The sequence below is a fragment of the Cherax quadricarinatus genome, chromosome 68, assembly GCF_038502225.1.
Source record: "Cherax quadricarinatus isolate ZL_2023a chromosome 68, ASM3850222v1, whole genome shotgun sequence".
In the NCBI taxonomy this organism is placed as follows: domain Eukaryota; kingdom Metazoa; phylum Arthropoda; class Malacostraca; order Decapoda; family Parastacidae; genus Cherax; species Cherax quadricarinatus.
The window spans coordinates 12,344,450-12,416,538 of record NC_091359.1 but is presented as its reverse complement, the minus strand read 5'-3'; the positions used below and the strand labels follow the sequence as shown (position 1 = coordinate 12,416,538).

General features: G+C 40.7%; 5 protein-coding genes across 5 annotated transcripts in view; 4 read left to right on the top strand and 1 right to left on the bottom strand.

Moving 5' to 3' along the window:
* Window positions 1–13,993: 13,993 nt before the first annotated feature.
* LOC138854732 (loricrin-like) lies at window positions 13,994–22,330 on the top strand. The gene is made up of 2 exons (XM_070099514.1): window positions 13,994–14,055; window positions 20,721–22,330. The coding sequence occupies exons 1-2, from the start codon at window positions 14,053–14,055 to the stop codon at window positions 21,642–21,644; spliced, it is 927 nt and encodes a 308-aa protein (XP_069955615.1). The 5' UTR covers window positions 13,994–14,052; the 3' UTR covers window positions 21,645–22,330.
* A 5,549-nt stretch (window positions 22,331–27,879) lies between these two features.
* On the top strand, window positions 27,880–29,151 carry LOC128697619 (keratin-associated protein 16-3-like). The gene is made up of 2 exons (XM_053789448.2): window positions 27,880–27,918; window positions 28,674–29,151. Exons 1-2 carry the CDS (start codon window positions 27,916–27,918, stop codon window positions 29,007–29,009), a joined length of 339 nt encoding a protein of 112 aa, XP_053645423.1. The 5' UTR covers window positions 27,880–27,915; the 3' UTR covers window positions 29,010–29,151.
* Window positions 29,152–47,411: 18,260 nt separating this feature from the next.
* LOC128697892 (ctenidin-1-like) lies at window positions 47,412–51,000 on the bottom strand. Its single transcript, XM_070099513.1, has 2 exons — window positions 50,975–51,000; window positions 47,412–48,015 (listed from the first exon to the last, which is right to left on the bottom strand). The coding sequence occupies exons 1-2, from the start codon at window positions 50,975–50,977 to the stop codon at window positions 47,506–47,508; spliced, it is 513 nt and encodes a 170-aa protein (XP_069955614.1). The 5' UTR covers window positions 50,978–51,000; the 3' UTR covers window positions 47,412–47,505.
* An 8,277-nt stretch (window positions 51,001–59,277) lies between these two features.
* On the top strand, window positions 59,278–61,504 carry LOC128697620 (uncharacterized). The gene is made up of 2 exons (XM_053789449.2): window positions 59,278–59,303; window positions 60,756–61,504. Exons 1-2 carry the CDS (start codon window positions 59,301–59,303, stop codon window positions 61,377–61,379), a joined length of 627 nt encoding a protein of 208 aa, XP_053645424.1. The 5' UTR covers window positions 59,278–59,300; the 3' UTR covers window positions 61,380–61,504.
* A 10,555-nt stretch (window positions 61,505–72,059) lies between these two features.
* Window positions 72,060–72,089, top strand: part of LOC138854717 (uncharacterized) — a 1,119-nt gene continuing 1,089 nt past the window's right edge. Inside the window, exon 1 of the mRNA XM_070099485.1 lies at window positions 72,060–72,089. This exon is cut by the window's right edge and continues 66 nt beyond it. Within this exon, the coding sequence (XP_069955586.1) occupies window positions 72,060–72,089 (30 nt within the window).

The following is a 72,089-nucleotide window of genomic DNA, read 5'->3' as shown; positions in this document are numbered from 1 at the left end:
ACATACCCTCCCATCCCCTCCGTTGTCACCAAATCTTGTCCCTCCCTATACCCCTCTATGTCCTCAAGAACTCTCAAACCCACCATTTCCATTGCAACGCGCCGGCGCCCCTGCCCTCGCAGGACACACGCCGATGGTCTATCACCCCACATGACCTCCTCCAACCCCCCTAAAACCCTTGCCGCATCAAACCTCTCATTTTGCACTTCCATTAGGCGTTCCTTCACTCCTTCTATGTCAGCCACAGGGGCTCCCATCCCCCCCCTTCCTCTCTCATGATACTCCCTTAACTGCCCCTCAAGATACCTAATACGCCCATAAGCCAACTGATTTTCGTGCCTTCCCTGTCGGACATAGAACTCTCGAATCCTCGTCTTCGCCGTCACATCCCACCATCTCAACACATCCCCATTGACTTCCATCCCTTCCCATCAGCCTTTCCACCATTGTGCAAATAGGACCCTCCCCTCAACATCTTGAAGCAACCGAACATTCAATTTCCAATAACTCTTATACCTGTTCGGCCGCCCCTCCCATCCCAAATCCACCAAAACACCTCTATGATCAGAAAAAAAGACATCCAAAACCCTTACACTCTGCACCACAGCTTTCCTTGTCACGTATATCCTGTCCAGCCGTGCAGCATACCCCTGCCTCACAAAGGTGTGCTGCACCTCCCACGCCGCCCCCCCCTCTACATCCACCAACCCCACCCCTGTTAACAGGTCCCTCAGAACGCCAGAACAATATCCTGCTCCCCTAGGTTCCACATCCTTGCGGCGTATAACGCAATTCCAGTCCCCTCCCACCACAGCTAATGCTGGAAGCGACCTTAAGTGATACACCAACACTTCACGTACAAACTCATTCTTCACTCGACTGTCCCCCTCCGCCGGACCATAAACACACACAAAAGACATCTTATCTCTTCCCCATGTCCCATCCACTCTTATAACCCTCCCCTCACCCCCCTCCTCACAATGATGTACAGTAAACGGGCTAGCCTCCCTCACCAAAATAGCCACTCCTCCTTTCAATCTCGTTGAGTGTGCCGTATATACAGTATACCCCTCAATCATCAACATACAACCCGGCTTGTGGTTGTGCTCTTGCACAAACACTACATCTACACCATACCTAATGAGCATCTCATGAAACCATTCACACTTCCTAGAATTTTTCAGACCATTAACATTTATAGAGAGACTCTTGAATTTGTCAATGGAGGTTTGCCTTTACGTATTGCACCACCTTTATCCCCCTTCCCCTTTATACGCCCTTGATCTTCAATCACCATTCTGTGATCTGCTTTCACATGCCCCTTGCCCCTGGACCCCCCAGGTCCATGCTCAACCACTTCAGCCCACACCTTTTTGCCCGAACGCTGTGCCGGAGTGAGCACATCCACATCGTCCACGTCCGAGGGCACTGCCGCTCTCTTCCGTGACACTCGAGCCTTGCTCCCCGCCTCCACCTGGAAGCCATCCCCGTGCACTTCCGCCACCACCGTGCCAATTTGCAACCCAGCCTCAACCTGGGTCTCTGACATGCCTCCCCCCCTCTCACCACCTGGAACCCCAGCAGCATCCAGGGCACCCACAAGCCCCTCAACTGTGACCTCTCCTGGGGTCCCTAACAGGTCGTGGAGGACTGAATCAATGGTAGCCTCCACGGCCCTGTCCTCACCCAGTGACACCACATCTTTGGTCTCCGGTGCCTGCCCGGCAGTGCATGTCTCTCTCGGAAGAGTTACACACTCTTCCTCCCTCAAGGCCTCCTCGACCTCCACACTCCAAGCCTTGTTCAAGGAAACCGACTCAGGTCGTGCCAAATCCAACGTCTCAAGGTCCTCTGATGCCTCCTTATGCTGCTCCTTCGCCTGTGTACCCTGTTGTTTAACACACTGCGCAGCAATGTGATCATATGCTCCACATAATCGACAGGTACGTTGTTGCCCTGCGTAAGTCACCATTACTTGAGTCCTGAAGTCTTCTAGGAAAATATAGGAAGGAATAGGATGCCTCAATGTCATTTTTAAGGAAAAACTTCCTTCAGGCATCCCAGAATACGATCCTTCCTTCCATTTCCCCAATGTCGCCATATGAACAGTCCCAAACTTCTCGAAGACAGCACGTAGGTCTGCCTCATTAGCCTCAAAGGGTACATTTCTTATCTTCACCCACGTATAATGGCGGGACACATCATGTAGCCTTACCGTCACTGCAGGATTCACTGGTACACAAAGATCTTGGAACCTGGCGACTATGTCCTCATATACACTTGCATTGAGAAATTTCACAAAAATTCTATATGCCCCGTTCAAGGCTACACCATACAGCTCTTCGTTGGCAATGCCGTATGTGTCCCTGATGATGGCAGGTAATAAAACTTGAGCTGAGTGGGCATGCACAGCCCCACGCACCACTTCTATGCCGACAGTGTTTACCCTTCTTCTTGCCGGCTGCGCCATTTTGAGAAAACCAAGTTGTCACCGGCTGACAGCAGAGGGCAGGCTCAGCTCACGTCCGCTCGTCCCAAAGGTTGAGCGACGAATGATGTATTTTTGTATTATTAGATTAAACCTAGTTGTACTATAGCTCATTCTAGCTCAAAACATAGACTCCACGAAAGTCATTATATTAGACCTTAGTGCAATTACAAGTGAGAGTCTTGTTCTATTTTTAATTCGTATTTTTATATTACTAGTTTATACCTAGTTGTACTTTAGTTCATTCCAGCACAACACATAGACAACATCAACTACATTATGTGTAGTAGTGACTATACTCTATTTGACCAAAATACTCTAGCTGTATACTTGTCCAAACTTCCCACCACTACAGATATCAGTACTAGAACTCAACACACAACTCAGGATATAAATAACCATAATTCAAACCTAGAAGATGATTGATCACGTTGACCCTGATCTAAACCTCCATAATCTGACACCCAATCAAAACCTATTGGAAAGTAACTGCCTTTATTACACAGCATCACAAGCCAGCACTATCCTAAACAATGCTAAAAGTCTATCAGTACTTAACTACAACATCAGGTCCTTAAGCAAACACTATGATGACCTCCTGGCACTCCTTGAATCACTAAAGACACCCTTCTCCTGCATTATTCTTACTGAGACCTGGCTTAAGCAGGACACAATAGATATCTACCCTCTACCAGGATACACAGCAATTCACAACTGCAGACCAAACCAAGTTGGGGGTGGTATTGCAATCTATTACTCTAACCAATTATCTTGTATTAACACCACTTGCTTTAGTGATGAATATGGGGAATACATTTTTGCTAATTTTACTGTAAAAACCCTTAAGACACCTATAACAATCGGTGCCATTTACCGGATACCTCACACAAACATCCCAAATTTCAGTGAGAAATTAAAGTCACTAATAACAAACAGACAAATGAATAAGCACCACCTTCTCTTAGCTGGAGACTTCAACATCAACCTTGGCTTACTAGACGATCAGCCTGTAACTGATTTCATCAACAATATGAACAACACACTCCTCATACCAACAATAACTAAACCAACCAGGCTCACTGAGACAAGTGCAACCATAATAGACCACATATGGACCAATATACTAGCCCCCCTTAAATCAGGGATAATCACAGATAGCACTACAGACCACTACCCTACCTTCCTCCTGACAAACATTAGTAAACCAACACTTGAATACAACAAAGTCTCATTGAGACCCCATGACGAGGCCTCAATAAGGAAGATCACAGCTGACCTAGAGACTGTTGACTGGCCTACAGAATTCGCCAAGGCCAATGGTATTGATGACTGGACAGACATTTTTCTTAACAAATTACTTAGACTATACAACAAACATTGTCCTATAAAAACGAAACAGATCACAAACAAACGGCTTGGTTGTCCATGGCTAACCAGCACCATTCTGAAATCCATTGACAAGAAACACCAATATGAAAAGCAATATAGACAGGGCTTAATACACAAAGATATTCTTAAACACTATTCATCAGTTCTCACCAAAGTAATAAAGAAAGCCAAACAACTATACTACTCCAGTAGATTCACAGACACTAGAGGAGATATAAAAAAAGACCTGGAAAACACTCTCTCAGATTCTAGGGACCCACAAACTGAAAAAAAACAAGAATATTGTCCTAACTAAACCTAATGAAACACCACTACATCCCACTGACACAGCTAACAAGATAAACGACTTCTTCTCAACCATAGGATCTAATCTCGCCAATAAAATCCCACATACCAATGCCCATGCTGGGGACTACCTAGATGGGAATTTCCCAAATTCCTTCTATCTTGCACCAACTGAGCCCTCGGAAGTCACCGAGATTATAAAGTCACTTAAAAATAACTCAGGGAATCTGTCTCATGTCCCACCATTACTGTACAAGCGAGCGGCCCATGTCCTTTTGCATGCCATTTCATTACTTTTTAACAAGTCACTAGAAACTAGCACCTTCCCGAAACTACTCAAGATGACAAGGGTTACACCAGTACATAAAGGTGGTGACCCTACAGACTTAAACAACTATAGGCCAATATCAAACTTACCATTGCTATCCTAAATCTTTGAGAAACTCGTGCACAGGAGACTATATTCATTTATAACGGCTCAAAACATACTCAACCCCTGCCAATTTGGATTCAGGAAAAATAAAAGCACTAATGATGCAATCATAAAAATGCTAGATCTGCTTTACACAGCATTGGAAAATAAGGAATATCCACTAGGAATTTTTATTGACCTAAGAAAAGCTTTTGACACAGTAGACCACGACATCCTACTCCACAAACTTGACCATTACGGTATAAGAGGCCATGCGCTTGCTTATTTCAAATCTTACCTTACTAATAGGTATCAGTATGTCACCATTAAAGACACAGCATCACCAACACGGCCACTTGATACTGGAGTTCCGCAGGGAAGTGTCCTTGGTCCCCTGCTCTTCCTCATATACATCAATGACCTTCCAAACGTATCCCAACACCTGAAACCCATTCTCTTTGCTGATGACACGACTTATGTCATCTCTCACCCTAATCTTGCCACCCTCAACACCATTGTGAATGAGGAGCTGATTAAAATATCGACTTGGATGACAGCCAATAAACTTACGCTTAACACTGACAAAACCTACTATATTATGTTTGGTAGCAGAGCAGGAGATGCACAAATTAACATTAAGATTGACAACACTCTACCAGAAATAATGAGGGCAAATTCCTAGGCTTATACCTTGACAACAACCTGAATTTCAGCACCCATATCCAGCATATAACCAAAAAAGTATCCAAAACGGTTGGGATCCTCTCCAAGATACGATACTACGTGCTGCAAAATGCCCTTCTCACACTGTACCACTCACTTATTTATCCATACCTCACCTATGCTATTTGTGCTTGGGGATCAACTGCAGCAACACACCTAAAGCCAATAATAACCCAACAAAAAGCTGCAGTAAGAATAATCACTAAATCCCATCCCTGGAGTTTACCTGGAGTTTACCTGGAGAGAGTTTCGGGGGTCAACGCCCCCGCGGCCCGGTCTGTGACCAGGCCTCCTGGTGGATCAGCGCCTGATCAACCAGGCTGTTGCTGCTGGCTGCACGCAAACCAACGTACGAGCCACAGCCCGGCTGATCAGGAACTGTCTTTAGGTGCTTGTCCAGTGCCAGCTTGAAGACTGCCAGGGGTCTGTTGGTAATCCCCCTTATGTGTGCTGGGAGGCAGTTGAACAGTCTCGGGCCCCTGACACTTATTGTATGGTCTCTTAACGTGCTAGTGACACCCCTGCTTTTCATTGGGGGGATGGTGCATCGTCTGCCAAGTCTTTTGCTTTCGTAGTGAGTGATTTTCGTGTGCAAGTTTGGTACTAGTCCCTCTAGGATTTTCCAGGTGTATATAATCATGTATCTCTCCCTCCTGCGTTCCAGGGAATACAGGTTTAGAAACCTCAAGCGCTCCCAGTAATTGAGGTGTTTTATCTCCGTTATGCGCGCCGTGAAAGTTCTCTGTACATTTTCTAGGTCGGCAATTTCACCTGCCTTGAAAGGTGCTGTTAGAGTGCAGCAATATTCCAGCCTAGATAGAACAAGTGACCTGAAGAGTGTCATCATGGGCTTGGCCTCCCTAGTTTTGAAGGTTCTCATTATCCATCCTGTCATTTTTCTAGCAGATGCGATTGATACAATGTTATGGTCCTTGAAGGTGAGATCCTCCGACATAATCACTCCTAGGTCTTTGACGTTGGTGTTTCGCTCTATTTTGTGGCCAGAATTTGTTTTGTACTCTGATGAAGATTTAATTTCCTCATGTTTACCATATCTGAGTAATTGAAATTTCTCATCGTTGAACTTCATATTGTTTTCTGCAGCCCACTGAAAGATTTGGTTGATGTCCGCCTGGAGCCTTGCAGTGTCTGCAATGGAAGACACTGTCATGCAGATTCGGGTGTCATCTGCAAAGGAAGACACGGTGCTGTGGCTGACATCCTTGTCTATGTCGGATATGAGGATGAGGAACAAGATGGGAGCTAGTACTGTGCCTTGTGGGACAGAGCTTGTCACCGTAGCTGCCTCGGACTTTACTCTGTTGACGACTACTCTCTGTGTTCTGTTAGTGAGGAAATTATAGATCCATCGACCGACTTTTCCTGTTATTCCTTTAGCGCGCATTTTGTGCGCTATTACGCCATGGTCACACTTGTCGAAGGCTTTTGCAAAGTCTGTATATATTACATCTGCATTCTTTTTGTCTTCTAGTGCATTTAGGACCTTGTCGTAGTGATCCAGTAGTTGAGACAGACAGGAGCGACCTGTTCTAAACCCATGTTGCCCTGGGTTGTGTAACTGATGGGTTTCTAGATGGGTGGTGATCTTGCTTCTTAGGACCCTTTCAAAGATTTTTATGATATGGGATGTTAGTGCTATTGGTCTGTAGTTCTTTGCTGTTGCTTTACTGCCCCCTTTGTGGAGTGGGGCTATGTCTGTTGTTTTTAGTAACTGAGGGACGACCCCCGTGTCCATGCTCCCTCTCCCTCTCCCTCTCCCTGGCAACACCCCCCCCCACTCTTCATAGACCTAAACTTACTCCCAGTTCAGTACATCCACACTTACTACTGTGCAATCTACATCTACAGGGCCTTAAACTCTAGTATCAACCTTGACCTAAAACGCTTTCTTGATAGTTGTGACAGAACCCACAGGCATAACACCAGACACAAACATCTCTACGACATTCCCCGTGTCCGACTAAACCTTTACAAAAATTCAATGTATGTCAAAGGCCCTAAAATCTGGAATACCCTACCTGAGAACTCTAGAACTGCAGACACATTCATCACCTTCAAAACTACCATTAGAAAACATCTTATCTCCCTGATACACCCCGTCAACTAACTACACGAATATTACCTGGTGGTTCACACTTACACTCACTCACTCATTTGACCATAAACAGAAATATTAATCTCAATCTTAAAATAATGAATCCTGTGATACTCCAATACTGAAACTATGTACTGTGCCAAAACAAAAGCATTCACATTGCTAAACTCACAAACTAGTATTTATTCACTTAGCCATAATACCAACTTACCTCATAATTTGTAATATTTTACAATTAAGAATAAAACTAAGTCTGCCCGAAATGCCTAGCCATGCTAAGCGTTCTAGTGGTACACTCTGTAATCACAATTTTACTACATGTAAACCACACAATAACCAAATTTCTGTAAACTCAGCATTGTAATCCTTATAGAGAATAAACTTTGAATTGAATTTGAATTAGTATTGGTGTAGTATTGTTGCGTGGATTGTATATTAGGAGTTATTTGTGAATGGACCGCTTGTGGCCATAATTTTTTAAGCTTTTATTCATTTTCGTATTGTGATAAGTTTTAAATAAAATATAAAACAAAAATTAATGTCAGGCTTGACAAACTAAAGAAGAGACAACGATATGACATGCAAGAACTCTATGTACCTGACAGAGAAAACCCTCCCCTTTCTTGGGTTATCCTGCGTGGCTAACCCTCCTGAAGTGTTTAGTAATTCTGAACAAATGAGCAACTCTGTGGCACACTGGCCCACTACCCCTTGTTGCTTGTATATTGTCGCATCTAAATAATTTGTACCCTGGTAGTCATTATTATTACAATCCAATCTAAGTGCTAAACCCACAAGGGTCATACAGCCCTGGTATCTATATTTTTCAATTGACTCTGTGAGGGGGTCCACTGATGAAAATTATTTTGTTGTTGGTTAATGGTTTTAAACTCTGTATATCTGCAAATGCAAATGATGTTGCATTGCTTGTTTTTTGGGGGGCTTTATATCTTGGCACTAATGTCTCTTGTTCTGGAGTGGAGGCCACTGATTATGCCTCCACTACAGTGTTCCTCTTTTATTTTCTTACCAAACATCAATAGTTATGCCCAAATATTGTCGTTTTCTTTTATTCACAGAAAACGTATCATCAGCTTTACTCAGTAACAAATTATTTAATTAATATACTTTTCCAATAAAATCAATGTTTTTATTTGATTTTTTTTTTCAGGGAGCACAATTTACTCAAAGGTTTCTTCTCTTTTCGTTGATTGCTGATTCTTATTAAATTGAAAGGGAAAAATTTGTTTAGCTATTTTTTTGAACGTTTTGCGTTTCCTTCTCGGTTCTCACAATAAATAATAAATAATAATATCTTTATTTACTACAGGTACATGTGCAAGGTATACAGTCCTAGCTGATATCACTGGCATACTACTACGTATATAATTCAGGTGCTATTTTATGGCTTTAGAATGTTTACTTTGTCTTATACTTAATTCTAACTATAGATTCACTATAAATTTTATGATAACTAGCATTAATCCTGATACCAACCTCTTATCTAATGACTTAAATGAATCAAACAGTAACTGTAATTACTACACAGCAGAACAATCAAGGGCACTTCTCAGAGCCAACAACAACATAACTCTCTTTAACTACAATATCAGATCTTTAAGTAAACATTACGATGACCTCACAGCATTACTAAATCCCCTGCATGCCAGTATCTCCATCATCTCTTATCATAATGATAAATGGATTACCTATCACAAAACTCACAGAGGGAAAATTCCTAGGAATCCACCTTGATAATAGACTCAAATTTCAAACACATATAAAACAAATTTCCAAAAAAAATTCCAAGACCGTAGGCATACTATCGAAGATACAGTACTATTACCTGGAGTTTACCTGGAGAGAGTTTCGGGGGTCAACGCCCCCGCGGCCCGGTCTGTGACCAGGCCTCCTGGTGGACCAGCCCCTGATCAACCAGGCTGTTGCTGCTGGCTGCACGCAAACCAACGTACGAGCCACAGCCCGGCTGATCAGGAACTGACTTTAGGTGCTTGTCCAGTGCCAGCTTGAAGACTGCCAGGGGTCTGTTGGTAATCCCCCTTATGTGTGCTGGGAGGCAGTTGAACAGTCTCGGGCCCCTGACACTTATTGTATGGTTTCTTAACGTGCTAGTGACACCCCTGCTTTTCATTGGGGGGATGGTGCATCGTCTGCCAAGTCTTTTGCTTTCGTAGTGAGTGATTTTCGTGTGCAAGTTCGGTACTAGTCCCTCTAGGATTTTCCAGGTGTATATAATCATGTATCTCTCCCTCCTGCGTTCCAGGGAATACAGGTTTAGAAACCTCAAGCACTCCCAGTAATTGAGGTGTTTTATCTCCGTTATGCGCGCCGTGAAAGTTCTCTGTTCCACAGTCAGCCCTCCTGGCCCTATATCACTCACTTATTTGCCCCTATCTCACCTATGGAATTTGTGCATGGGGCTCAACAACAATAAACCATCTCAGACCACTAATCACCCAACAAAAGGCTGCAGTCAGAATGGTAACAAATTCCCACTACAGGCAGCACGCTCCACCAATATTCAAAACTCTAAACCTTCTCACAATACAAAACATCCATACTTATTACTGCACCTACTACATACATAGAACACTTAACTCTGACATAAACCCTCCCTTCAAACATCTCCTTACCAACCTCAACAGAACACATGACCATAACACAAGACACAGATCACTCTTTGATGTTCCTCGTGTCCATCTCACGCTATGCAAAAACTCAATGCACATAAAAGGCCCTAAAATATGGAATTCACTACCTGTGAATATAAAAGAAACACTGTCTGTTTATAAATTCAAGTCTCTTCTCAAAAATCACTTACTGACCCACAACTAAATAAATACTGAATAATTGTATCTCATAAATTGTATCTCATATATGTATCTCATTATTTATCTCATATATGTCAACCTGTGACCCAATCAAACTTTATTACTATTTAACTTCATTACCAAACAGAATACTCCATTCTACTGATTACACAGCAACACAGTAAATGACCATATAACCTGTCTTTGTAATACTAATTTGTACTAAATTGTTGTCTGTTTTACAATAATTTTTGTACCACTGAATATATCATTGCTTGGTTAATCTTAAGTTAATTTTAAGCCAGACCGTAATGCTATGCATTCAAGTGGCTTTGGCATGCTGCATTTAACTATATTTTTTTGTACTTCACTGTATCATGTTCAAATTAATAAATAAATAAATAAATAAATGCTGAGCATTTCGGGCAAATGTCAGTTTTGTCCCAGGATGCGACCCACACCAGTCGACTAACACCCAAGTACCCATTTTATTGATCAATCAATTAGAGAGCCAAGGCCGGGTCACCACTACTTGGAAAAGACCCGGGCCGGGAGAATACCGGCGAATAAAAAAAAAATCAAGTTTATTCTCTATAAGGGTTACAATGAGGGGTTTACAAGTTTTGGATATTGTGTGGTTTACATGTTATAAAATACTAATTACAGAGGGGGGGCACTAGGACACCTAGCATGGCTAGGCATTTAGGGCAGACTTAGATTAACCCCTCCGGGGTTAAAAATCCGAACAAAATCTTATGTCTTATCTTAAGGCTGCGCGTAACCTCTTCACCATTGGACAAGAATATTTCATTCCCTACACTAAGAATTTAAGTGAGATCTTAGCATATATTCGCTGAGAGAAATACACTTCTTGGTGTATATATCATGAGAGATATAACTAGCCATAGGAACAGCCAAGAATATATTCTCCGAGAGGTGTACTTGTGTACGTGTTTCTGAATGAACTTACGTGGCCTGGTGGCAAAAGCTCTCGCTTCTCACGGTGAGAGTACGGGTTCGATTCCCGGGGAAGGGGTGAAAGCATTGGACTTGTTTCCTTACAATATTCATTACTTTTTAACAAGTCACTAGAAACTAGCACTTTCCCGACACTACTCAAGACAGCTAGGGTTACACCAATACATAAAGGTGGTGACCCTACAGATGTAAACAACTATAGGCCAATATCAAACTTACATTGCTATCCTAAATCTTGGAGAAACTCGTGCACAGGAGACTATATTCATTTATAACAGCACAAAACATACTCAACCCCTGCCAATTTGGATTCAGGAAAAATAAAAGCACTAATGATGCAACTGTAAAAATGCTAGATCTGCTTTACACAGCATTGGAAAATAAAGAATATCCGCTTGGAATTTTTATTGACCTAAGAAAAGCGTTTGACACAGTAGACCACGACATCCTACTCCACAAACTTGACCATTATGGTATAAGAGGCCATGCGCTTGCATATTTCAAATCCTACCTTACTAATAGGTATCAGTATGTCACCATTAAAGACACAGCCTCATTAACACAGCCACTTGATACTGGAGTTCCGCAGGGAAGTGTCCTTGGACCCCTGCTCTTCATCATTTACATCAATTATCTTTCAAACATATTCCAACACCTGAAACCCATTCTCTTTGCTGACGACACGACTTACGTCATCTCTCACCCTAATCTTGCCACCCTCAGCACCATTGTTAACGAAGAGCTGCTCAAAATGTCGACTTGGATGACAGCCAATAAACTTACACTTAACACTGACAAAACCTACTATATTATGTTTGGATGCAGAGCAGGTGTTGCGCAACTTAATATTAAGATCGACAACACTCTAATTGCCAGACATAATGAAGGCAAATTCCTAGGCCTATATCTCAACAACAACCTAAATTTCAGCACCCATATCCATCACATAGCAAAAAAAGTATCCAAAACGGTGGGGATCCTCTCCAAGATACGATACTACGTGCCGCAAACTGCCCTTCTCACACTATACCATTCACTTATTTATCCATACCTCACCTATGCTATCTGTGCTTGGGGATCAACTGCAGAACCCACCTAAAGCCAATAATAACCCAACAAAAAGCCGCACTAAGAATAATCACTAAATCCCATCCCTGGCAACACCCCCCCCCCCCCACTCTTCATAGATTTAAACCTACTCCCTGTTCAGAACATCCACACTTGCTACTGTGCAGTCTATATCTACAGGACCTTAAATTCCAATATTAACCTTGACCTAAAACGCTTTCTTGATAGCTGTGACAGGACCCACAGGCATAACACCAGACACAAACATCTCTATGACATTCCCCGTGTCCGACTAAACCTTTACAAAAATTCAATGTATTTCAAAGGACCTAAAATCTGGAACACCCTACCGGAAAACTCTAGAACTGCAGACACATTCATCACTTTCAAAACTACAGTTAGAAAACATCTTATCTCCCTGATACACCCCGTCAACTGACTATAAACACAGAAATACTAATCTTAATCTTAAAATAATGAATACTAACTAGTCATAAGTTTGCCTATGATACTCCAATATAGACACTTTGTATTTTGCCAAAACAAAAGTATTCACATCGCTAAACTCACAAATTATAATGTAGTCACTTAGCCTTAATACCACAATCTGTAAGAATTTAATGTTAAGAATTAATCTAAATCTGCCCGAAATGCCTAGCCATGCTAGGTGTCCTAGTGGCCCCCTCTGTAACTAGTATTTTATAACATGTAAACCACACAATATCCAAAATCTGTAAACTCCGCATTGTAACCATTATAGAGAATAAACTTGATTGATTGATTGATTGATTGATTCTCCTCGCTTCTCTCTCTCTCTCTCTCTCTCTCTCTCTCTCTCTCTCTCTCTCTCTCTCTCTCTCTCTCTCTCTCTCTCTCTCTCTCTCTCTCTCTCTCTCTCTCTCTCTCGGAAGAAGTCAATGGCGAATGTAAATAACAAACAACACTTGACCTTACGTTCCCCAGGGTCGCACCCGGCACATTCTATTGTCATCCCGTGTGTGTGGATAAGTTGTTTCTTTACTACAGTGCATCATAAAAAGTGAGTGGAAGGTAAACAGTGAGTTTCTAGCAATATTTTATGGGCCGTTTTCCTTCAAGGAGAAGGGAAGGAGGAAAGGAGGGAAGGAGGGAAGGGAAGGGAAGGATGGAAGAGGGAATGCGTTGATGCTGATGGAGAACTCTTAACCCAAAGAGATGAATCTTCGTTCTAGAGAGACCTAACTTCATTATCTCCCATTCTCTAGGCTCTGATTGAACCCTAAAAGCTTGGCGTTTCTCCTTTGGTGAAGGTTTTAAGATTTATCTACCCTCTTGGCTAGCTTTCCTGCTAGAGTGCAGATCATCTAACAGGCTTCTATTTCACACTCCTATGAGAGGACGATAGTATTTCCCCTGGATGGTCGCTGATAAGTAGTCTACTATCTGATGTTTTTCTCTCACACACCAATAATGCGAGAAAGCTATTTATTCCGTAACTGACAAGGAGGCTCTTGAAGCATCTTAAGTCAACACATGTCTTAGCAAAACACCAAAACACACTTTCCCGTTTTCTCTAACACGTGATGGCTGAGGAAAACCTCAATTTACAATACCTTACCTTGGAGTACAGGATTTTATCCAAAACAATAATGATTCAGCAAGGGCGTCTTCATTTGCCAGCTTCTGTATATAAGGAATCCACTACCAGTGTGGAGAACATAAGCCTCTTGGGACCTCTCTGACTGCTTCCAGTCCTTCCGGAAAGACCGGCGACTCTCCTGCCATGGTAAATATTTCTGTCACGCATGTTTGGTTTCAATAGGTTATTCTGGTTATTGATTGACATAAACACTAATATGATACACAAATATCCGCAAGTAAGAGAATGGAACTTATGACGACGTTTCGGTCAGACTGAGACGTGTTCATGAGTTTCAATGTGATATGTGCAGGTATTTGTGTATTGTTCCAGTCACGGTACTGTGCATTTTTAATTCATTAATATAAATAATAATGTTGATGTTATTATTTTTACCGCACCTATCATCTCCCATCATGGTAAGGCGGCCCAAATAATAAGAAACACGTTCACCATTATTCATTCATTAGGGGTCTTGGTAGAAATTTTCAGATATTGCAGCTCTACGACATTCTGAACAGCAACATCTCCACCTCCCCTCCTAAGTACAGGTACTAAACTTCCTACATCCAGGACTCAAGCTCGGTGACCCATTTTCTTGAATCCATTCAGAAATGTTACCTTGTTCACACTGCAATAACACGTCAATGATCTGACACCCTCTTATACGCCTGCTGGATGCTCAAGCCCGTAGCACTCAAAACCTTTTATATCCTCCCTCCAACTTTTCTCGGGACTATCCCTATTTCTCTTTCCTTCCATCCAAAATTTGTTCACCTTTTTGGTCATCCTATCCTGCTCCGTCCTCTCTAAATGCTAAACCACCTCAACAACCCCTCACCCACCCTCGGAATTATATCTCTGGTAACCCCAAGCCCTTATAAAATCTATATTTTCCAACTTCTCTGCATTGTTTATATAACATAATGCTTTCAGTCATGACATCTCTACTGCCTCCAGCCTCTTCATTGCTGCTACGTTTAAAGCCTATGCCTCACCCCCATATAAAGTGTTGGTAACACTGTCCACCTCGTTTTTCATTACCCTGTCTGTCGATATGTTCACTCTCAAACATCTAAATACGTACATTCACTTCCTAAATATTCTCTCCCTTCAGTCTGACATCTAGTCTTTTGTTGCTCATTTCTAAGCTCGCTTTTCATTTTTTTTATACACATCCGCCCAACTTTCTCCACCAACCCTTTACATATCTTCAGACGCTCCCAAAAGTATGTTATCTTCTAATTTAAGGTTAAGAATTAATCTAAGTTTGCCCGAAATGCCTAGCCTTGGTAGGTGTTCTAGTGGCCCCCTCTGTAATTAGTATCTTATTACATGTAAACCACACAATAACCAAAATCTGTAAACCTCGCATTGTAACCCTTATAGAGAGTAAACTTTGATTTGATTTGATTAAGAGCAATTGTGAGAACTCTCACTTCGCACCAGAATCACTATCTGGTGGCCTGGTGGTTAACGCTCTCGCTTCACACGGCGAGGGCCTGTGTTCGATTCCCAGCCAGAGTAGAAACATTGGGCGTGTTTCTTTCCACCTGTTGTCTATGTTCCCCATCAATAAAATGGGTACCTGGGTGTTAGTCGACCGGTGTGGGTCGCATCCTGGGACACTGACCTAATTTGCCCGAAATGCGGAGCATAACAAGGGACTTACTATATAGTAGTATGTCATTGTTGTCAGCTAGGACTGTATACCTTGTATACATGTACTTGTAGTAAATAAAGATATTATTATTATTATACCATTCCTCTCCCTAGCATTCACGGATTATACAACCTCATCCTTAAACAGGTTAAATAATTATGATAACATTAAACATCTGTTTCTGAAACCTATATTTACTGGATTATAGTTGCCTCTCTTCCTTACACTTCATAACGTCCACCTTACCCCCACCAACTCGCATCCACCCACGACGTCGCCTCCACTCCATACCAAAGCCTCTTCTACACCACGCCACATTTCTCCTTACATTGAAAACAACTTATTATTATTAAAGATTCGCTTTAACGTGCTTTAGTTCTCAAACACTAGAAAATAAGTGTCGGGGCTATAATAATAGTAGTAGTAATAATAATTAAAATAATAATAATAATAATCTTTATTTCTACAAGTACATGATACAACTTATGCAGACCTAGCGACATCAATGCCACTGTATACAGAAAACCCCTTGTTACGCAGGGCATTTCGGTCAAATTAGGGCAATTTTGTCCTCAGGATACGACCCACACTAGTGGACTAACACCCAGGTACCTATTTACTGCTAGGTGAACAGGGACAGCAGGTGTCTTAAGGAAAAACATCCCAGTGTTTACACCAGTACCCGGGATCGAACCACGGACTTCAGTGTGTGACCTAAGTGCGCTACCAACCCACGAGACACATTTCTGTACGTTAACCTCTCTAACTGGTATTACACAGCCTCACACTCTTCATAAAAACTCTTAACTATTATTGGTTTACCTACTATCTATTTCATACATATGCTACTTCTGCCACATTGCTTTCCCTATCTACCCTATCCCATGCCTTTTCTAAAATCATGTGTGCATCAAATGGCTCCTTACCCTTATCTAAATATTCACCACATATATGCTTCAAAGTGAACAATTAGTCTATGCATCCAGTATCCTTCGTAAATCCTCCGCGTTCCTTTGTAATCCTACTTTTCCTCTAGTCCCTAGCTCTTTCAATAATAATTCTACCATATACCTTACTCGGTATAAGTCATGAAGCTTATTTCATTATAATTCTTGCATTCTGAAAGGACCCCAATAGAAATAAATCACTCTGACTTTTTTGGGTTATGTATGATAGTCTATGTAACTGTATTTGTGTATACCTGAATAAACTAACTTACTTATTCCCTAATAAAAGGGAATTATTCATGCTCTTAGCATAATTCTTTCATGCAATGTTGATCAAATATTCCAACCACTCTTAGACTTCCAGCAAGCGTGCGTGAGCGTGTTAGATAGGAGTGAATGGAGACGAATGGTACTTGGGACCTGACGATCTGTTGGAGTGTGAGCAGGGTAATATTTAGTGAAGGGATTCAGGGAAACCGGTTATTTTCATATAGTCGGACTTGAGTCCTGGAAATGGGAAGTACAATGCCTGCACTTTAAAGGAGGGGTTTGGGATATTGGCAGTTTGGAGGGATATGTTGTGTATCTTTATACGTATATACTTCTAAACTGTTGTATTCTGAGCACCTCTGCAAAAACAGTGATAATGTGTGTGTGGTGAAAGTGTTGAATGATGATGAAAGCATTTTCTTTTTGGGGATTTTCTTTTTATTTTGGGTCACCCTGCCTCGGTGGGAGACGGCCAACTTGTTGAAAAAAAAATATTATTATAATGGTTATAGATCTGTTTTTTTTTTTTTTGGTGGGGGGGGATCTATTATTTTCTGTTTGCACTCTTTAAATTTCTTCAAACTCACTCGCTAGTTTTATTCGGATAAGAGGAAATTTAAAATACGCATTGTCTTATCAAGACAATAAGACTTAAAGCGGAGAAAAGACAGACGCTGCAGAACACGCTTTCAACCGGACAGCTACGTCTCGCTCAGTGTAACTCTCCATCATGTCTTGACAAAGTGAGAAACAGAGCTAAACGTTGTCCCAATGGAAGCCTCTCCTGCAACAAGATACAACAAAATAAATAATAATAAGATACATAATAATCCTGATAATTGTAAACTCTCATATAAATCAATATTATCTTTCACAAGCCTGATACAATGACTTCTTAAAAAAACACAATCTAACAGCGCTGCATTTGAGGTGCAATATATATATATATATATATATATATATATATATATATATATATATATATATATATATATATATATATATATATATGTCGTGCCGAATATGTAAAACTGGTCAATTAGCAAGAACTCATTTAAAATTAAGTCCTTTCTGAAATTTTCTCTTATGCGTTTAAAGATATATTTTTTCATTAATGTTAATGTAAAAAATTTTAATTTTGCAACAAAAGAATCTAAGAAAACTTACCTAACCTTATTATAACAAGAACAATTTATTTTAACCTAACCCAACTAAATATATTTTAGATTTGTTTACAGTAATTTAATACTAAACAAACGCAGTGAAATATGTTTTTTTTCGTTAGGTTCAGAATGATTTTGGCGAAATTATTGCATACACAAACTTCTGCTTGTCCTATATGGCAAGATGAGCGTTGCTATTTAGGCCAAGATCGCAAGTTCTGCCTATTCGGCACGACATATATATATATATATATATATATATATATATATATATATATATATATATATATATATATATATATATATATATATATGCAAAGAATTCGCGAGAACAGGCGAAATATACACAAACACTGATCACTGGCTGAAGGAGACTCGAACCTACGACAAGGTACGCAGTGCTTTACCAATCTACCAACACTTGACAATACCTTGGCGTGTAGCTTGAGCTACACGCTTGATCCAAGGCAGCCAGCTTTCAGGGAGAAGGCTTACAGCTTTTCATCTCATCCCCTGCATGCATCAGCCTCACTAGAGATTTTCACAATGCAAGGAATTCGCGAGAGCAGGCGAAATATACACAAACACAGTGTGGGTAGATTGGTAAAGCACTGCGTACCTTGTCTTAAGGTTCGTAGGTTCGAGTCTACTTCAGCCAGAGATCATTTATATATATATATATATATATATATATATATATATATATATATATATATATATATATCTATATATATATATTATAATCACACTGGCCGATTCCCACCAAGGCAGGGTGGCCCAAACAAGAAAAACTGTCACCATCATTCACTCCATCACTGTCTTGCCAGAAGGGTGCTTTACACTACAGTTTTTAAACTGCAACTTTAACACCCCTCCTTCAGAGTGCAGGCACTGTACTTCCCATCTCCAGGACTCAAGTCCGGCCTGCCGGTTTCCCTGAACCCCTTCATAAATGTTACTTTGCTCACACTCCAACAGCACGTCAAGTATTAAAAACCATTCGTCTCCATTAACTCCTATCAAACACGCTCACGCACGCCTGCTGGAAGTCCAAGCCCCTCTCATACAAAACCTCCTTTACCCCCTCCCTCCAACCTTTCCTAGGCCGACCCCTACCCTGCCTTCCTTCCATTACAGACTGATACACTCTTGAAGTCATTCTGTTTCTCTCCATTCTCTCTACATGTCCGAACCACCTCAACAACCCTTCCTCAGCCCTCTGGACAACAGTTTTGGTAATCCCGCACCTCCTCCTAACTTCCAAACTACGAATTCTCTGCATTATAATCACACCACACATTGCCCTCAGACATGACATCTCCACTGCCTCCAGCCTTCTCCTCGCTGCAACATTCATCACCCATGCTTCACACCCATATAAGAGTGTTGGTAAAACTATACTCTCATACATTCCCCTCTTTGCCTCCAAGGACAAAGTTCTTTGTCTCCACAGACTCCTAAGTGCACCACTCACCCTTTTCCCCTCATCAATTCTATGATTCACCTCATCCTTCATAGACCCATCCGCTGACACGTCCACTCCCAAATATCTGAATACATTCACCTCCTCCATACTCTCTCCCTCCAATCTGATATCCAATCTTTCATCACCTAATATTTTTGTTATCCTCATAACCTTACTCTTTCCTGTATTCACTTTTAATTTTCTTCTTTTGCACACCCTACCAAATTCATCCACCAATCTCTGCAACTTCTCTTCAGAATCTCCCAAGAGCACAGTGTCATCAGCAAAGAGCAACTGTGACAACTCCCACTTTATGTGTGATTCTTTATCTTTTAACTCCACGCCTCTTGTGAAGACCCTCGCATTTATTTCTCTTACAACCCCATCTATAAATATATTAAACAACCACGGTGACATCACACATCCTTGTCTAAGGCCCACTTTTACTGGGAAATAATTTCCCTCTTTCCTATGTACTCTAACTTGAGCCTCACTCTCCTCGTAAAAACTCTTCACTGCTTTCAGTAACCTACCTCCTACACCATACACCTGCAACATCTGCCACATTGCCCCCCTATCCACCCTGTCATACGCCTTTTCCAAATCCATAAATGCCACAAAGACCTCTTTAGCCTTATCTAAATACTGTTCACTTATATGTTTCACTGTAAACACTTGGTCCACACATCCCCTTCCTAAAGCCTCCTTGTTCATCTGCTATCCAATTCTCCGTCTTACTTTTAATTCTTTCAATAATAACTCTACCATACACTTTACCAGGTATACTCAACAGACTTATCCCCCTATAATTTTTGCACTCTCTTTTGTCCCCTTTGCCTTTATACAAAGGAACTATGCATGCTCTCTGCCAATCCCTAGGTACCTTACCCTCTTCCATACATTTATTAAATAATTGCACCAACCACTCCAAAACTATATCCCCACCTGCTTTTAACATTTCTATCTTTATCCCATCAATCCCGGCTGCCTTACCCCCTTTCATTTTACCTATTGCCTCACGAACTTCCCCCACACTCACAACTGGCTCTTCCTCACTCCTACAAGATGTTATTCCTCCTTGCCCTATACACGAAATCACAGCTTCCCTATCTTCATCAACATTTAACAATTCCTCAAAATATTCCCTCCATCTTCCCAATACCTCTAATTCTCCATATATATATATATATATATATATATATATATATATATATATATATATATATATATATATATATATATATATATTATTGCGTATCGTGAAATGCTCCAGCCGCTGTATTGTAACTTTTGTTTTCTTACAGAGGTTGGCTACAACAATAGCGCTGTTGACTGTGCTGGTGTTCACTTGTCGAGCCTCACCAGGGAGGAGGTATGGCTCCTCCAGTGGTGACTCACGGTCTGGAGGCCATTTTAGCAGCGGTCGAAGCTCATCGGGAGGTGGAGGCGGCTTTATCGGAGGTGGTGGACACGGAGGTGGCAGCGGCTTTGGAAGTGGCAGCATATCCTTCGGAGGTGGAGGACATGGAGGTTCGTTTGGAGGAGGAGGTTTCGGAAGTGGGAGCATATCCTTTGGGGGTGGAGGACATGGAGGAAGCAGCTCCGGAAAAAGGAGCTCATTTGGAGGCAGAGGTTACGGAGGGTCGTTTGGTGGTGGAGGAGGTGGTGGTGGTCACGGAGGTTCGTTGGGAGGAGGAGGTTTTGGAGGCGGGAATAGTTTCTTTGGAGGAGGTGGAAAAGGAAGTTTATCCTTAGGCGGAGGAGGAGGAGGTTTCAGTAGTAGTGCCTTTGGAGGCGGAGGAAGCGGAGGAGGTATCTATGGAGGAAGAACCAGCTCTTCTGGAGGCGGTGGTCACGGAGGGTCGTTTGGAGGAGGTGGTTTCGGAGGGTCATTTGGAGGAGGTGGTTTCGGAGGTGGTGGTCATGGAGGCTCCGGAAGCGGAGGCTTTTCAGGAGGATTTGGAGGCTTCTTTGGTGGTGGGGGTGGTACACGACATGGGAGTGGTGGTGGTAGCAGGTACGGGGGTGGTGGTGGTGGTGGTAGTTTTGGTGGAGGTGGACACAGTAGTGGAGGTGGTGGTGGTGGTTTTGGTGGAGGTGGACACAGTAGTGGAGGTGGTGGTGGTGGTTTTGGTGGAGGTAGATACAGTAGTGGAGGTGGTGGTGGTGGTGGTGGTTTTGGTGGAGGTGGACACAACAGTGGGGGTGGTGGTTTTGGTGGAGGTTGACACAGCAGTGGTGGTGGTTTTGGTGGAGGTGGACACAGTAGTGGAGGTGGTTACGGGAAATAATTTTTTTGGGCCTATAACTGAAAACACGGAAAATCATCACTTTAAAAGTGTCATAAACTTACTAAATCATCACACATCACTATAACAGTCACCATCAACCTTACGACGTCATCGCTTGACAATACAATAGTCACCATCAACCTCAAGAAACTACCACACATCAATACGAAAGTCACCGTCAACCTAATGACCTCACCATACATCACTACAAGCCACTATCAACCTTACGAAGTCACCACACATCACTGCAAACCGCCATCAACCTTACGAAGTCACCACACATCACGTCAAGTTACCATCAACCTTACGAAGTCACCACACATCACGTCAAGTTACCATCAACCTTACGAAGTCACCACACATCACGTCAAGTTACCATCAACCTTACGAAGTCACCATCAACCTTACGAAGCCTCCACACATCACTGAAACAGTCACCATCAGCCTTAAAGGATGTCAAGCATCCCATCAGATACAAATTCACATCCTAAAAGGCTTTAAATCTTAATCATTCTTGCGAACTCAGAAATAAAAGTCACAACTCTATAATAACATAATGAGTTTTATTTTCAAATGAAAACAGTTTTCGTATTGTACAAGTGAATAATAAAACGTGAGTTTTTTTGTTAATGTTTTAATTAAAATTCCCTTTTTTTGCATATTATCTCTTTCACACTTTCTCTTTGTTTAAATTTTTTTGAGAGGTGAAGCAATTATGAGATAAGTGATTTAAGTTCTTGAATTTAAAACATTCTTGGCTTGGAAAAACGTTATGAGAAAAAGTTAACGAATTAACGTTAAGTAAATTCTATCAATATAAATCAATCTTTTTTCAATGACAGGTTCCCTTTTTGCAAAAAAAAAAAAAAAAAAAAAAAAAAAAAAAAAAAAAATAAAAATAATAATAATAATAATACCAATACACAGGATACATACACCGAAATGCGTCTCTCTGAGCGTATGTACGCCGAGAGTTTACACTGAGAGTTTATACTGAGAGTTTATACTGAGAGTTTACACTGAGAGTTTACACTGAGAGTTTACACTGAGAGTTTATACTGAGAGTTTATACTGAGAGTTTATACTGAGAGTTTACACTGAGAGTTTACACTGAGAGTTTACACTGAGAGTTTATACTGAGAGTTTATACTGAGAGTTTATACTGAGAGTTTACACTGAGAGTTTACACTGAGAGTTTACACTGAGAGTTTATACTGAGAGTTTATACTGAGAGTTTACACTGAGAGTTTACACTGAGAGTTTACACTGAGAGTTTATACTGAGAGTTTATACTGAGAGTTTACACTGAGAGTTTACGTTAGTCCCGATTTTAGTGATCAAAGTGTTTTCACTCGGTGGTGAACAAGTGCCATGCAGCCTTAATGACCCTCATGCACTCGATAAGTTTTAAATGCCATTATCCATTAACCTTGACATGAGTACTGGAAGCCTTTGTAACCTGTAGTGAAAAACTTCTGCACGGATTTCATTGAACCACAGCTTGGAAAAAATAATTTCCCTCTGCCAGCCGTATGACTGAGGTATGTTGAGGATATACCTTTCTAGTGGCCATGTGCTTTGTTATTTAGTTAATAAAGTTCACTATTGATAGTGTATTAAAGGGAATTTTTTAAGGAATTTTCGTTCTTTAAAGATTAATGCTTAAAAGCACCAAGAATTTTTTTTAAATAATTCTTACTTTTATATTAACGAGGGTTCTGAATTATTATTATTATTATTATTATTATTATTATTAATTATTATATAAAGGGAAGTGATAAATGTAAGGGGTCACAGCGCCTGGGAAATGAAAGGCCAACAATTTCGATCTTAAGGAGAGACCGGGTCTAATTCCTTCGATTAAGAGCCCTTTACCAGCATCAAGGAACCACTCATGAAGGGGAAGACACGGGAAAACAAATAGTCCTGAGCTCTCTGTTCGGTAGGCTGATAAAATTTACGAGATTCCATCCCACTTATAATACTTAACAAAAAATACTAAAGAACTGAACTAAACACAGAATACGAACTAAACACAGAATACGAACTAAACACAGAATACGAGCTAAACACAGAATACGAACTAAACACAGAATACGAACTAAACACAGAATACGAACTAAACACAGAATACGAGCTAAACACAGAATACGAACTAAACACAGAATACGAACTAAACACAGAATACGAACTAAACACAGAATACGAACTAAACACAGAATACGAACTAAACACAGAATACGAACTAAACACAGAATACGAACTAAACACAGAATACGAACTAAACACAGAATACGAACTAAACACAGAATACGAGCTAAACACAGAATACGAACTAAACACAGAATACGAACTAAACACAGAATACGAACTAAACACAGAATACGAGCTAAACACAGAATACGAACTAAACACAGAATACGAACTAAACACAGAATACGAACTAAACACAGAATACGAACTAAACACAGAATACGAACTAAACACAGAATACGAACTAAACACAAAATACGAACTAAACACAGAATACGAACTAAACACAGAATACGAACTAAACACAGAATACGAGCTAAACACAGAATACGAACTAAACACAGAATACTAACTAAACACAGAATACGAGCTAAACACAGAATACGAACTAAACACAGAATACAACCCTAAGTATGTCTTGGTGTTATTATACAATGACAGTCTCTTTCTCACGCACCTCATGCAATTAAATATTTTAATGGCAAATAATATTGTGGAAATAATATTGTGAAAAGCTCTCCCGTGGTGTCTCTGGGCTGAGTGTATTCTGTCGAAGGAAAAATTTCAGCAAATTTTGTATAGGACTAAAGGGAAACTATGACGTGGCTTCTGGCCAAGAAGTCAGTGTTTAGTTTACTCGTTCTAGAGACACAAGCCATTTGGGTAGTGTTTTGTTTACTCGTTCTAGAGACACAAGCCATTTGGGTAGTGTTTTGTTTACTCGTTCTAGAGAGACAAGCCATTTGGGTAGTGTTTTGTTTACTCGTTCTAGAGACACAAGCCATTTGGGTAGTGTTTTGTTTACTCGTTCTAGAGACACAAGTCATTTGGGTAGTGTTTTGTTTACTCGTTCTAGAGAGACAAGCCATTTGGGTAGTGTTTTGTTTACTCGTTCTAGAGACACAAGCCATTTGGGTAGTGTTTTGTTTACTCGTTCTAGAGAGACAAGCCATTTGGGTAGTGTTTTGTTTACTCGTTCTAGAGACACAAGCCATTTGGGTAGTGTTTTGTTTACTCGTTCTAGAGACACAAGTCATTTGGGTAGTGTTTTGTTTACTCGTTCTAGAGACACAAGCCATTTGGGTAGTGTTTTGTTTACTCGTTCTAGAGACACAAGCCATTTGGGTAGTGTTTTGTTTACTCGTTCTAGAGACACAAGCCATTTGGGTAGTGTTTTGTTTACTCGTTCTAGAGAGACAAGCCATTTGGGTAGTGTTTTGTTTACTCGTTCTAGAGACACAAGCCATTTGGGTAGTGTTTTGTTTACTCGTTCTAGAGACACAAGTCATTTGGGTAGTGTTTTGTTTACTCGTTCTAGAGAGACAAGCCATTTGGGTAGTGTTTTGTTTACTCGTTCTAGAGACACAAGCCATTGGGTAGTGTTTTGTTCACTCGTTCTAGAGACACAAATCATTGGGTAGTGTTTTGTTTACTCGTTCTAGAGACACAATCCATTGGGTAGTGTTTTGTTTACTCGTTCTAGAGACACAAGCCATTGGGTAGTGTTTTGTTCACTCGTTCTAGAGACACAAATCATTGGGTAGTGTTTTGTTTACTCGTTCTAGAGACACAAATCATTGGGTAGTGTTTTGTTTACTCGTTCTAGAGACACAAGCCATTTGGGTAGTGTTTTGTTTACTCGTTCTAGAGACACAAGCCATTTGGGTAGTGTTTTGTTTACTCGTTCTAGAGACACAAGCCATTTGGGTAGTGTTTTGTTTACTCGTTCTAGAGACACAAGTCATTTGGGTAGTGTTTTGTTTACTCGTTCTAGAGAGACAAGCCATTTGGGTAGTGTTTTGTTTACTCGTTCTAGAGACACAAGCCATTGGGTAGTGTTTTGTTCACTCGTTCTAGAGACACAAATCATTGGGTAGTGTTTTGTTTACTCGTTCTAGAGACACAATCCATTGGGTAGTGTTTTGTTTACTCGTTCTAGAGACACAAGCCATTGGGTAGTATTTTGTTTACTCGTTCTAGAGACACAAGCCATTGGGTAGTGTTTTGTTTACTCGTTCTAGAGACACAAGCCATTGGGTAGTGTTTTGTTTACTCGTTCTAGAGACACAAGCCATTTGGGTAGACTGAACTAATATCAAAGAAATATTTCCTTGTAATTTTGTTGTTCATCATTATAGAGGCCTCTCTCATAAAGCATATATCACAATATAGACCTCACTTAACAATGTAGACATCTCAAGCCGCAAGGGGATGGAAATGTTTTTCTCAAGACCTTTTGCACTTTCGTGCGTCGTCATGAGCTATGTAATGTTGCAAGTCTAGCAAAATAATTCCCCTCTCTCTATCTGTTGCTTGATTTGAAACATTGCATAGCTCCTGACGACGCACGAAATTGTGAAAGATCTTGAGCTAAAGAATTCCCCATATTCTGCCTATATATATATATATATATATATATATATATATATATATATATATATATATATATATATATATAATATATATATATATATATATATATATATATATATATATATATATATATATATATATATATATATATATATATATATATATATATATATATATATATATATATATATATATATATATATATATATATATATATATATATATATATATATATATATACATGCAGCCACGCTGGTTTCAATAGGAACATTTTATAACTGTCACTTCTGTGACAGGTAGCACCAGCCTCCACTGTTTATAACATCACAGGGCCCTCCCACACCACAACAACTTTCTCATACATTTGATTCTCTCTGCATCCTTTCACAGAAGTGACGGTTATGAAAGCATCCTATTGAGAATACCGCAGTTTAATAATATACTGTCCGGCTTGCTACGCGCAGGACCTCGATTCCTTTTCCTTCCAGTTTTCTGTTCTTTGATTGACAGTCGTTTATCACGACTAATTTTGGATTTAATGAATAGAGTATGAGATATATCCTCGAGCTTAAGATCGCCTGTTGCGATTCTACTTCAGATGCGCATATTGCAGTATGTTAGTTCATATCTATTTATCTGTCACAGAAAGATAACTTATTTATAAAAAAATTATTTATAAAATATTCTTATTTAACCACTCTGGCCTAGCCCAAAACACGAATTAGTAGAACAATGGAGTATTAATATCTTAGAATTTATTTCTGTCGACTTTACGAGGGAAATTAAAACTGCATGGCGCCTGTCTACAAGATACTTTAATGTTTATTATAATCAGGATTAAGGATTACTCTGAGAGTTCCTACACTGACCACTCTGTGTATATACATTACTGCTCTCTGCAGTAGGGGACCTACATTTTACGGGGACCCCTTCGCAACCCCTTCTGGTACAGTAGACCCAAAATTTTTAAAGAATGTGAACTATAGTCGGTTCTGGAGCCCCTCGGGAATTAGGGGCCCTAAAGCTTAAGTTTCATTTGTTTCACGGTAGAGTCGCCCCTAGGTTCTCAGTGACTGCAGGCCCGTCATGAGACGTACACATCAGATTTTATATACGAACTGGGGTTGGGGGAAGGTATTACCACGTAATATTGTTTTGTCTCGGAGTTTTACACTTGAAAGGAAAAGACTGACAAATACTGGCACACGCGCAGAACCACGAGCCGTGACTGTGTACGTGAATGGAGAAAGTATTATACTACCTAAAGCACCCTTATCAACAGAGAAGTTCTAATACTTGATAAAAATGCAAATATATTTTCTTGATAGCTTCGTAGCATCATTCCTTATGGAAAATATAATAAAGAAACTTTCTTAATTAAAAAAAAAAAAGAAATAGTTAAATTTTTCCGCAAGTTATTTCGTCAGGGTCACTTACAAACAATAGCTACAAACAATAGCTGCCCTTGTCACTTGTGCTGCCCGCCGCACATGGGTATACATACATGGATATAAAAGCTTCTGTTCTGGACCTGGTTTTCAGTTCACTGGCTGAATCAAGCACGTGCAGATATACGCTAAACATGGTAACCATATATATATATATATATATATATATATATATATATATATATATATATATATATATATATATATATATATAATGCACAAACAATCGATAATATTATGCTTCAAAAGAAAATGTTGTTATACCCATTTCTTCCTAATTTCTCTAGATTTCTAGCTAACCCTTGTAATATCTTTGAATGATTAAGCTTCTGACGGCATGTTCCGAAAGGCCTAAGCAGATTTTCATTATATTGTGGCTTAATTACATTACATATATATTGCATGTGTAAAAAAAATGTTTTGCGTTTTATTGTGAATGCTTCCACATGTGTGGCCTCGCCTAATTGTGGTTACAGGGGTCGATTCATAGCTCCTGGCTCATGTGGGTGTGCGTGTTTAAATTATATATATATATATATATATATATATATATATATATATATATATATATATATATATATATATATATATATATATATGTATATATATATATATATTTCTTGTAGTCAGGAGTTTGGTAAGAATTCATTTAATTTCATCCATCTTTCTCCCTTTCCTCTCTGTTATACCATTCTCTTCCCATTCCCTTCCTTAAATTCTCCATTCCTTTTTTCCCATTTCTAACTTACCCTTTCTGTATCTATTTCTTAAAATAAGTCATAAAAGAAACTTTTTTTTGTTAATTTTCATAAGGTTTCCCTAAATTTCAAAACATATTAACTACGTATTTCAGTGAATTAACATGTCTATCAGTATGTATTTTGATTTACAGAAACTATTATTCCTGTCAGCAATTGCAGCGCTCCTAGTGGCCACTTGCTATGGTGGATATGGCTACGGGGGCCATGGAGGATATGGCTATGGGGGCTATGGTGGAATTAGCGGTGGAAGCCATCCTGGATATGGATATTCTCATGCCTCTTACTTCCTGAGGAACCCTAAGGGTGGCTATGGTTTCGGCGGACCTGGAAACGCGGGAGTACATGGCGCACACGGTGGCTATGGACACGGTGGTGGATATGGGTACGGTGGCGGATATGGATACGGCGGTGGATATGGATACGGCGGTGGATATGGATACGGTGGCGGATATGGATACGGTCGCTGAGGAAGTAATAAACCAACTGGCTGAGGTGGACACGCTGCTAACATAGGCCAGTAGACCCAGTGCTCTACTCCTCTGTTTATATATAGAGGATACACTGTCAGGCATTTGACGTTAAAAACATTGAAAATAAATATATTTATGACAGCTTATGACGAGTTCTTTCACTTCCTTATTGTGGTTCATCATCAGAATTGCGTTAGGATTTTGATGCATTGATTACAACGCATTTCATACAATCCTCGCTTAGGAGACTGAAACTAATGTCGATGTTTCGGTCCGACTTGGACTATAAACTAGTAACACAATGGTCCAAGTCAGACGGAAACGTCGTCATAAGTTTTAGTTATTTGTGTATTGTTCCTGTCACGGTATTGTGTTTTGTTATTCAATACATCGTGTGAATTTTATTTATTTTAAAAGTAGTATTGTACACACGACCGTAACTTGTGTGTGTAATTACCAATTTGAGTAAGTCGGGGGAGGGCTGTGTATGTGTGTGTGTGTGTGTGTACTCACATATATATGGTTGCAGGGGGTCGAGTCATAGCTCGTGGCCCCGCCTCTTCGCTGGTTGATACTAGGTCATTCTCTCCCTTCTTCTAGAGCCTTATCATACTTCTTCTTAGAGCTATGTATTGAAATTGCCTTCACTACTTCACTCTCCAGATTATTCCATTTCCTGACAACTCTAAGGCTAAAGAAGTACTTCCTAATATCTCTGAGTCATCTGGGTTTTCAACTTCCAGATGTGGCCCCTTGTTCCTGTGTCCCATCTCTGAAACATTCGAGCCCTGTCCACCTTGTCAATTCCTCTCAGTATTTTATATATCGTTATCATGCCCCCCTACCCTTCTTATACTCTAAAGTAATTAGGTTGAGTTCCCTTAACCTCTCCTCGTAAAACATACCCACACACACAGTTCCTCTCCTCCTTCTCTCAAGACCCAAGGAGATACGTTATCTGGGCCCACCGCCTTCGAGGTATCTAGTTCACCTAGTAGTTTCTTCACCTCCTCCCTGGTTTTGTGTGTACTCACCTATTTGTACTCACATATATATGGTTGCAGGGGTCGATTCTTAGCTCCTGGCCCCGCCTCTTCACTGGTTGCTACTGGGTCCTCTCTCTCCCTGCTCCATGATCTCTCTCCCCTGCTCCATGTGTGTGTGTGTGTGTGTGTGTGTGTGTGTGTGTGTGTGTGTGTGTGTGTGTGTGTGTGTGTGTGCATACTCACCAATTTGCTCTCCTTGGAATCAAAATAAAGTTCTTGGATCGGCGATTTTAATTATTAATCGACTGGTGTGATATCACCTGAACCACAATAATTTTGAATCAACATTCAGAGATAGCGTGGCTGAAAGACGAACTGCCGATAGAAATGAAATCACACTCGTGTAGCAGAACTCTCTTTTAACTGGCCATTTACACTCTAGGTACAACTTTTAATCTGTCTTGTGAAAGCTCTTCTCTGATTGAAACGTGATCCATATTTTGTTTTACGTCTATGATTGAAAAGTTCACTTAGATAAGAGTGGAAGTATGAGTGGTGAATGCAGTATAATTGGCAGTATGAGTGTTCTGAACGGGGTGTGAGTCATTACCTTTAGCCCCTCCCCCCCCCCCTTTCTCCACCCGGTGGGAGTTAACAAGGGACCTGGCTGACGAAGAACCATCACTCGGCTTTCTGCTTTCATCGCGTCTGTGAGTATGGACTTCCACTCTTGATTATTTGTGGGGTTTTCAGTTTAATTCGAACAAGAATTCTAGTCTTGTTAGGTGTACTTTGTTGGGGTTTCAGTTTAACTTTACTCGACTATTACAATGTTAATGTAATCTTCATAATCCTAAAGATCTCTTCTAATGGCTTTCAGCTTGAGTGACTGCTTGTCAGGGTTGTAGTCTTATTCCCATCATTGCTATGCGGTTTGGGTTAGATGTTAAGAACATCTAGGCATACATCTGAAAATTCCTAATTTTCAGAACTCTTCTCCCACCAGGACCGAGGTACCACTTCTACAGCGACCGGCAACAGTTCCCTTAAGCTGCCAGTTGTATTTGCAGTTGCTACCTACTGGAACTATACTTCACAATGGTCACAACTTATGACCATTGCTACCACCGGTTTCTTCCCACTACTTAATCCCAAACGCTCAGGCAACACCAATCTGAGGACTGTCTAATCAAAGCTTCACTTAATTTACTTGGCATATTTTTCAATCTGCTTCAGTAAAGAGTTCAGTACTTTAACTTCCAGTTCTTATTTTAAATAAATTTCCTTATTTGAATCTTCCTTTCACGAGAACTTAATGTCTTGTGGGGCCCTTACAATGACCATGTCTTGTCCATTCATAATCCTTTGTATTCAAAATTGACTTTACCCTTTTGTAACCCACGCTTATTTATCTTTTTACTTAGTGTGACTTATTTTATTCCTTCTTGGACCCCTCGGGGAAGGTTCCTTTATGCTGGTGAGGGGCTCTTGATCTAGGGAATTGGATCTGTTCTAAAGTTCACTGAATTAAACTTTAATACCTTCCACATCCCCCCTCAGGCGCTGTATAATCTTACGGGTTTAGCTCTTCCCCTTGATTATAATATTCCTTCTTGGCCTTTGTCAACCATTACTGCATCTGACTCTCGCTAATTTAAATCTTAACAGTACTGAATAAATATTCAGTACTGAAGAATAAGGAAACTACTAAGTTATCTAGTAACTTCGCTACAATTAAACTTTTTCATACAAACATACTGTAACAGTTATTACTGCATGTGGGAACGGTGATCGACGTCATACACAGTAAGCAAACAAACTAGTGATTCAAGAAAAATCCACTGGACACAAATCTAAAACCCTTCAACGACTCGTCCTCGTCAAATCGCATTACTGTTGAAAACACATTTTCAGTAATCTTTTTTTTAATAATTTAGTTAAAATCAAATACTTTAAAAAAAAAATACATCATGCCAGCTTTAACATCCATACAACAGCCCACTCTTCTACAAAAAAAACTTAAGTGGTTTCGCTTTAAGATAATTAGTATTAAATTAGCACCAGCACGCGTGGATTTGTTTAAGAATCCACAAGTCCCCTTTCCCTATTCAATCGAAACCTTTTATCGCCTTTATTCACTTCAATGGCAATATGGTATATTACTAGGATTGTTTTGCTAATTAACAATTATGCATTTAAACCACCGAAACCTAAAAATGGAACTTCGAAACTTGCTTTTGGTTTTATTTCCAAGGCCAAAATTAGTGGCCAGACTGCAAATTTGACTTGGATCGGAGGAGTCTCGTGAATTCAGTCATGGGTGTTAGACTACCTAATCTCCTTAGTCACTAAAATCCAAATGTAATAAGGCAGGTTATACAGGAGACTACCCATTTTCAGCTTACCGTCCTCTTCAAGGGGGGGGGGCTCCTTGTAGTGAAGAGGCTCTTGGTCTGAGGAATTAGACCTGTCTGTCTCCTTCCTCAGACCGAACCTAATTACCCCCCCAATCCCCCCTTTCCCTATCCCTTCCTCCCCTTTTTCCTTTCCTCTTCCTCCTCATCCCTCCCTTTTGCCCTTCCTCTTTTTGGCCTTTGGGATTTCTCCCACAGGTGCGCTAGTTCCTAGGTAGGGGAAAGGATACCGGGGTCCATCCCATTCCGTTGAGGTTCTTGGCGGTGGCGTAGTTTGCCGTGGAATCTGGATCGCCTGGGAATGTCCCGATACCTCTCCGGTATCCCTCCCGGAGTGTAGCTTTGGGTGTCTTTCGGGCGACGGGTGTATCTCTGGAAGCCACCTTTCGGATTCCGGGGGTGGTGGCCGAAGGAGGTATGCTTTGTTGCGGATATCCGGCCGCCCTCTTTTGTCCACTGTAGCTCGGCAGACGTGAGGTTGCTATCCCGGATTGCTGGCATGAAGGGTAGGGTATGGCACGGGTTCCATGCTGCATCTGCGGTGCTGAGGTCCTCTTGGGCGCAGAGGGAGATTTCTGGCCCTTTCATTCCTCCTGGGAACTATTCCTCCCTGCTCCCTTTTTTTTTTTTTTTTTATTTTTTTTTTTCTTTTTTTTTTTTTTTTTTTTTTTCTTAAACAAAAAGCAAAGGAGTAACCCAACCATGGAGAACCCAATCCATGAACCCACTACCCCTGGGCCCCCTTCTTGATACCACACCCTATTCTGACCCTGCCTTGTTTTTAGACCACTCTTCAGACACTCCTGATGCCCCTGTACCTCTTGCTGGTGCCGTTTCCTCACCCGCTTCAGGTACCGGGGTTTCAACTGACTCCTTCGATTTGTCTGACCTTCACTCTCCTTTGACTGCTTCCGGCCTCTTCCTCTACGGTACGGCAATTTTCGAATCTCCAGCCCATTTCACGATGGACCAACTCCGGTCCTACTCCTAAACGTCAACGTCAATCTCCTGATGTTCCTTTTTTACCTTTCCATTCTACTTGGAAAAGACACACGTCATGCACTCCCTCTCCACGCTCAGTTTTGGACCACACAATGGACTAAAGTCTTTACTTTAAGACACTTCTTCTGCCTATCTTTTTGACCATAGTATTGGCAAAGCGCTCCTGTGTCATGTTGGTAGAGATATTTCATTTCATGCTCTCAAGAACGGTACGTGTATCGTCACTGTCCAGAATGCTACCCATGCTCATGATCTCTCTCCTTTCGCATATCGATACTACTCCTATCACTATTGAAAAACATCATTCTCTCAAATCTTGTAGTGGTACCGTCATTCTGCCCCCATACCATAGTCCAACAGAATTTCCAGTCATGTGGCAATGACATTCTTGAACAGCTGGAACTCCAGGATCTCCCAATCCTCAAAGTCGACACTTATGTCCTTCCTGCCCGTGGGCAGAGACGTTACCCTTGCAATGTGGCTCGATTAACTTTCGACAGCCGAGAACTCCCATCCCTTGTTTATGTCGCGGGACATAGGTTACAAGTTTGAAAGGTGATCCCTACACTGCAACAGTGTAGAAATTGCTGGCGTTTAGGTCACCCAGTGAAATATTGCAGATCTATAGCCAAATGCCCAGTCTGGTGCCGACTACCATTCTAGTACATCTTGCAGTCAACCTCCATCTTGCCTTAATTGTAATGAAGCTCGCCCTTCGTACTCCCGCCGTTGCCAGGTCTACTTAAATGAGCGTGAAATCCGTTGCCTTAGAGGCAAAAGGTCTCCCTTATGCTATGGCAGTTACTCATCTCCGCCTCCAAGGAAAACTACCCAGTGTTTCTTATTCTCGTGTTTCAAAACATCCCCCCCACTTCTGGGGTCCCATCTTCTGCAGCCTCCTCTGTTGTTACCCCTCCCATAGCCACTCCGGCATCTAATCCTTTTGCTGTCCTTGGCTCTGATATCCCGACTACAACTCGGTCTGTTCTCACATCTTCGTGTCCTTCCTCACAAGCCCCAGTATCGACAAGACCTCGTACAACACCTTATACCAATCGCCCCTCTACTTCTCAGAAGTCCAAAAAATCCACATTGCTCAAATCTTCTTTGCCCCTTCCTTCCCTTCTTCCACCTCAACACTTTACCTTTCCAGTCTCTGTGCCTAGTTCTTCCCCTCTCTCTGGCTCTATTACAAGTGTGGAGGCTCACCCTCCTCATACTATGCCTTCCACCCCCGTTCCCTCCCAAGTTTCTCCCTCTTTTACCATCTCCCAGGTTTCTGCCTCTTCTGTCCCCCCCCCTGCACTTCATCTCCAGTCCCCTACACTCTTTTTGTCCCCCTCTACTTTGGTACAGTCCATTACTGTCCCAATCTTTACTCACCCTCCTCCTACCTCCAATATGGTCTCCCATACATCTTTGAATTCAGAAACACTTGAAGCCATTTCAGAATATATTGCAGAGACTAAACCTTCAATGGACACTAATTCACCTCCTGTTCCTTCTCTTCCCTCTCCTCCATCTTCACAACTCCATTCTTCGCAACGCTCCATTCCTTCGCTGCTTGAACGTCTTCCAATGCCACCACACATTGACTTTTCTAACCCCTCTAGTCTGTAGGTGCCCTTCCCTATGGTTTCCTGGTATTTTCTTCATTGCCAATCATGGCCTATTTACAGTGGAATATCCACGGCCTCAGGGGTAATCGGGGTGAGCTTCAGATGTTGCTTTCCAGGTTTTCCCCTGTTGGTGCTTGCTTACAAGAACCAAAATTACACTCGGCTGTTTTCCAACCTATCTCGGGCTATAATTTATTGTATTCTTCGGATCCTTTCTCAGATGGGACCTTTAATGAAAGTGCCCTTCTACACAATGATATTCTGTACCGTCGACTATTTGTCCACACCTCTCTGCATTACACTGCAGCCCGTATCCACTTGAATAAGTGGTTTACAATATGTTCTTTATATCTCTCTCCTTCTCGAGCATTTTCTATCCCAGATTTTGCCTTTCTAGTTTCATCCTTACCACCACTTCTGTTACTTGGTGATTTTAACGCCCACCATTTCCTCTGGGGTCTCATTGTGACTCACGTGGCATTCAGTTGGAGGCTTTTCTCGCTCCTCACCCCCTCCATGTTTTAAATATGGGTACTCCCACCCATTTTGATCCTCGTACTCATACTCTATCTTGCATCGATCTATCTGTCTGCTCTTCCTCCACTGCACTAGACTTCACCTGGTCTGTTCTACCGGACTTGCATGACAGCGATCATTTTCCAATCATTCTTACTTCTCCTTCATATTCACCACCTTTCCGTAGCCCTCGCTGGCAATTTGATTGGGCAAATTGGGACCTTTACTCGCAACTCACTGCTTTTAGTGAGGTTCCTTCTTCATCCCATTGATGAGCTCCTACACCTCTTCTCGACGTCAGTTTATACCGCAGCTTCTCATTCTATACCCCAAACCTCAGGCAGGCATTCTCAGAAGTGCGTGCCTTGGTGGTCTCCTGCTCGTGCAGTACGTTTGAAACGCGCTGCATGGGGCAGGTACCGATACAATAGAACCAATGAGAGACTTCTTGATTTTAAGCAGAAGCGTGCGATCACTAGCTGTGTCATTCGTGATGCTAAACGCACTTGCTGGCGAGACTGTTTCCACCATCACCTCTGCTTCCTCTGAGTACAGTCTGGAAAAAAGTGAGGAAATTGAGTGGTAAACTCTCCTGACCTGGCTCCTGTTCTACGGGTCGCCGGTATTGATGTAGCAAACCCTCTTGACATTGCCATTGAAATTGGCACTTATCTGATCCATGTATGCAAGGGCTCTAAAGGAATGTAAAGAGAAGCTTAACAAACCTCTGGCTAATCTTTTCAACATATCACTACAGACTGGCATAGTGCCTGATAAGTGGAAAATGGCAAATGTGATACCTAGGTATTTTCAAAGCAGGTGACAGGTCCTTAGCTTCGAACTATAGACCAATAAGCCTAACCTTCACAGTGGGGAAATTTATGGAATGAATAATTGCCGAGGCAGTTCGTAGCCACCTTGAAAAGCATAAATTAATCAACGAATCTCAGCATGGTTTTACAAAGGGGCGTTCCTGCCTTACGAATTTATTAACTTTTTTCACTAAGGTATTTGAGGAGGTAGATCATGGTAATGAATATGATATTGTGTATATGGACTTCAGTAAGGCTTTTGACAGGGTCCCACATCAGAGACTATTGAGGAAAATTAAGGCACATGGAATAGGATATTTTTTTTCCTGGATAGAGGCATGGTTGACAAATAGGCAGCAGAGAGTTTTCATAAATGGGGAGAAATCAGAGTGGGGAAGCGTCACTAGCGGTGTTCCACAGGGGTCAGTGTTGGGCCCTCTGTTGTTCGCAGTTTACATAAACGACATTGATGAGGGCATAAAGAGCGACATAAGCAAGTTTGCCGATGACACCAAAATAGGCCGTCGAATTCATTCTGACGAGGACATTAGAGCACTACAGGAAGATTTGAATAGACTGATGCAGTGGTCGGAGAAGTGGCAGATGCAGTTTAATATAGACAAATGCAAAGTTCTAAATGTTGGACAGGAAAATAACCATGCCACATATAAACTAAATAGTGTAGATCTTAATAATACGGATTGCGAAAAAGATTTAGGAGTTCTGGTTAGCAGTAATCTGAAACCAAGACAACAGTGCATAAGTGTTCACAAATAAGCTAACAGAATCCTTGGCTTCATATCAAGAAGCATAAATAATAGGAGTCCTCAGGTTGTTCTTCAACTCTATATATCCTTGGTTAGGTCTCATTTAGATTATGCTGCACAGTTTTGGTCACCGTATTAAAGAATGGATATAAATGCTCTGGAAAACATACGAAGGAGGATGACAATGTTGATCCCATGTATCAGAAACCTTCCCTATGAGGATAGACTAAGGGCCCTGAATCTGCACTCTCTAGAAAGACGTAGAATTAGGGGGGATATGATTGAGGTGTATAAATGGAAGACACGAATAAATAAAGGGGATGTAAATAGCGTGCTGAAAATATCTAGCCTAGACAGGACTCGCAGCAATGGTTTTAAGTTGGAAAAATTCAGATTCAGGAAGGACATAGGAAAGTACTGGTTTGGTAATAGAGTTGTGGATGAGTGGAACAAACTCCCGAGTACAGTTATAGAGGCCAGAACGTTGTGTAGCTTTAAAAATAGGTTGGATAAATACATGAGTAGATGTGGGTGGGTGTGAGTTGGACCTGATGGCTTGTGCTACCAGGTCGGTTGCCGTGTTCCTCCCTTAAGTCAATGTGACCTGACCTGACTAGGTTGGGTGCATTGGCTTAAGCCGGTAGGAGACTTGGACCTGCCTCGCATGGGCCAGTAGGCCTTCTGCAGTGTTCCTTCGTTCTTATGTTCTTATGTTCTTATTTCCCGGGGGCTCCATCTATGCCCCTCGTTTCTTTCCAAATTCTGCCAGAGAGTTAGTACCCTTGGACTTTTCTTCTCAGAGAAGAACAGTATAATGCGCCTTTTACACTTCAGGAACTGGAGGCAACACTCAGCTTGCCGATAATCGGCAGCTGGACCTTACGACACTCATATTCGTATGTTACAACATTTACATCAGTCAGCCCTTGTAGTCCTCTTACACCTCTTCAATCTTATTTGGGCACAAGGAGTTCTTCCACAGCTGTGGAAATTTGCCATTTTTCTCCCTTTCCGCAAGCCGAGTACTACAGGACATGGTGCCTCCCACTATCGTCCCATCGCTCTTGCTAGTGCAGTTTGCAAAGTGATGGAACGTCTGGTAAATCGACGTTTAATGTGGTATTTAGACACACAACAGTCTCTCCGCTAGTCAATATGGCTTTTGTAAGGGCCATTCTACCATAGACCCCTTACTATGCTTAGATACGTATGTTCGTAATGCCTTTGCGAATAATCACTGTTATTGCCATATTTTTTGACCTTGAGAAGGCATATGACACAACCTGGAGGTATAACATTTTGGCCCAAGCCCACTCCTAAGGCCTCCGAGGCAATCTACCATCCTTCCTTAAGAACTTTTTAACTGACAGACACTTCTGTGTTCGAGTCAATAATGTGCTTTCCCCGGATTTCGTCCAAGCTGAAGGTGTCCCTCAGGGATGTGTTCTGAGCACAACACTTTTTCTCCTAGCTATAAATGATTTGGCCTCTGTTCTTCCACCCAATATTTGGTCATCACTCTATGTTGATGACTCCGCTATTGCTTGTGCAGGCGCTGACTGTCATCTCATTGCAGTTTCTCTCCAGTGTGCAGTCGATTGTTTCCACTTGGGCCACCACATATGGGTTTAAATTTTCCAGTACCAAAACTCACCAAATTACTTTCACTAGACGCTCTGTCATCTCCGATCATCCTTTGTATCTCTATGGCTCCCGTATCCCCGAACGTGATAGTCAGGTTTCTAGGCCTTCTCTTTGACCGTAGGTTATCCTGGAAACCACACATTACCTCTCTGAAGGAAATTTGTCACAGCTGGCTAAACCTTCTTAAAACCCTTGCTCATCTTTCCTGGGGAGCTGATCGTCGAACTCTGCTTCGCCTACATTCAGCCCTCGTTTTATTGAAACTCGATTATGGTGACCAGATTTATTCAGTGGCCTCTCCTGCTACTCTCTAGCCTTAACCCCATCCATCACCAAGGATTACGTTTATGCCTTGGTGCTTTTCGCTCTTCCCCTGTTGAGAGCCTATATGCAGAAGCGAATGTTCCATCCTTTTCTGATCGCCGTGATGCCCATTGCCTTCGCTACTATGTATGCTCTCGCGATCTTCACAATCCTTCCATTTATAGAATGGTCACCGATATTATTATTTTTTTTTTTTTTATTATCACACCGGCCGATTCCCACCAAGGCAGGGTGGCCCGAAAAAGAAAAACTTTCACCATCATTCACTCCATCACTGTCTTGCCAGAAGGGTGCTTTACACTACAGTTTTTAAACTGCAACATTAACACCCATCCTTCAGAGTGCAGGCACTGTACTTCCCATCTCCAGGACTCAAGTCCGGCCTGCCGGTTTCCCTGAATCCCTTCATAAATGTTACTTTGCTCACACTCCAACAGCACGTCAAGTATTAAAAACCATTTGTCTCCATTCACTCCTATCAAACACGCTCACGCATGCCTGCTGGAAGTCCAAGCCCCTCGCACACAAAACCTCCTTTACCCCCTCCCTCCAACCCTTCCTAGGCCGACCCCTACCCCGCCTTCCTTCCACTACAGACTGATACACTCTTGAAGTCATTCTGTTTCGCTCCATTCTCTCTACATGTCCGAACCACCTCAACAACCCTTCCTCAGCCCTCTGGACAACAGTTTTGGTAATCCCGCACCTCCTCCTAACTTCCAAACTACGAATTCTCTGCATTATATTCACACCACACATTGCCCTCAGACATGACATCTCCACTGCCTCCAGCCTTCTCCTCGCTGCAACATTCATCACCCACGCTTCACACCCATATAAGAGCGTTGGTAAAACTATACTCTCATACATTCCCCTCTTTGCCTCCAAGGACAAAGTTCTTTGTCTCCACAGACTCCTAAGTGCACCACTCACTCTTTTTCCCTCATCAATTCTATGATTCACCTCATCTTTCATAGACCCATCCGCTGACACGTCCACTCCCAAATATCTGAATACGTTCACCTCCTCCATACTCTCTCCCTCCAATCTGATATTCAATCTTTCATCACCTAATCTTTTTGTTATCCTCATAACCTTACTCTTTCCTGTATTCACCTTTAATTTTCTTCTTTTGCACACCCTACCAAATTCATCCACCAATCTCTGCAACTTCTCTTCAGAATCTCCCAAGAGCACAGTGTCATCAGCAAAGAGCAGCTGTGACAACTCCCACTTTGTGTGTGATTCTTTATCTTTTAACTCCACGCCTCTTGCCAAGACCCTCGCATTTACTTCTCTTACAACCCCATCTATAAATATATTAAACAACCACGGTGACATCACACATCCTTGTCTAAGGCCTACTTTTACTGGGAAAAAATTTCCCTCTTTCCTACATACTCTAACTTGAGCCTCACTATCCTCGTAAAAACTCTTCACTGCTTTCAGTAACCTACCTCCTACACCATACACTTGCAACATCTGCCACATTGCCCCCCTATCCACCCTGTCATACGCCTTTTCCAAATCCATAAATGCCACAAAGACCTCTTTAGCCTTATCTAAATACTGTTCACTTATATGTTTCACTGTAAACACCTGGTCCACACACCCCCTACCTTTCCTAAAGCCTCCTTGTTCATCTGCTATCCTATTCTCCGTCTTACTCTTAATTCTTTCAATTATAACTCTACCATACACTTTACCAGGTACACTCAACAGACTTATCCCCCTATAATTTTTGCACTCTCTTTTATCCCCTTTGCCTTTATACAAAGGAACTATGCATGCTCTCTGCCAATCCCTAGGTACCTTACCCTCTTCCATACATTTATTAAATAATTGCACCAACCACTCCAAAACTATATCCCCACCTGCTTTTAACATTTCTATCTTTATCCCATCAATCCCGGCTGCCTTACCCCCTTTCATTTTACCTACTGCCTCACGAACTTCCCCCACACTCACAACTGGCTCTTCCTCACTCCTACAAGATGTTATTCCTCCTTGCCCTATACACGAAATCACAGCTTCCCTATCTTCATCAACATTTAACAATTCCTCAAAATATTCCTTCCATCTTCCCAATACCTCTAACTCTCCATTTAATAACTCTCCTCTCCTATTTTTAACTGACAAATCCATTTGTTCTCTAGGCTTTCTTAACTTGTTAATCTCACTCCAAAACTTTTTCTTATTTTCAACAAAATTTGTTGATAACATCTCACCCACTCTCTCATTTGCTCTCTTTTTACATTGCTTCACCACTCTCTTAACTTCTCTCTTTTTCTCCATATACTCTTCCCTCCTTGCATCACTTCTACTTTGTAAAAACTTCTCATATGCTAACTTTTTCTCCCTTACTACTCTCTTTACATCATCATTCCACCAATCGCTCCTCTTCCCTCCTGCACCCACTTTCCTGTAACCACAAACTTCTGCTGAACACTCTAACACTACATTTTTAAACCTACCCCATACCTCTTCGACCCCATTGCCTATGCTCTCATTAGCCCATCTATCCTCCAATAGCTGTTTATATCTTACCCTAACTGCCTCCTCTTTTAGTTTATAAACCTTTACCTCTCTCTTCCCTGATGCTTCTATTCTCCTTGTATCCCATCTACCTTTTACTCTCAGTGTAGCTACAACTAGAAAGTGATCTGATATATCTGTGGCCCCTCTATAAACATGTACATCCTGAAGTCTACTCAACAGTCTTTTATCTACCAATACATAATCCAACAAACTACTGTCATTTCGCCCTACATCATATCGTGTATACTTATTTATCCTCTTTTTCTTAAAATATGTATTACCTATAACTAAACCCCTTTCTATACAAAGTTCAATCAAAGAGCTCCCATTATCATTTACACCTGGCACCCCAAACTTACCTACCACACCCTCTCTAAAAGTTTCTCCTACTTTAGCATTCAAGTCCCCTACCACAATTACTCTCTCACTTGGTTCAAAGGCTCCTATACATTCACTTAACATCTCCCAAAATCTCTCTCTCTCCTCTGCATTCCTCTCTTCTCCAGGTGCATACACGCTTATTATGACCCACTTCTCGCATCCAACCTTTACTTTAATCCACATAATTCTTGAATTTACACATTCATATTCTCTTTTCTCCTTCCATAACTGATCATTTAACATTACTGCTACCCCTTCCTTTGCTCTAACTCTCTCAGATACTCCAGATTTAATCCCATTTATTTCCCCCCACTGAAACTCTCCTACCCCCTTCAGCTTTGTTTCGCTTAGGGCCAGGACATCCAACTTCTTCTCATTCATAACATCAGCAATCATCTGTTTCTTGTCATCCGCACTACATCCACGCACATTTAAGCAACCCAGTTTTATAAAGTTTTTCTTCTTCTCTTTTTTAGTAATTGTATACAGGAGAAGGGGTTACTAGCCCATTGCTCCCGGCATTTTAGTCGCCTCATACGACACGCATGGCTTACGGAGGAAAGATTCTTTTCCACTTCCCCATGGACAATAGAAGAAATAAAAAGAACAAGAGCTATTTAGAAAAAGGAGAAAAACCTAGATGTATGTATATATATATATGCATGTGCGTAGACATTAGTAGACATTATTTGTTCGCCACCCCTGTTTGCTCCGTCCCTGTTCTCTTCGCTTACATTCGCTCTCGTCTTCCCTTCAGTTACCACCTTTATATGTTCATGTAGCATCTCACTTTTCCCTACCCCCCTGGGAAGTTCCAGCTCTTCGGGTCTGTTCTTTCTCACTCCCTTGCTTGAAAGCCCAACTGCCTACGGTGGCTTCCCGCTCTTTTTCTTGATCACTTCCACTCTCATTCTCATGCCATCGCTGTGTACACAGATGGCTCTAAGTCTTCAGATGGCGTCAGATTCGCAGCAGTGTTTCCGGACAGCATCGTGCGGGGGCATTTATTATCTTCGGCTAGCATTTTTACTGCTGAATTGTATGCCATTCTTGCAGCACTTATTCATATCACATCTATGCCTGTGTCATCATTTGTGGTAGTCTCGGACTCCCTTAGTGCTCTACAGGCTATACAAAAATTTGATACATCTCACCCCCTAGTTATCCGTATCCAACTTTGGCTATGCCGTATCTCTACCAAGCATAAAGATACTGTTTTTTGTTGGGTCCCTGGTCATGTCGACGTACAGGGCAATGAACAGGCAGACACTGCTGCGCAGTCAGCAGTACATAACCTACCAATTTCCTATATAGGTGTTCCATTTCTGGACTATTTTGCTACAATAGCTATCCACCTTCACACCCGTTGGCAACAACATTGATCAACTCTGCTTGGTAACAAACTTCCTTCTATTAAACCGAGCATAGGTTACTGGCCGTCTTCTTGTCATCAGTGCCGAGGTTGGGCGACCACTCTCTCCCGCCTTCGCATTGGCCACACTCGTCTTACTCATGGGTATCTCATGGAGAGGCACCCTGTTCCTCTCTGTGAGCAGTGTCAAGTTCCAGTATCGATTAGCCACATTCTGTTAGACTGCCCTCTCTATCAACGTGCACGCAGAATTTGCCTCCAATGTCGTCTTCGTTCTACTACTCTCTTTACCTTCCCTTCTTGCTGATGAACCCTCCTTTAATCCTGACTCTCTCATTGACTTCTTGACAACGACTGATTTACTCCACAAACTCTGATGATGATACCTGTCGCACTCCCCTCAGCCCTTTCTAGCTCAGTCTCTTGCTGCCCTTTACCCTTTCACCATCCACTGCCCCACTGTTATCTGTAACCTATTACTCATCCATCTCCCTTTTGCCACCTGATGCCCTCGCTTCCTTCCTGCCCTGCAGCGCTGTATAGCCCTTGTGGCTTAGCGCTTCTTTTTGATTATAATAATAATTCAGCTTACCGTGCATAACCTTAAATACTCTAAAGATAATATCACTAGTGTTTAAGACTCCTCATACTTAATCCAGTAAGTTAATAAATTTCACACAGGACGAAAACTCTAAACTATTGCTTAATTCACGTCAAAGAATCTAAGTCCATTTTAGAGAACATGAAAATATTTTTTATTTCACAGTAAATAGTTTAATTCTAGAAAGTATAAAACAAATTTTCCACCTCCAGGTGAAGAGATCGTGGTCCCTCGAAGAAGGTTCCTTGACGCTGGGGAGGGGCTCTTGATCTAGGAAATTATATTTGTACTAAAGTTCCCTGAATGGAACCTGAATGCCTTCCATTTTCCCCCCACAGGCGCTATATAACCCTAGGGGTTAGCGCTCCATGAATATAATCTTGGTAGTTTCGATGATTATTAATACGTAATCAGCAATGCAGAAAAGCCGAGTAGCTTAGTGCATATACACAACCTTGGATCAAATAAAATCTCGTTCCACTAACACTGATCTACGAGGACTTCGTTGCCAATACATTTCCATGGGGGAAGTACAGAAGTACCTTCTTCCGTAACCCACGAGTGTTTTAGAACTAAAATAGAGGGCTCTGGTGGTTAACGCTCTCGCTTCACACGGCGAGGGCCTGGGTTCGATTCCCAGCCAGAGTAGAAACATTGGACGTGTTTCTTTCAACCTGTTGTCTATGTTCCCCATCAGTAAAATGGGTACCTGGGTGTTAGTCGACTGGTGTGGGTCGCATCCTGGGACACTGACCTAAGGAGGCCTGGTCACAGACCGGGCAGCGGGGGCGTTGACCCCCGGAACTCTCTCCAGGTAAACTCTCCAGGTAGCAACCCCTTACGCTGCATAAAGTACTAATCCTGAAACTAACTTGGGATACTGCCAGAGAGTTCAAGAAATTTGAGTGAAATCTGTAATCATTAAAGTAATTTAACTGATTAATTATGTTGGAGACTATCACGCCAAATAAAACAAGGTCATTTAGTGAACGAAGGTACCACATTATTTTCAGAGTAGCATGTCTCCTCAGTGATTAACTTCATGGAACGGAATCAGCAAGACATCCTATTGGGAAAAGTGTTCCACAAGGAAGCGTGCTGGAACCATTATGGAATTTCTACTTCAATGACCTTCATCTCATCCCAGAATCACACGCATATGCAGACGACTGTACACTGACATTCACTTATCCAAGAGAAGAAATGCCAGCTGCTATAAGCTACATCAATCACCAGCTAAGAGCTATATCAGCTTGGGGGAAATAGATGGCAAGTAACATTTGCACCTGAGAAAACGCAAATGACGATAGTCTCTAGGCGTCATGATGGTAATGCTGGTGCAGTAGTAAGGATGAACGGGAGGGTGTTGGCACCTGGAGAAGTTGATATCCTTGGTGAAATTTGACTCCAAACCATGAAGAACAATGTTGTAAATCTTGCAAACAAGGCAGCCAGGAAGCTTACAGCACTTCGCCGTATCTCGCATCTGCTTGACAGTAGGGGTTGCAAGATTCTGTACGAGGCACAAGTACGCTCACACCTTGAGTATGCTCCACTTTCTTGGTTTGCCTGCCCCCCCCCCTCCCATCTGCGACTGCTTGACAGAGTAGAGAACAGAGCAAGACGTCTCGTCTCTCGCCTGGATAGATCTGTCATTTCAGCAGAGCATTCAACACAGGAGGGATGTGGGTGGCCTTACTGTTATGTACAAGGCCAATATTGTCAAAGTGCCACACTTGGATCCACTTCGAGGACAGCGTGAAACAAGCTTTTATGCCACAAGACGGGCAGAAAGCAGCAACTTCACTCTGGCTGTACCCTTCTCCAGAACATCACTCCATCTGAGATCATATATACCCAGGATGACTCGAGTATGGAACACATTCATACGGCATAGTGTCAACGAGATAGTCAGTTGATCAAATGAAAATGCTGGCACACAGATGGCTCAAACTTCATCCTTTTCCCTACTTGTATATCTCATAATAAAAATGCTTTCAAATGAGCTGATGTAGGTAACAGCTCTTAGCTTGTCAATAAAGTTAGGAATCCTTAACCTTGTCAATCCCTGTGTAAAAAAAAAAAAAAAAAAAAAAAAAAAAAAAAAAAAAAAAAAAGTGACCCAAGTCTGCTCATTACTACAGCTGACTGAAAGTTTTTATTTGCTCAGAAGTTTGAATAGTTTTGTCAGTACTTATACTGGGTTTTACTTATGGAACCAGACTGCTAAAATATTCCTTGATATTGGAGTTTTTTTTTTTTTTTGCAGGTTCTTGTGCTTTGGAAGTCTATCCCCCTCAAGGATTCTTGATCCAAGGAACTGGACCTGTCCTCCCTTTCCTTGGATTGGATTGAATCTGATTGCTTCCCTTGGCGCTGCATATCCCATATGGGTTCGGTGCATCCCAATGATTGAAAACAAAAATGGAGTGTTCAAGAGAGGAATTTTCTTCTACCAAGTTGCTTATGTAGGACTCGGTGGCTCTTAACCAATGACATCAAACATAATAATCCAGAATCGATTCCGAACACATCCAGCAGCAGCGCAATTCTTTTTTTTTTTTTTTTAAGATTTTTATATACCCGCTGGGCTGAAGTGACAGCCTGAATGAGTTTCCCTACCTTGTATACCTTTTTCCCTCCTGTCCCATACACATTTTCTGTTCCATGCACCAACCAGAAGATCGTCTGGTACTGGACTGTTGGGGCAATGATCTCCCAGGAACTAATAATTATTGGTTGTAACCATAATTTTTAAAGGGGGGTTGATTATAATAATCATGGGAACGCTAAACCCGTTGGGCTATACAGTGCACGTAGGGAGGGGGTATGAAAGGTATTTAGGCTCAATTCAGGGAACCGGAGCACAGATCAAATTCCCTACATCGAAAGCCCCTCACCAGTGTCAAGGAACCTCCCTTGACGGGAGGGGGAGTGGACCAGTAAGCCAAAGGAAGGCCTCAGTCAGATGACCAAAAGCTCTAGCTGCTAGTCATCATATGGCTAAGACCCGCGTCAGGAAACATTTGTTTCCTGATAAACCTTCCAGAAGCGAGAACATTTAGGAGGTAGACAATTATCAAAACGAAGCGCTAAACCTGCAAAAGTCAGAGGAATAAGTACTGAGAGGATATTACTGTTCGGTGGAAGGGCGCAGAATCACCCCCCCCCCCTCAAGGGAGGTTCCTTGATGATGGTGAGGGGCTCTTGATCTAGGGAATTGGATCTGTGATCCGGTTCCCTGAATTGAGCCTGAATACCTTTCATCCCCCCCACATGCGCTGTATAATCCTACGGGTTTAGCGCTTCCCTATGATTATAATAATAGCGATTTCACCGAAGTATTTTATTTAAAAACTATGGAAATAAATTACCAAGTATTTTTTCTATCTGCAATAAAGGCATAAAAATATTCTACCTTTTCAGTCTTTATTCACGAATTTACAATACAAATAATTCCTATTAAACGTTTAATTTGATCTTATTTCACTAAGTTTTAAGTCGCGTTGCCTGTAGCTTATTTGCCATATCCTCCACCGTATCCACCACCACCATGGCCACCACCACCGTATCCACCACCACCATGGCCACCACCACCGTATCCACCACCACCATGGCCGCCACCACCGTATCCACCACCACCATGGCCGCCACCACCGTATCCACCACCACCATGGCCGCCGTATCCACCACCACCATAGCCGCCACCGCCGTATCCACCACCGCCGCCATATCCACCGCCACCACCTCCATATCCACCACCTCCTTTGGGTCCTGCTAGGTTGAAGTTATTGTTTGATGCTCCACCGACTCCTCCGTAGCCACCACCACCGTGTCCTCCACCTCCGTAGCCACCACCACCGTGTCCTCCACCTCCGTAGCCACCACCACCGTGTCCTCCACCTCCGTAGCCACCACCACCGTGTCCTCCACCTCCGTAGCCACCTCCTCCGTGTCCTCCACCTCCGTGTCCAGCATGGGTCACGGAGACCAGAAGACCCACACCCAGGAGAGATAATAGTAACTTCTGAAATAAAAGTGGATAAAAAATTATTACAATGAAAATGAATCCAGAACAAAAGGAATGTATAACTTTCAATATGATCAGCAACACAAAACAGGAAACATCCCCTGTGGTAAGTATCTATGATATACACTACAGGAAGCATCCCCTGTGGTAAGTATCTATGATATACACTACAGGAAGCATCCCCTGTGGTAAGTATCTATGATATACACTACAGGAAGCATCCCCTGTGGTATCTATGATATACACTACAGGAAGCATCCCCTGTGGCAAATATCTATGATATACACTACAGGAAGCATCCCCTGTGGTAAATATCTATGATATACACTACAGGAAGCATCCCCTGTGGTAAGTATCTATGATATACACTACATGAAGCATCCCATGTGGTAAGTATCTATGATATACACTACAGGAAACATCCTCTGTGGTAAGTATCTATGATATACACTACATGAAGCATCCCATGTGGTAAGTATCTATGATATACACTACAGGAAGCATCAACTGTGGTATCTATGATATACACTACAGGAAGCATCCCCTGTGGTAAGTATCTATGATATACACTACAGGAAGCATCCCTGTGGTAAATATCTATGATATACACTACAGGAAGCATCCCCTGTGGTATCTATGATATACACTACAGGAAGCATCCCCTGTGGTATCTATGATATACACTACATGAAGCATCCCATGTGGTATCTATGATATACACTACAGGAAGCATCCCCTGTGGTAAGTATCTATGATATACACTACAGGAAGCATCCCCTGTGGTATCTATGATATACACTACAGGAAACATCCCCTGTGGTATCTATGATATACACTACAGGAAGCATCCCCTGTGGTAAATATCTATGATATACACTACAGGAAGCATCCCCTGTGGTAAATATCTATGATATACACTACAGGAAGCATCCCATGTGGTATCTATGATATACACTACAGGAAGCATCCCCTGTGGTAAGTATCTATGATATACACTACAGGAAGCATCCCCTGTGGTAAGTATCTATGATATACACTACAGGAAGCATCCCCTGTCGTAAGTATCTATGATATACACTACAGGAAGCATCCCCTGTGGTAAATATCTATGATATACACTACAGGAAGCATCCCCTGTGGTAAGTATCTATGATATACACTACAGGAAGCATCCCCTGTGGTAAATATCTACACCGTACTTCAGTCAAATAAATTAATGTTGATACATCACACACCTTTAGATTACTGTGTATTACATACCTTGAAAGATGTGTATCTCTCAGCGCATATACACAGAAAGGTGTATATCAGCGTATAACTCTTAGAGTTTACCTTAATGCCTATTTAAAAGGCTAAAACCATTATTGACTGGAGATGTAAGATTAGGGAATTATTGGCCAACGGAGAGGTAATTTTGAGGTGTAAACTGCCTCAGTCTTAAAAAAAGAGGAGGTGATGTAAGTATAATAGTCTTGTTTCAAGGTGGCGAGTCTCTTACCGCGAAACGTAGTCTCAGGATCCCATGAACAGTCAATAAGCTTTGCACGTAACATAACAGGAAGCCAGTTACAGCAGAGGCGGTTAAAACCTCCATTTCGTCAGACTAATAATATCACTTCACAAAAATCAAGTACAATGTTTCTATAGCCGAGTCTTCTGTAACTTAGTGCTCTATTTCCTGTTGGTTTTATTCTCTCCACCTTTAAGGGAAGCGTGTTAGTGTTAGTGAGGAGGTCGTGATCAAGGGCTGTATGCTTCCCTACTGTCAGGTCACATGCAAAAGACCCGGGCCAGAACCCGTCCTGACCCTGGTATGCTCTCTTTAATACATTGGTGAAAGTGGAAGCTTCCCTTCTGACACACAATTCAAAATAAAAATAATTTTTGAACCCTGATAATATTCTTTTCTGTCATGAAAGGTGTGATATCTATCTCATAAGTCCATCCCCTTTAAAAAAAAAAAAAAATTTGCGCAAAGCGAATTTTTTAGTGAGTCTGTAGCAATTAGTGAAGGAAGGATCTAACCTACATCACTCCATAATGTTAAATGATCAATAGGAGTTAGTGCTTAGCATAAAATATAATTAATGTAACTCCTTCGAGTCTTCACAGACTCCATCACTCTCGCAACGTCAATAACATGATTCATAACTCTTCCTTTGTTATTGTAAATGCTTGTCACTCCCGGTATATTGTCAAATGTTCTAACCTTCAGGACATATGTGATACAAAGAATAAAAGTCACAGTACCGTCTCTGGAGTAATTCACCGTAAAAATCCCCACTTGGAGAGGACCCTTATGAATGTTTTGGCTCGTCCAGGACCACTGTCAAGTCACAGTAGGGGCGAGAAAAGTAGAGAAGGGCAAAAGACCGTAACGGTAGGGAGGTTGGGGAATTAGTTTCACACTTGATATAACATATATTTAATTTCAGCGCTTCATCAGCTCCGTCGTCTCACCATATCTCACAAACTTGACGTCTCGTTTGACTTCAAGTGAGACTTAATTCCGTCGATTTAAACCAGAGCATTTATAACCCAGGAGTGATAATTTACTTTCATTAGTAACATTGAACGGTTCGACTTCGGCTCCTGAACAAGTCATCAAAAAAAAAATTATTGTCCAGCTTTTTGAATTTTATTTTAAATATCTTAATATATCAATTACTTTGAACACGACGTTTGAAACTAAGCGAGATACCTCAAACCAGGTTCCTATTTACTACAAGGTGAACAGAAGCGAAAAGTGTAATGAGATTTGCCCACTTGTCTTGCCCTACTAGGAAATCGAACCCGGATCCTTTCAGTTTGTGATGCAAGTTTAGAAATAAGACACTTGTGCAGTATTGTGTGTGTACGATGCATCCGGCATTGTGTTCAGATCATGAACACAAAAATTAAAGATACAAAACACAGCAAGAGAGGAAGTAACACGAAGAACTGTAAAAAACATTACCATGATGTGTGTGGGAAGGTCGGAGGTCTGAGGCAGACTGCATCATCAGCTGGAACTCCACGTCATTTTATACCCATTTCTTCGCTTGACGACTCACAAAAGAATCAATGCGATTTAGCCAATTTGTGATGAAACCAAATTATGAAATGGTGAGAAAGATTACTGAAAAGGCTTCATTTACGATTCGAAATATTTCTTTTATTGACTTTGTTTTGCTTTTATAACTTAAAGAAAAATTCAGAAAAAAATCTCAGCTACTATAATGCACAAATATTCTTGCCTTAAAATTAATAAATACAGATCGATGAAAAGTGAAAAAAAAAACAGACAAATGAAGCACAGGCTAAATGAGATTTGTACATTTCGGCCTCAGTAGTACTGATGAAGGTATGTGAATGGAACTGAAATTTTCAGATGTCTTTCATCCCGGATTTCATTTTTCTGTCCAGGTTATATTTGACTTTTCATGCATAGATATGTTGATGTAAGAATCACCACAGTGAATTTCATATTAGCTGAAGAAAATCCATCCATGTGAATGTGAAAATACCGAAAAAACAGAATTAAGCCATTAACTGATGATTCCAGTTCTGTACTCATAACTGATGACTCCATTTTTTTACCCAGAACTGATGACTCCAGTTCTGTATCTGTAATTGATAACGTTAATCATACATCTTCACCTTATGACCCCAGTCCAGTACTTGTAACTGCGACCCCATCATAGGGCCACAACACTGAACGAGCTTCGTTATGATGAGAATGACTCACGAAATCGTTCTGGGGTTTTATGACTCTCTGATCGTGGGTTCTACCCCCCAACTACAGACATCCCAGACTGCAGGCATCAAAATCGAGGATGCTTGCATCTTCGATTTTGATTGTAGGTTGGTGTTGATGGCTAGAAGTAGACCTTTCACGACGCTAGGGTCGAGGCACAAAATAGGGAGTGGCCGAACTTAAAACCAGGTTCTTGCTGGAGTTTTAAGAAGAGCTTCACCATCGTTGCAGTGAAGATACCACAAGTGTATCACTAGCAGTAGCTAACAGCTACACTTTTATAAAACAAATCAGTAGATACCAGTGCCTACTGGAGCCAAAGACATTCCCGAATGCTTGACAGCAATTATCTGCAGCCTATTCGAAGGGTAGGAGTCACTGGTACTCAGCTTTAGGGCCACTAACACTACTCCCCACTTCTTCATTTTCGAAACTCCTTCGAAATGCCACTAAAAAGACCATCATCGGACTTATATCCGTATCAAGACACCGTTTTCTTGCGAAAAAATATTCACACATGAGTTATAGACGTTAAATAAAAGTTGTTGTTGCCGTGGCCTAATCCAGGACCATCTAGGGCCTAGGCCATCACTTTCACGTATGTCCTTAGACAACTCGGATTTTTCGCTTCCCGGTTTTAGCGTCGACACCAATGAATGAGTCATATTATATAGACCCGTGACCGATGATTTTTCCCGACAAATGATCTATGTTTTGATGAAAAGTGACTTCTATTTTGTTTTCTCCCATGAGGATTAGTTTATGGCACTCTGAGATATACACACACCTCTCGGTGTAATATCCTTCAGCAGAATACAACGAACGACCATTATTCCGTGTCCATTTCGTAATACTAAATGAGTGTCAGTTTGACGCCGTTCCCCAGCACAGCTACGCACAACGCAGGCGTTGCAAATTACGTGCGACTCTTGAACGTAAAAAAAAAAAAAAACAAGAAAAAAACGACCGGCCACGTGTAACGAAGTACCAATTGACTGCAGTTCGTCCAACCTTTAAACTTGTAGCTGGATCTTAACTTAAAGGATGTAAACAGAAGAAAAAATGAACACTGCATTATAGGCTTCCTGGTCCGTACTTGGCAGATTCAATGCACTCTCAATTATACGAAAATCGTAAATGATCGCGAAGAGCACTTTGTTTTTAATTGCTTTCATTGTGATTTGTGAATGACTCGTTCTCTAACATTTGATACTAACGTATTTATTAAATTAGAATGAATCGTTGACTAGGTTTATTATTATTATTATTATTATTATTATTATTATTATTATTATTATTATTATTATTATTATTATTATATTCAGAGGAAAACACTAAATCCGCAAGTGTAATACGACTTTGATGGTATAGAAGAAAACTGGGTATCATTCGTGTAAGGGAAGGCAACCTCTATTTCTTAGAAATGTTTTTATATATAATTTGGTGAGCTTGATAATGACTGGTTTATGGCATTATCTGTAGCTAAGGCCACATACAATATTATTATTATTATAATCAAGGGGAAGCGCTAAATCAGTAGGATTATACAGAGCCTGTGGGGGAGGGGGGGATGTTGAAGGTATTCAGGGTTAATTCAGGGAACTGGAGCATAGATCCAATTCCCTAGATCAAGAGCCCCTCACCAGCGTCAAGGAACCTTCCTTGAGGAGCCACATACAATATATACTGTTTATCTAGAAACATGAAAGTGAGGTCAGACTTAGATCTAGATACATCAATTACTACTTCGTAATAAGTATCATTCAGGAAACTAAACCTGGAAGATATTAACAATTCTTGATTGATTGCCTATTATTAGAGATTAATGAATAGTAGATAAATGAGATGTAACAGAAATTGGAGAAAGCGAGATTAATAAAATGTTGAGAGTATGAAACAGAAAGAAGAATCGAGTTGTTATTAACAAATATCACCCGGAAAACCATGTAAAAAATAATTTTGAGAAATTAATATGCTCCACTAGGAAACTGCAAAGATATACGAATGGAGAAATTTTATAAAAATATGTGGAATATGCAGCAATTGCATGGTGCCCACTCATGAAAAAGAAATTGATATGCTAGAAGCCTAGAGTTACAAAATTGCTACCACAGCTGAAACATGAGTTACGGTGAAGAGTTATTTACATAACAGATGCTCAAGATGGCTGACAAGAGGAAAAGAAGAGATATGATATTCATATATAAGGTTATAAAAGGACATGATAGATCAAAAAAAGCTTTCTTAATAATTACAATAGGAACAAGAAGAAGCTTCAGGTGTAAATTTTCACATAGTGGTAGATCACTGAGATTAATTAAAAGAGAAAATACTAAGGGCTACAAAAAATAGTAATGATGGGACACCATGAGCCAAACCTGTAATTACACACATACACACACACACACACACACACACACACACACAGTCAGGAAGTGGAATAGTTTGGGGCCAGGAGCTATGAATCGACCCCTGCAACCACAACTAGGTGAGTACACACCACAAAAATCACACGTTTAAAAAAATTACTTCTCGTAATTCCTCATCTGACTTTATTCGAATATTTTCTTAAATAATAACGAAATGTCATATAGATGAAGTGTAAATAAGTGGGCAGGAGAATTCACAAGATGTAAAGAAAATCTAATACTAAAAAAAAGCCATCATGATGCTCGGATCATCTTAAACCTCACTACTGAACATCACACAGGTTCAAGAGCTTATTAAAGACAGGTGAGCATTTTATTTCTCAGTTTAACGTAGTTGAATGTAGTTATCTCCCTTCGCTAAGAGACTTGTTCAGTAAAGCTTAAATATTTGTTTATTAGGGGCCACCTGAGGAAATTAAAACAAGACTGCATTTGTTATATTTTGTGTTATTGACAGTGTAGTTGTTGTTCATGTTTTCATTTCTTTTGTTTTTTGTTGCTGATGAGGTTTTATTATTATTATTAGTGGAAGTAGTATAGAAAGTAGTAGCAGTCGTAGTAGTAGTAGTGGTTGTAATAGTAGTGTAGAAATAGTAGCAGTAGTAGTAATAATAATAGCAGCAGTGGATGTAGAAGTCCTATAAGTAGCTGCTATAGTAAAAACAGTAGTAGATGTAGATTACAAGAATTAATATTATAATACTCCTTTTTTTTTTTGTCAGATTTCTTCACTTGTTTTGTAAATTAATGACAGTCAATGAACACCTGTTGTCATGTTGCAATGATTGATAGGCTAACACGCAACTTAAAAATCAAGGGATTTCCGTGCTAGAAACACGGTAGACCCTGTCGGTCAGTGTGTGAGGGTGAAGAATGGGAGGAAATCAGGTCTGAAGCCTTGGAAAAAGATCCAAATTATTATTATTATTATTATTATTATTATCATAATCATGGGAGAGCGCTAAACCCATAGGATTATACGGCGAATGTGGGAGGGGGGTATGGAAGGCATTGAGGCTCATTTCAGGGAACTGGAGCACAGGTCCAATTCTCTAGATCAAGAGCCCCCCCACCAGCGTCAAGGAACCTCCCTTGAGGGGCGAAAGATACAAACCTTGTTATCAAAAGTCCTTCCCCATCTCCAAGAGGACGGGGAGTGTAGCTGGGTATCTAAATATTGCTCGTGTCTTATTTTCGTTATTGTATAACATAAATAACAAGTCTTACAGACCTTTGCAATCACAGACTAGGAGTGGCAGCATCCTAACCATGAAAATATATCACCTAACACCTGATTATGACTGGCAATATTGCATTCTGAAGTGACAGAAGTTCCGCTTCAGAAATATGTTTTCTAATACGGATCAGATTTTTTGTAGTGGCGATCTGGTACTGTCAAGCGTATTCTTTTTTATTTCTTGTTTTCACCAACAGAAATGTGTTACGTAAATTTCCAGCTTAATGTGTACGTTCATGTCATTTTTTGTTGCCTATCTACCTGTTGATATTATTTAAAGTTAAAAGAGCTTATTTTTGTTTGTGGTTTCCTGTGTTCAACATTGAGTTTGTCCCTCAAAATTTAATTTCCTATTATTGTAGCACATGACTCACGAAATCGTAATGACACGATTGCAAACAAACCATACCACTGGCGGGGTTAGAACCCGCTAACAGTCTCAAAACTTGAGCTAGAGTTCGTTACTGCCACGCTAGCTGGAGATTCGTCTGTAAAAACTTGTATTTGTGGTCACAGTGGTGCCTATGCTAACCTTCCTATGGTGTATCAATATACGTACCTAGTTGGTTGAACCTTTTTGTGGCGAGCTGGCCCAGTGGCTAACGCGTCGGTCTGGAGTTTTGAGACTGATCGCGGGTTCTAACCCCACCCGTGGTATGGTTTTCTTTTTATTGTAACACATACTATCTTCTGGATCCCATTCTAGCAATCTGCTACTCAGAAGAAATATAACCAGTGTCACATCTCTCTTCCTCCTGTCTACCAACAGGGACATTTGTGAATGCAGTGTGTCGTTGTGAGTGTTTATAAGTCTGAGTTTATCTGAAAGTCTGGGTCAATATGATTCATAGGAGTTTACAGTAGTTAATAATAATAATAATAATAATAATAATAATAATAATAATAATAATAATAATAATAATAATAATAATTTTTATTAACATGTCAATATTATTGGTGTCCATGGGCAAGCTTCGCCAAAAGTATATTTTTATTCTCATAAACGCTTGTCAGTGCCAGGAGTGACAGCTCAACAATGCCTCAGTGACTTGAGAGCGAATCAACTATGTTTTTTTTAATAGGCTGGACAGTATATTTAAAAAATACTGCTTTTCTTGGACGCGAGAGAAAGAGCCATTAATTCCACGTTATAGTCCGTTGATCTGCATAAAATTTCCAAGAAACGTGACCAAAGATTTTTTTAAGTATACTGATTACTTTAAGGATTTTTTAAGTATACGGATTTTTTTTATGAATAACGATATAATATTTTGAAGCCATGCGATTCTTTGGGTGTTGATGTAGAGCAATACGTTGTAATGCGGAATTAAGAACTCCAGCACAGTGTAAGGAATTTTTATTACGTTCTTTATCAATAAAATTTAATAGATGAATCTAATGCTTGACTGTAAAGTGCATTATGTATTACTGTCGACTATGGAGATATTACTCCCGACCAGTGAGATATTACTCCCGACCAGTGAGATATTACTCCCGACCAGTGAGATATTACTCCCGATCAGTGAGATATTACTCCCGACCAATGAGATATTACTCCCAGCCATGGAGGTGGTATTCCCGATCATGGAGATATTACTCCCGACCAATGAGATATTACTCCCGACCAGTGAGATATTACTCCCGACCAATGAGATATTACTCCCAGCCATGGAGGTGGTATTCCCGATCATGGAGATATTACTCCCGACAAGTGAGATATTACTCCTGATATTGGAGATATTACTCCCGACCATGGAGATATTACTCCCAGCCATGGAGGTGGTATTCCCGATCATGGAGATATTACTCCCGACAAGTGAGATATTACTCCTGATATTGGAGATATTACTCCCGACCATGGAGATATCGCTCCCGACCATGGAGATATTACTCTCGACCATGGAGATATTACTCTCGACCATGGAGATATTACTCCTGATCATGGAGATATTACTCCCGTCCATACAGATATTACTACCGATCATGGAAATAGTACTCCCGTCCATACAGATATTACTACCGATCATGGAAATAGTACTCCCGACCATGGAGATATTGCTCCCGACTATGGAGATATTATTCCCGACCATGGGGATATTATCATGGAGATATTACTCCCGACCATGGGGATATTATCATTGAGATATTACTCCCGACCATGGGGATATTATCATGGAGATATTACTCCCGACCATGGGGATATTATCATGGAGATATTACTCCCGACCATGGGGATATTATCATGGAGATATTACTCCCGACAATGGGGATATTATTATGGAGATATTACTCCCGACCATAGGGATATTACTCCCAACAACAGAAATATTACTCAGCAGCATGAAAACATGAAAAAAATGAGATATTTCTCCCCGACAAAGATTCCCTACCAAATCCATTCATAAAAATCGATTTATGATTAAAAATTCATGATTGCCCTTAAAAATTATTTTGTATAGGCTTGTACAATATTTTTAAAATTATGGGGAAGAGCCAAACACGTAGTCGTACAGAGTAAATTTATTAAAAAAAAAAAGTGAAGTGCTGAATAAAAATTCTTAGTATCCTAGCTGGAACAATTCGCCAAAAAGGTGCACAGACGCGAGGGACATTATGGCGACGTTTCGGTACAGGGCGGACCGAAATGTCATCCTAACGTTCCTCTCATAAGTGTCTTGGAGACCAAAGTTTCTCAAGTCAGAGGCTTGCTAAACCTTGCTTTCAAAGCCTGGTTTTCCGTAATGGTCTTTACCCTTGGTCTCCAAGAATGATCTTCATCCTTGGTCTCTCCAATCTTGATCTTCATTCTTAGTCTCCTTGGTCTCCAAGCGAAGCGTAGTCTACATATGTACAAATTTATCGTATTTTTCTTAAATATTTGGTCGGTATTTTATGCCTTTTACGCCATTGTTTATGTTTATGCAGATAATTATCTCTAATTATTACACTGTGAAGTATTTTGTAACAATGAGATCCGTCTGGATACCCAACATAATGTTTAACACCAACACCTTTCACTTTATCTGCCTCATTTATTTTCACGAAAACTGTATTGCACTGTAGTTGCCTTACGAGGTTTAAAGCCTATCGACTACACTAGGGTCAATAAGGCTACATATCAGAAGTGCACTGAAAGTTTTCTTTAATACCTAAAATGGGGACTAAAATTAACTCTCAGGATGAATACATTTAGGCTGAAAAATATACACCCGACGGTGTATATACTCGGCTATATGTGCTCCTTGGTGTATATGGATAGATATACACTTCTTAGTGCTTGTATTGGGAATACCCATGCATACCTGAGGTTAGTTGACTGTTGTGGGTTGCATCCTGCTACGTAACAGTATACCTTAAGACAGCGCTAGGCTCTAAAATAAGTTGATAAGATACCAACTCTTAGCCTGTGAAAGTGATGTGTAAAAAAAGTGAAAATAAAATATGCATATATAGGCTTTATTTTTATTTTATATTTTGAAGTAAGTACAGAGACTGAATTATTATTATAATCATGGGGGAGCGTTAAACCCGTAAGATTATACAGCGCATGTAGGAGGGGGATGGAAGGTATTCAGGCTCAATTCAGGGAACTGGAGTACAGATCCAATTCCCTAGATCAAGAGCCCCTCGCCAGCGTCAAGGAACCTCCCTTGAGGGGACAGAGACTGAAAAAGAAATCATTAAGTCGCATTTCAGATGGTAAATATACACCTTTTCTCACTAAAGCTTCCCGGTCTTTCATAATTTGGTTTCATCACAAATTGGCTAAATCGCACTGATTTCTTTGTGTGGCGTCAAGCGAAGAAATGAGTATAAAACGACGTTGATTCGTAGGTGACGATGCAGTCTGCCTCAGACCTCCACCCATCCCACACACACCATGGTAATGTTCAGTTCTTCTTGCTACTTCCTCTCTTACCGATTATTTTGTGAATCATTATTCCTCCGGGATGCTAGCCGCATCACAGAGTGCAGACGGCTCATATCCGAAATAACACGGGTTTGTTTCCGGGGGATGGAGGAAAATGAACGCGGACAATTTTTTACTGTTGTTGGCCGGAATATCAGTCATTTTCCACGATAATCAAATTGATTGTAGGGAGAAAAAGTCACAGTCCCACGGCTGAAAACAGTCACATATCTAAACACTAGAATTTGAGATTGAAAAACTTTTCTCTCCACTTTTGACTGTTATCGAGGGAAAAAATGAGATCAGATCAGCGAGAGGAGAAAAAAATGCAGAGGTGATAAAACATTAGACGGAAGATTAGGTCAAGTCCCATGTGTTCTGAAATTAAAGCATTTGACAGTGTACCTTGAGAAGCAAATGTCTATAGAAATAAAGCTTGGACTAAGGTTTGAAGAATATATTACATTATTTATTCCTTAGTATAAGAAGCACTAAATCTGTGTGGGGGTCGACGCAAGATGCAATTGGAAGCACGATCCTGCATCAGATAATAATGATTCACACTATACTTATCTACTTCGCAAAAAGATGACCAGCATATGGGAGGATAAAATCCCTGAACATCACAGGAGAAAAACCTTTGCTATCATTAGCTTGATTGAATCATTCGTATTTTGAAACTCTCGGTCGGGAAGCTGGCCAGAGTTACCAATGTGTTGGAAAAGGCAGGAGTACCAGGAAATAAAGTATAGGTGGTAGGTGAAATATTGTACCAGACTATTAGGAAGTGTAATTTAAAATTTAATGTAACAGCTTCTAACCACCTGAACAGCCTCGCCGACCTGGCTGGTGGGTTAATTGGGTTTAAAGCCTATCAACTACTCAAAGGATCAATAAGGATGCAGGTAACCAGTTCACCACCAGTCAAAAATAGATTAATAATACAAAAAAATAGTGATTAAAGTAAACTGCCGGTGTATACACACCATGAGACATATCTCGCATTGCATATATCCAGTCTGGGCTTTCACTGCGTTGGTTCTACTGACAATGAGTACTGGTACTGTGGTAGTAATTTATTCGTAAGAAAATGGGAAACAAAAATTCCTGACGGGTTTTAGTCAACTGATTAACCATAACTGGATAAGCATCTCCCGTCCTACCTGAGCTAGCTTTTACACCTCTAAAAAAAGTGGAGTCCTGCCTAGTAGTGTCTTCACATGTGTTCTGGTGTGTGATATCTGTTAATATTTATGCGTGTACGGGAAACTATTGCCATTTGTATTGAAGGAGACATGTGTATTGTTTAAGGCCTTTGTATGACTAAAATTTCTTTATATATATATATATATATATATATATATATATATATATATATATATATATATATATATATATATATATATATATAATTTTTAATTTCAGAAGTTGCTGTTGTCCCTTCTGGGTGTGGCTCTTCTGGCCTCCATGATCCAGGCTGGTGGATACGGAGGTGGTGGAGGTGGACACGGAGGTGGTGGAGGTGGACACGGAGGTGGAGGCTACGGAGGTGGACACGGAGGTGGAGGCTACGGAGGTGGACACGGAGGTGGAGGGCACGGTGGAGGTGGCTACGGAGGAGGTGGCTATGGGGGTGGAGGACATGGAGGAGGTGGCTACGGAGGAGGTGGCTATGGGGGTGGAGGACATGGAGGAGGTGGTGGCTACGGGGGAGTCGGTGGAACATCAAACAATAACTTCAACCTAGCAGGCCCGAAAGGCGGTGGCGGTGGCGGCTATGGAGGCGGTGGTCATGGCGGTGGTGGCTATGGCGGTGGCGGCTATGGAGGCGGTGGTCATGGTGGTGGTGGCTATGGCGGTGGCGGCTATGGAGGCGGTGGCCATGGCGGTGGCGGCTATGGAGGCGGTGGCCATGGCGGTGGCGGCTATGGAGGCGGTGGCCATGGCGGTGGCGGCTATGGAGGCGGTGGCCATGGCGGAGGTGGCGTCTATGGTAAAGGCGGCCACGGCGGTGGCGGCTATGGCGGCGGCTATGGATACGGGAAGTAATCAACGATATACACCGATGGATGTTCCACACAAACCAGAAAGAAACATCAACTTCCTGTCAAAAAACATTGACACACTGTAAAGGAACTAACATTTTTTTCATAAATAAAGACTGAAAAGATCAATTATTTTCTATTTCTTTATTCCACAATTACATAAGTTCGAAAAAAGTAACATTTGAAAAAGAATTCTCAATGAAAAGAAAAATAACAGGAATGGTAACGAAGTCCGCAAATTTTTTGATAGACAATTTTTTTTAGGGGGGGTAAAAAAAAAGTATCGTTAATTAAACTGGGTTGAGAAAAGAGAACGGAACACAAATGGTACGTAAATGTAAACAAACTGGATGCAAGAGTTACCCTTATTAACCACAACGTTTCGCTATAAAAAAAGAAAATCTTTATGGAATCACTGCTTTCACGGCTGTTTCAGTGATACTATTCAGTCGTGGAGAGAATTAAAATAATTGGAAAACAGCATATAACACACTTCACTTCTTAGAGAATTCTTATCAAAAATTTAATGTTATTTCGAGCCTAGTGTACATATGCCATTCGTAAGCACACAGGTATATTTTACATGACATTCAAAAAATTGGTTAAAATTAAGAAAACAAAGAACCACAATACCCAATAATGTTACTGTCATTGGGTATTGTGGTTCCTTATTATCGTAATTTAAAAATTTTGACTCATAAAAATACCCGAGTGCCTACGAAACGGCATATGTACACTAATTTTCCGTCATCTGTTTTCTAATCTACACGATGCTTGTGGTAGCTACAATTCACAATGAAACACAAAGTTGTTTTATGTTTGAAGAATATCTTATAACAGCAGAGGGACATCCACTTCTAATTTAGCATGTAAATGCCTTTTTTTTTTTCTACATTAGCATTTAGATATTTTTTTTTAATGACGTACAGAAAGTTTACAAAATAAACTAAGTTGAAGTGCTTCCAGTATATCCAACTTCGAAAACTTGAAACTTAAATTTAATACGTTACGTGACTACAATTATTGCTTTGATACCGAATATATAGAATTTAAGAATTATAAAATGCTTTTTCATTGCAAAATATATAACTGGGCCTAATGATATTAACTCTTTAATTAAGTTGCTTACTTTGAAATAACTATGGGTTACCTATTTTTTTGTGTGTCAATTGCTGTAGGCTTAGTGACTACCTTTAAACAAAAACATTTGTTTGTAGATGAATGGTTCAGAGAACCGACATGTTGATAAATTAGACACATGTGCAAGTCTTGGGTATCTTTATTGAGGAAACGTTTCGCCACACAGTGGCTTCATCAGTCCATACATAGGAGAAACTTGAAGAACAGGAGGAGAATGAGGTAATCAGTCCCTCAACCTTGAGTCGATGTGTTCAGTCCATCAATCATGGACTGATGAAGCCACTGTGTGGCGAAACGTTTCCTCAATAAAGATACCCAAGAGTTGCACATGTGTCTAATTTATCAAAAACATTTGTTTTGATTTCAGCAACGAATCCCGAGGATAATGATTAAATATTCAAGAAAACATTGTTAATTATGAAGTGTAATGCATTTTTTATGAAGATGTCTAGTCTTTCCCAACTCTTATAAAAATATGTTTTTGCAAGATCTACAGAGGTAACTAACAATACTGCAACCAGCTATGAATCGAATCCGGGACATTTAGCCCGGCCCCTGTGAACCAAGCTAACCTCCCGAGACGCCTTAACCCACCTAACCACCATACTATAAATTTCAGGCAGCCAGTGAGTACATTGAATCTGCAACTCCTGTCGTTTCCCCGGCCACAATTGTCCTCGCTTCAGGAGTGGCAGAGCCAGTGTACTCACTGGGTCTGATATTAGTAGCATGGTGGTCAAATGGGTTAAGACGTCGGAAGGCTGACTTGATCTCCAGGGGGCGATCTTAAAAATGCAAAACACACCACGGGGGATGAAAATCTTCCGCTCAAGATCTTTCACACGTCTCCCTGCGTCATCAGGATATATGTGCTACTAGGTCAGGTGCCATGCTCCTTCCTTAAGTGAATGTGACCTGGCCTGACTAGGTTAGGGCATTGGCTTAAGCCGGTAGGAGACTCGAACCTACAAACCTTGGAACATGGAACGCAGTACTCTACCACCGTACCACACTGTTGGTGTTTGTGAATATTTCTCCTGTTTTGCGAATTCTAAACATCCTAAAAATCTCTCGTTGGTCGATGCATGCAGGGGATGAGATGAAAAGCTGAAAGCCACCTGCCTGAAAGGTGGCTGCCTTGGACCAAAACGTCTTGCGTTAGCTGGGCACCAAGCTATTGGACGAGTATGGTACAGTGTTAGAGCACTGCGTTCCTTGTTCCGAGGTTCGTAGTTTCGAGTCTCCTTCGACCTGAGATTAGTGTTTGTGAATATTTCGCCTGTGTGTACTCACCTATTTGTACTCACCTATTTGTGGTTGCAGGGGTCGAGTCCTAGCTCCTGGCCCCGCCTCTTCACCGGTTGCTACTAGACCCTCTCTCTCCCCGCTCCATGAGCTTTATCAAACCTCGTCTTAAAACTGTGTATGGTTCCTGCCTCCACTACGTCATTTTCTAGGCTATTCCACTGCCTTACAACTCTATGACTGAAGAAATACTTCCTACTATCTCTCTGACTCATTTGTGTCTTCAACTTCCAATTGTGGCCTCTTGTTTCTGTGTCCCCTCCCTGGAACATCCTGTCCTTGTCCACCTTGTCTATTCCACGCAGTATTTTATATGTCGTTATCATGTCTCCCCTGACCCTCCTGTCCTCCAGTGTCGTCAGGCCGATTTCCCTTAATCTTTCTTCATAGGACATTCCCCTTAGCTCTGGAACTAACCTTGTTGCAAACCTTTGTACTTTCTCTAGTTTCTTGACGTGCTTTATCAAGTGCGGGTTCCAAACAGGTGCTGCATACTCCAGTATGGGCCTGACATACACGGTGTACAGTGTCTTGAATGATTCCTTACTAAGGTGTCGGAATGCTGTTCTCAGGTTTGCCAGGCGCCCATATGCTGCAGCAGTTATCTGATTGATGTGTGCTTCCGGAGACATGCTCGGTGTTATACTCACCCCAAGATCTTTCTCCTTGAGTGAGGTTTGCAGTCTTTGGCCACCTAGCCTATACTCTGTCTGTGGTCTTCTGTGCCCTTCCCCTATCTTCATGACTTTGCATTTGGCAGGATTAAATTCGAGAAGCCATTTGCTGGACCAGGTGTCCAGTCTGTCCAGGTCTCTTTGAAGTCCTGCCTGGTCCTCATCAGATTTAATTCTCCTCATTAACTTCACATCATCTGCAAACAGGGACACTTCTGAGTCTAACCCTTCCGTCATGTCGTTCACATATACCAAAAATAGCACTGGTCCTAGGACCGACCCCTGTGGGACCCCGCTCGTCACAGGTGCCCACTGTGATACATCATTACGTACCATGACTCGTTGTTGCCTCCCTGTCAGGTATTCTCTGATCCATTGCAGTGCCCTTCCTGTTATATGCGCCTGATGCTCTAGCTTCTGCACTAATCTCTTGTGAGGAACTGTGTCAAAGGCCTTCTTGCAGTCCAAGAAGATGCAATCAACCCACCCCTCTCTCTCTTGTCTTACTTCTGTTATTTTATCATAAAACTCCAGAAGGTTTGTGACACAGGATTTGCCTTCCGTGAATCCGTGCTGGTTGGCATTTATACTCCTGTTCCGTTCCAGGTGCTCCACCACTCTCCTCCTGATAATCTTCTCCATAATTTTGCATACTATACACGTCAATGACACAGGTCTATAGTTTAGTGCCTCTTTTCTGTCTCCTTTTTTGAAAATGGGAACTACATTTGCTGTCTTCCATACCTCAGGTAGTTGCCCAGTTTCCAGGGATGTGTTGAAGATTGTGGTAAGTGGTACGCACAACATATCTGCTCCCTCTCTAAGGACCCATGGAGAGATGTTGTCCGGTCCCATTGCCTTTTGTGTATGTGTGTGTGTGTGTGTGTGTGGTGCCAAATAGGTAAAGCTTTCTATATATAAAGTTACAGTAAAACATAAATAAATATATTCTATCTAACACTGTTACGATAACTGTCCTAACCAACTTACTAACAAATTTCGTGGCAAACGCTCTTGCTTCACACAGCAACGGCCTGGGTTCGATTCCAAGCCAGAGTAGAAACATTGGGCGTGTTTCTTTACAGCTGTTGTCTATGTTCCCCATCAGTAAAATGGGTACCTGGGTGTTAGTCGACTGGTGTGGGTCGCATCCTGGAACACTGACCTAATTTGCCCGAAAAGCTGAGTATGACAAGGGGCTTTCTATATAGTAGTATGTCATTGTTGTCAGCTAGGCCTGTATATCATGTGCATGTACTTGTAGTAAATATATTATTATAATTATTATTATTATTATTATTATTATTATTATTGTATTTTTTTATATTTTATTTAAAAACGCAATACACAATTATACATGTAGACAATGTAAACAATGAAACGTAACCATTATATATAACAACAAAAAGCTCCACATTCCCTACCTTAGCACTAAACTTATACTTAAGAAAACACACGTTCAACTAAAAAGTTTGATACCCCCCCAAAAAAAAAAACCCAACCATCACATATAGTAAACTAAAGACAGCCCACATCTTCAAATACAGGTGGGTTTATTACATCCAAAATTACAGCCATAAACACAATATGCAAAATAACCCAAAGAATGTCACAGGTATTTACATTTTACATAAAACTGTATGTACGAAGACATTCTCAATTATCCAAAAATTCTTTACACACTTATTATTGTTGTATATTAAACTTCATATACAAATACATAATATATAACACCTCAAAAAATTACGAAACAAATAAAGGTTAGAAAATAATCTCCACACCTCACCACAGAAAAAACTAAACACAGTATAATATAACAAATGATTCGTTCCACTCCCATACACTACATCATCCCACAAGCGAACAAACACTACATCATCCCACAAGCGAACAAACACTACATCATCCCACAAGCGAACAAACACTACATCATCCCACAAGCGAACAAACACTACATCATCCCACAAGCGAACAAACACTACATCATCCCACAAGCGAACAAACACTACATCATCCCACAAGCGAACAAACACTACATCATCCCACAAGCGAACAAACACTACATCATCCCACAAGCGAACAAACACTACATCATCCTACAAGCGAACTTACACAATCACGTATATTTAGTAATATTTTTCAAATATAATTTCCATTTTTAAGTAACAAACTTCTACCATATAATAAAATATACATAGTCATTACTATTAAACATTAGCTTAAACAAGTACTATATTCTTATTCTACAGACCGCAGCATTTCTTGCATCACCATCCTAACATTATTATTGTGTTATAAGAACTGTAAATGTCATCGAGTTGTTCATATGAAGCCTCAGTCTTGCTAGGCACAAGGATTGAGACATGATAAGGTCGAGCCTCTGAAGTGTTGAAATAAGGGCCAAAATCAAAAGATAAAAAAGTTATCTACGAAGTAACAATGATCTCTGGTTGCAGAGGAAGATGGTGTAGTTAAGGAATTACCAGGACAGACTTACCTATATATTCTGAGATGCGGTTTTCATAGTTTATTGAGGTTTAGTGATCTAAGATCACAATGCAAAGGATCAATGCATTTAAAAATAAAATGATCCATATTATACGTTGATTAGAGAATACAAATAAAGCGTTAATCTTTGGAAAGGAGTGTTTTGTTAAAATACGTAGTTCCTTACGCATCCTAAAGCTCAGATGGGAACTACATTTGCTGTCTTCCATACCTCAGGTAGTTGCCCAGTTTCCAGGGATGTGTTGAAGATTGTGGTAAGTGGTACGCACAACATATCTGCTCCCTCTCTAAGGACCCATGGAGAGATGTTGTCCGGTCCCATTGCCTTTTGTGTATGTGTGTGTGTGTGTGTGTGTGGTGCCAAATAGGTAAAGCTTTCTATATATAAAGTTACAGTAAAACATAAATAAATATATTCTATCTAACACTGTTACGATAACTGTCCTAACCAACTTACTAACAAATTTCGTGGCAAACGCTCTTGCTTCACACAGCAACGGCCTGGGTTCGATTCCAAGCCAGAGTAGAAACATTGGGCGTGTTTCTTTACAGCTGTTGTCTATGTTCCCCATCAGTAAAATGGGTACCTGGGTGTTAGTCGACTGGTGTGGGTCGCATCCTGGAACACTGACCTAATTTGCCCGAAAAGCTGAGTATGACAAGGGGCTTTCTATATAGTAGTATGTCATTGTTGTCAGCTAGGCCTGTATATCATGTGCATGTACTTGTAGTAAATATATTATTAAAATTATTATTATTATTATTATTATTATTATTATTATTATTATTGTATTTTTTTATATTTTATTTAAAAACGCAATACACAATTATACATGTAGACAATGTAAACAATGAAACGTAACCATTATATATAACAACAAAAAGCTCCACATTCCCTACCTTAGCACTAAACTTATACTTAAGAAAACACACGTTCAACTAAAAAGTTTGATACCCCCCCAAAAAAAAAACCCAACCATCACATATAGTAAACTAAAGACAGCCCACATCTTCAAATACAGGTGGGTTTATTACATCCAAAATTACAGCCATAAACACAATATGCAAAATAACCCAAAGAATGTCACAGGTATTTACATTTTACATAAAACTGTATGTACGAAGACATTCTCAATTATCCAAAAATTCTTTACACACTTATTATTGTTGTATATTAAACTTCATATACAAATACATAATATATAACACCTCAAAAAATTACGAAACAAATAAAGGTTAGAAAATAATCTCCACACCTCACCACAGAAAAAACTAAACACAGTATAATATAACAAATGATTCGTTCCACTCCCATACACTACATCATCCCACAAGCGAACAAACACTACATCATCCCACAAGCGAACAAACACTACATCATCCCACAAGCGAACAAACACTACATCATCCCACAAGCGAACAAACACTACATCATCCCACAAGCGAACAAACACTACATCATCCCACAAGCGAACAAACACTACATCATCCCACAAGCGAACAAACACTACATCATCCCACAAGCGAACAAACACTACATCATCCCACAAGCGAACAAACACTACATCATCCTACAAGCGAACTTACACAATCACGTATATTTAGTAATATTTTTCAAATATAATTTCCATTTTTAAGTAACAAACTTCTACCATATAATAAAATATACATAGTCATTACTATTAAACATTAGCTTAAACAAGTACTATATTCTTATTCTACAGACCGCAGCATTTCTTGCATCACCATCCTAACATTATTATTGTGTTATAAGAACTGTAAATGTCATCGAGTTGTTCATATGAAGCCTCAGTCTTGCTAGGCACAAGGATTGAGACATGATAAGGTCGAGCCTCTGAAGTGTTGAAATAAGGGCCAAAATCAAAAGATAAAAAAGTTATCTACGAAGTAACAATGATCTCTGGTTGCAGAGGAAGATGGTGTAGTTAAGGAATTACCAGGACAGACTTACCTATATATTCTGAGATGCGGTTTTCATAGTTTATTGAGGTTTAGTGATCTAAGATCACAATGCAAAGGATCAATGCATTTAAAAATAAAATGATCCATATTATACGTTGATTAGAGAATACAAATAAAGCGTTAATCTTTGGAAAGGAGTGTTTTGTTAAAATACGTAGTTCCTTACGCATCCTAAAGCTCAGATTTCATAAGGTGGCTTAATATGTAGCATTTATGGACTGTTTAGGTTACCAGAAGCCAAACTTTTCTGTTCAAAATGTTTTGAAAACACTGTAAAACGATTTACTTGGTTAAGATTTCTTTCGAATAATGTACTCATATTTGGTGGCCTCAGCATCGCACTTATAACTTCTGACCCCTAGGTCTGTAGCTGTAATGCCGGCTATGTAGCTTAACCAGTAATCACGGCCCTGTAGTTGTATCCAGTAATCCCGCCCCTGTAGTTGTATTCAGTAATCCCGGCCCTGTAGTTGTATCCAGTAATTCCGGGCCTGTAGCTGTATCCAGTAATCACGGCCCTGTAGCGTAACCAGTAATCGCGGTCCTGTAGCGTAAACAGTAATCCCGGCCCTGTAGTTGTATCCAGTAATCCCGCCCCTGTAGTTGTATTCAGTAATCCCGGCCCTGTAGTTGTATCCAGTAATTCCGGGCCTGTAGCTGTAACCAGCAATCCCGGCCCTGTAGCGTAACCAGTAATCCCGGTCCTATTGCTGAAACTGCTGACCAAAGTCCTGTACTTACAACTGCTGACCACAATTCCATACCTGTATAGCCCTGTTCTGTAAATATTGACTCGTACATTGTACCTGTAAATAATAACCCCAGTGTTTTAGCCGTGACTGATAACCTCAGTCCTGTAGCACTAATGATGAGCTTATCACTTTATCTTTGACTGATAACCTGGGAACTCATAAATGTAAATTATGTCCCCAGTCCTGTATTTATTGGAATTTCGTTTCCACCCGTTTAATAAATTCTCATTAACTTTATAGAATTAGAAGATGACTTGTTGCCATTTACAGAAGAGATATATTCATCCTTGCATCAGTACTTTTATGTATAACGATAGCCATTTTACTGTCTTTAAAGTACAGAAACAGTAAATACAGTACCAATATTACATTCCAGAGCGATAATGAACTTTTTGCATTAAACTTTCTCACCATTTCATAATTTAGTTTCATCACAAATTGGATAAATCGCATTGATTCCTTTGTGTGGCGTCAAGCGAAGACACGAGTATAAAATGATGTTGAGTCGCAGTTGACGAAGTAGTCTGCCTCAGACCTCCGCCCATCCCACACACACCATGGTAATGTTTCAGTGGTCTTCCTGCCACTACCTCTCTTATCAAGTTCCATAAACCTAATTTCGGAGTTAGTAATCCTCCACGATGCAAGCTACATTTAGCATATGCAATACAGATGGCTCACAAATGAAAGTACTTGGGCTCGATTGAAGGGTAGAAAGAGAGGTATGGGCAAGTCTATCGATGGTAAACAGGTACCTAGCTGAAAGTACATTGATAAGATAAAGACTATCCGTCCCTGATACGAAAATCCTGAATGAAAATAAGTGTCAGCTATATAAGTCAAATTATAGCTAACATTCAGAAACAAAGAAATGGAGGTTAACGTGTTATGTTTACTCCAATATGACACGACATATTTCCATGAACATAATTTTTATATTGCTGCCCTAGTGAGTGTCGGCAAATTTCGGACTTTTTCCACGATAATGAAATTAAGTGTATAGATTAAAAATGGCAGTTCCGAGACAGACAAATCCCATGCATAAAAGTTAGAATTAAGACAAAAAGGTTTCTACCCTTCCTAGACTATTATTTTGTCGCGAGAGTGTAGAACCACGATGAAAACTAGAAGATAGATTAGGACAGTAAAAGGCGAGATAGTAGAGGTGATAAAAACATATGAAAAGAGGTCACGTAATTTAGATTAGAGTATTCGACAGTATTAAGATATATTTACAGAAACATATCAGGAGCAAAGGTTCTGCTCGAGATTTTATTTAACATATGGGGTCCGTCAAGGCTGCACGAGGATTAACTTATATAATGGTTCCATAATCTCTAGGTTATAATCTCGCCTCAGTGACACTTATTAGAGTCATCGAAGCGAGCACTTTTGTTTTCTTTGAGTCTTTCGTAAATAAGCAGCCAGAGTTTGTCAGTATACTGTATATGTTTCAATCATCTCTTGTGTGTCCAAATATCTTTGTGCCCTCACAAAACAATATGAAAATCTATTCTACTATCTGTATAATCATTAGTAGATTTCCTAAATAACATCTTACACTATCAAGTTTTGCTACTTAATATGAAGTATGTCATGTTTGAGTAAATATGATAATACATTATTTTTAAATGGAAAGTTTATATAATTACTTATTCAGTCACACGAATTGGGAAAATATAAGATAAAATGTTTTACTGAGTAGAGTTACATTTAGGCTTGTATATTTTTGGGGAAGGCCTGAGAGAGAATCTTTAAAATATTGTTCTTTCTGTATTAGGAGTTATAAACATGTAGTCGTTAATTTTTAAATTAGGTGCTAAATTTAAAGACCTATCTCTAGGAGTCTGATAGCAGCAATCTATTTCGTTAACTCTTCAATATTCTATATTGTCGTTATTGTCCTGGGGGGGAAGTCAATGTTATGTGAAAAGTCCAGAGCCAGAACCATCAAGCAACCCTGGTAAACAGACTTGATTTTAATACTGATGGGTATTATAAAATCCTTAAGTTCAAACCTTCTTTGTTTTGGAGTAGATGACACATATTTCAAGTTAGTACATAATGATATAGTTGATTTCATAAGTTTTGTTCTATTGTTTGGGTAGATGCTAGTGCAAACTAGTGTTCCGGTTTTGTTTACCGATGTCGCTCGTTCAGCCGCTTCTCAGCCAAAACAGTCATTGGCGTATATTGTTAAAGGTGGTTGTGTCTGCTTAACTAGCATGATATATAATGATAGGCTAATGGAATTGAATTTAAATACACTGAAGGATAGAAAAACCAGGAGAGAAATTGATAGGGTAGACAGGAACACGCTATATGAGAGATGAGAAAGGAGAACTAGGGGAC